This window comes from Phyllostomus hastatus, unplaced genomic scaffold (assembly GCF_019186645.2).
Source record: "Phyllostomus hastatus isolate PE091 unplaced genomic scaffold, TTU_PhHast_1.1 phas_contig_152, whole genome shotgun sequence".
NCBI lineage: Eukaryota > Metazoa > Chordata > Mammalia > Chiroptera > Phyllostomidae > Phyllostomus > Phyllostomus hastatus.
In genome coordinates, this window is record NW_025333622.1 from 2,165,800 (window position 1) to 2,237,888 (window position 72,089).

Genomic DNA, 72,089 nt, shown 5'->3' on the forward strand with positions numbered 1-72,089 from the left:
CGCACAGAAAAAAATGGCTAGTTGTAGGGGAATAGAAACAAAATCTATTAATTGAGGGAATTATAGGATTTGAAAAGGAAACGACTCTCCTCCCTTATAAAGAATTAGCGATGTGTGTGTAAGAGAGAGAGATAAAGAGATATCGTTGGGGCAAATTTGTTTTAAAATTAATGTTATATTCAGTGGGAACTGGAAATCACATTGTTTCATACACTAAAATATGTCTTTATTTTATACTGAATCTCTATAACCCCTTCTCTTTTTCAAAGCACATCATTTGGGAGGGAAAAATTAATGGTGCTGTTGCTGCTTTCTGAAATTATACGTTTTAGACACATGGATTCTTTGGGTCATTGCTTTTCTTACTAATGGAAAAATATAATGAAAAGTGCATAATGGAAAAAAAACAATGAGAACAGGTTAAACTGATACAGAATTTTAAACTTGCAATGTGAACTCTGGTATAAGTTTCTAATTTAAGTCTGTTACCAAATGGAGGTGGGGTCCTGCTGCCTGTTGTCCACAGGCAAGTTCCAGAGGCAGAGGTTTAGTGAAAAAGGAACAGAGTTTTTTTATTCAAAAGCTATGTAATTTTGGAAAAATGGCAGGCAACTGCTTCAGAGTCCATCCCCTCTAGAACACCCAGAGAAAAACTCCTCTGTCCTCTGCCAGACCAGTTCAAAGTGGCTCCTGGAGACCCTTCTCCCATTTAAAAACACCGTCCTTTCAGAAAGACAGGTAACACTACACAATCACCCAAGTGAATCCTCAAGGAAGAGAAAGAGGGCCACTCTCTGCCTTCCCTCTGTTTAAATCCCCCAGCCCATAATTCCATGCAATCTGGAAGCATCCAGCTTCCCAGCCAATCCCACCCTTTCTCAGGCTAGACTGGCAGATCTGCCCCTCCTCCTGCAGTGTCTCTGCCTGAAGGTAGGGCAACCTGGCAACCCCTGCCCCTCCACCATGCTTTTCTACTGTGGCCTCAGGCAACCTCCTCCTATGACCCCTTCCCTCTTCCCCACTCCCACCAGGCACAATGCCAATATTAAGTTGTCATCTCTGTAGAAATAAGAATTTCTTTATAAAGAATACAACCGGATTTTTAAAAACTACCTGAGTTTAGAATCTTTCATTGTATCAAAAGACTTCTTTTAATCTTAAGTAAAGTTGGCATCCACAATGACTGTAAAGCTAGGACAGAAATTAAAAGAACCTATTGTATTGGATAGGCAAGCAGTCCCATAAAACAAAACAGTTAGGATTTATTTTTTAAGGATTATTTGCATGTTGAGAAGGACCAAAGTTTTGACATCCCCAAAATACCCCTTTTGGGATATTGATTTTAAGCTGGTTATTAAGAAACAAAAGATACAGAAAGAACTTTTGACCCCCTCTTTCCTACCTGAGGTAATTCAGATTAAAAGGCCTGCTTCAGAAAAAAATCTTAGCATAATCACCTTAAGAGTTTTAACCTTAGCTTAATTTGAAATAAGTATGGTAGACAGGGAGGATCCCAGCAGGGGTTGGTAATTAGATTCCTCACTGTGTGCCGGTTACTGCTGGATTGTCCAGCAGGAATTTGTTGGCTATTTAATTTGTGTTCCTCTTTTTCTCAGCCACCTGTAAACTGCTTATTTCCCCTTGAAAATCCCAGACCTTGGCCCTCTTTTCTCTTTTGTCCATAATAATATATCAGTCTCACTATCTAATGCCTTATGATTCTCATTACTATGATACCCTCCAATATCTATTCATAATAATAAATCATGGATTTCCTCCTGTTAATTAATCTATCTGTTATTTTGATTATTAGCTTGGATACAAGAACTTAGAAGGTAGGAGAAATACTATTTTTTTTAGCCTCCACAATGCATAAATCCCCAAAGGAAGCTGAGCAACGAATAAGAATATCAATCATTATCGGTTATATTATACAGACATGGAAACAATGTAAGCATTGAAAATCAAATTGTTAAACAGTAGTAATTTAGGACAACTGAACTCCAGGCATGTTTAATAACACAAACAAAGGAAGCGCATGATATTCCTGACACAGGGAAATCACCTGTATTTGAAACAACAAATAGGAATTTCTTCTGTCTCCCCTCTCATCACCCCCTCAAAAAAAACTTAAAAATTTATTAGTCACATTTTCACCTATAAAGGAAAAAGTGAATCAGGCTAAATTTAGAGCAATTAACAGACAATACAAAGCTCAGGTAATATACACAGAGTTAAAGGAGTGTGAATACAAAGAAAAACATTTCCAACACGGTAAGAATGTTAAAAGGGACAATTTTCAGTTTTAACTACAAAGAATGAGAATTTCCTACAAATTCTAAAACATGCTATGTAAGTAAAGAAAGAAATTCCTGTAGGCAGCAGTTAGAAGTGAGCAGTGAGAGGAAGAAGGAAGGGGGCCACTACCTTTGTTGACCCAAGGCAAATAGTTGAAATAGTTTCAGTTAACCACCCTTGTTAGCAAAATTTCTGTTGTGGTTTTAGCTTCATCACCACCACCCCACCCCCATGTAGGTAGTCAGGGAGAATTATGGGAAAGGGCATGTCCAGAAGAGACTAAAGTTATATGACCAAAATATCTGTCAATCAATTTGAAACCCCTCCCTTATGCTAATAAAATAATCACATATGCACTTAAGGGAGAAAATTCAGGAGACTCCAGCCTTTCACACCACGCTCAGGGGGCCAATTTTCTCCCTTGAGGATAAACTAATAAAACATACCTCTTATCCACTTTTGTCTTGCTCATCTATAACTCTTTATTGCAACAGTGAGAAGAACCAGGCCCCACTGACATCTTTTGGTGCTGTGACTCAGATCCCTGGATAGGGTAAGTTTCCTCCACTGCAATTTTTCTTTGACTGTATTACCATGGATCCTTGATTTTTTCACACTCTTTTACATTGCCTGGGCTTTCTTCATGATTTATCCTTGGTGATAGCAGTTTGCAAAACAGTTCGCTATAGTTACTGGTTTTGCTGAGGGTATCTTGTTCTCTCCCTCTCAAGAAATTGCCACACTCCGTGCATGGGTTAAACATTTAAAACCCACTATGGTGCTTGCTGCTAGAAGTTTCCCATGAAAGGTTAAGCTGGTCATGGATTAGGGAAGAGACACTAGATCCCCTGCCAGCTGCAAGCAAACATCCATGCAACAAGGAACACTGTTAAGGCAATCACACTCCCACCCATGTGCACTTTCCCTACTTAGTTCTCCAGAGAAGGAGACAAGATCTGAACCTTCAGCAGAAAACTCCAGTCTTTCTAGGCTCCTTTTTCTAACCATGCCTTCTCATTCAATCAGCCTTTCTCCTAAGTCCTCAACCTTTCCTTTTAGGTCTAGGTTCTCCTGCTGCCTTTTGGCCACTCTATTTACACATCAGACCTTTCTGCCTACCCTGCAAGCAGGGCAGGTGTCTTGTCTGCTCTCTTAATGAACAATGGCCACACTCATCTGGGCCAAGTGTCTTCACTAAATAGTAGCCCACCCTGTTGATGGAGACCCTGCCCCTCCCCTCTCTTGCCACAATGAACACTGCTCATACAGCCATTGGCTGGAGGCTATCAATAGACAACTCCTGTACTCTGTGACCAGTTATGGCCCCGCCTAACAATAGTTTACCACATTGAGTCCAAGGTTCTTAGACTCTTTGCCTGCCTGTTCCAAACCCTGCATTATACTCCTGTTTCAAACTGGGCTTGGCCCTGTTGTGCCCACCTCAAGTGGGAACAAGGAACCTTTTGCATGGATCTCCTCAGGAGTCTCCTGCACACTTTTTTGAATCAAATCAGATTCCTGAATTACCTTGAATGGGCAGACAAGTTGGCATGAATCTGTCCCTTGTGTGCCTTTCAGAGGCAGAGGGGACAAGTTTGGGTTTGCAACCTGCACCTCTGGTTCTTTACTAAAACAGGGATCCCCTTCATCCTCAAACATATCCTTTGTTTAAAGCTCAAAGACCCACAAAATTGGGCCCGTGCAGATTACTGGTTCTGGAGAGTATTTCCCCATTCAGAGAGTCATTGTTACTGGATTAGTCAATTCATTTTAAGCCTACAATCTAGGACATGCGGTTATGACTCACTAGGTCCTAGCATTAGAGCTTTTAGCAGGAATCCAGCTCATAAAATCCCTCCAGCAAGCAGGTGCTAAATTCAATGGCACCAAACGTTTTGCCGCCACTTTGCTCGTACCTAGGCTCTGCATGATTCCACTCTTCCTATTTTTCCTTCAGCCTCATATAATTTCCTCCTCAATTACTCTTTGGCACCCCTGCTTGGTTGAGCCTTTCCTGCTTCGAGGAGAATGAGGAAACTGCCAAGACTCTTCCTATGCATGGTAAGCAACCCTCAGAAAGGGAAGGAACTGATTTGCCTCTGCCTCCACTCTATCCATGACAAAGATCTCTATTTTGGATACAAGGGTCTTGGGATGCTGAGGCCCAGTTCCTTGGGTTTTAGGATGCCGAAACCCTCAGGTTTAAACCCCAAGTTGCTGGCCTCTCTAACCTCGCAGTATCTGTCCCTTCTATATGGGAAGCCAAGAATCCATTTCTGCTGGCACCCCTCTAGATGTATCCTTTCCAATTGGCCTCAGTTTGATCCTTAAACCCTAAAGAAAAGTTGATATATTTTTCTGCAAAATTTCTTGGTCTCAATATTGTCTATTGGATTGGGAGGTTCGGCCACTAAGGGAGGCCTTAAATTACAATATAATTTTACAGCTTGACCATTTTTACAAACTTCTTGGTAAATGGTCCAAAATCCCATATACACAGGTGTTCTTTTATCTAAGGGGCCATGGAGATTTATGTGATAAGTGTAAGCTTTCTCTCATCACTTCAATTGGTGAATTTTCTTCTAATCCTCAAACCCCTTCAAAGCCTACTTTCCCTGTAGAAACTCAGAGCAAAACTCTCTGGCTGTCTTCTTTACTGGTCCCATACCGAGGACCCCCAACCCAACCAATGGCCCCTGCTTTCTCTACCCTTAATACTTCCTCTCCCACAAGGCTGTAATAGAAAGCACAGGAAAGTTTGACCCTTGGTTGATTCACAAACCCTTTTTTCTTGTCTCAATTTAAAATCAACTTAAGAAACTATTCTAACAACTTAGATAAATATACAGATGCTTTTCAGCATTTCGCCTTAGTTTTGGAGTTAACTTAGAAGGATGTCATGGTTGTCTTGGGGCAGACCCTATCAGATATTGAGCAAGAGAAAGTAATAAAAAAGGCCAGAAAATTTAACATCTTACATTTTTCAGATAGCAAATGTTCCGTAGGAGAAACAGCAGTCTCACCAATGGCTCCTGAATGGGACTATAACAGCTCTTCCCAGAAGTGGGAAAGGAATAATTTCCTACTCTGCATCAAAGCAGGACTTAAGGTCGGCCATCAGAAAGCCATAAACTACTTCAAGGTCTGTGCCATTAGTCTGAATGCCGATGAAAATCCCATCACATTTCTAGAGAGACTGAGGGAGGCACTCATCAAGCACATCAATGTAGATCTAGAATCATCTGAGGGCTAGGTAATACTAAAAGACAAATTTTTAACTCACTTGACCTCTGATAGTAGAATCTACAAAAGCTCATTCAGAAGCCCAGAGTTTTCTTGGAAGAAATATTAACGACGGCCAATGCAGTCTTTTACGACTGGGACCAGGAAAGGGAGGCCAGGGCTCAGGAAAATGAGAAAGGGAAGGAGACTAGGCATGCTCAATTCTAGTTGCTTTTGCAAGACAATCACATTCCACAGGTCCTTCCAGGTCCACCCCAAAGGACACTAAGTGTCATATGTGCTGGAAGGAGGGACTGGTCTCAGGAATATCCAAAACATAACAAGCAACCTCAGGCACCATGCTATAAGAGCAGGAAGGCAGGCTACTAAGCAGCCTTCTGTCCCTCGAGTTGAAGAACTCTTGGGCCTGAGTCCACAGCTGGCTTGAAGATGGTGGCACAAGACTGAAGCTGCCTACCCCAATGGGCCCCACGTCAAGAGGTCACCATTCCTGGACTTGAATATACATCCTAGGGTACACATGGATATGACAGGTAGGGACAGTAACTTTATTATTAAATACTGGAGCCACCTATTCTGCCCTTACTTCCTTCTCCAAACCCCCTTCCTCACAGTCCTGCACCATCCTAGGAATAACCAGAAAGCATACAACCCAAAGCTTGACCCTTTCTTTGGGTTGTCTCTCGAATGGGTACAACTTCACTCACTCCTTTCTCATAATCCCAGAGTTTCTGACCCTTCTAACTCAGAAGAGATCATCTTCAATTATTAGGAACTAGAATAATTATAGGGAAAAGCCCTACATTAAGGGTCCCACTTCGAATGTTAGTTATACAGGCTAGGGATCACACAGATACCTTTACTCCATCATGGAAATGCCAAATTGATCAAAAGGTATGAAATAACAGGATTCCTGGCCAAGCCCTTTGCAACAGAGATCCCCAACCACTAGGACCCAGACCAGTGCCAGTCCATGGCCTGTTAGGAACTGGGCCACACAGTAGGAGGTGAGTGGTGGGCAAGCAAGTGAAGCTTCACTTGCATTAGCGCTTGAGCTCCAAGCTCCTGTCTCCAGCCCCTCTCCATCCCGCAGTTCATTGAAAAATTATTTTCCACGAAACTGGTCCCTGGTGCCAAAAGGTTTGGGGACTGCTGCTTTACAAACAGCTGAATGGTGACCTAACTGTTTGAGCATTAAAAATAACTGTCTTTGTTTTAAAAATAAAGTCTTTACAGGGCCAGAGGTGTGGCTCTAGAGCATCAAAGCCCACCAAATCCCTTTACCTTTCCCAAACCTCTTCTCTTCATCTAGGATCTAGCATTATTTTTTAGTTGAAAGTCTACCAACTCACTAGTCATGAAATGTAGATTTTAACATTATACAGTACTGCCCATTTCCCTCAAATGCTATTTAGTGAAATGTGTTCCTTTAATTAGGAAAACAATCACAGCTACATTGGCTAACTTAGAGTAATAGGCATTAATACTTAACATAAGCTAAATAAATGGAATTTAACAATTATGGTCAAATTTTTATTCTGCTAAGAGTAATAAACCTCTGCTAAGAGGTTTAAATTCTCTTTCATAACTGTTTGTCTACATTGACTTTAATACTTTAGTGTTAAATTGATTTAGACTTGACTTTTAATCCAAAATTAAAATTTATAACTATAAAAGCATACAAAGTCAAGAGATCTTACATTTTAAATCTATGAAAAGCTTGATAGCTTCCCAGATGAGTGGCAGAGATGGCACTTTTAAAAAGAACTTACAAAAATAAACTCATTTTTAAATTACCATGTAAAATTCAACTGGATATTCAAAATCTTAAAGTTCTTTAAATTTGAAAGCAATATTTTAAGTCACACTTTTACTTTAGAAATCATAATAAAATCAGACAAGATTTCATTTCAGAAAATATTGTGTTTACCATAGAATACAAGCTTTTATATTGGGAGCATAAAGCAGTCATTTTTTGCATGGCAGGGAAGTTAAATTTAGCTCTGTAACACTCAACCGATATCTAAGTATTATCTTCTATTTCATTTACCTGGTTTCTTATCTGTTCAGTTGTGTCAAGCACTTTTTGAGAACTTCTTACTTGTGTAATTTAATATTGACCCTTAAGTCATCTACCATTGATCACTTTACTCAAGTGTGTACCTGACTTAGTGTGAATGATTAATCTTCACATATGTCTGGCATAAAATGGCCTTTTAAAATTTTTTTGTATTGGAATTATGAGAATTGAGGGCATCTGTAGCAAAGACAGGAAAAAAATGTTAAATATTTTAAGAAAATATATATAATAAACCTGACCAAATTTAGTCAAATTCAGTGTTTCAAAGTAAGAAGAAACAATAAAAGCATCACCACTTTATATTTTTCTGGTAAACTATCCTATTTCTGAATTCTACAGAAGTTTCCAAGGTGTGCTGTACAGACTATTAAAGCAGAAATGTAACTGATAATCGTAAAACAGAAAAACAAGGAGGGATTGTAGAATTCTTATAGCCAAATAATTTGGGAAAAGTTATAAACTTTCAATTGCTTTTTGGGGGGAGGTTTTGTAGTTTCATACATATTATATATATGTGTGTGTGTGTGTGTGTGTGTGTGTAGTAAATTCTGAGGATATTGGTATTGATTTTCTACTGATGTATACGAGTTCTATCTGGAAAAATTGCAGCCATTGTTAATATAGTGAAAATGGTTTGCATGACTGATGCAAACCTAGGAGAATTGACTGGAATGTGCATGCATGGACAATGATGACTCCACTATACTAGTCAGTGGGTTGGTAGATGTTGTTGAGTGAGCATGTGTACTGTGTGCCTGTCTTATTCAAAATGATTGAGCCAGTAGAGCAATGCATCTGCATCAAATTTTGTATTAAGCTTGAACATTCCTCCACAGAAACCATTCTGATGATTCAGAAGGCTACAACTATGGGCAACCTGTGATTGGCAGCATCATCATGACAATATGCTTGCTTGTGCATCATGTCTCATGCAGAGATTTTTAGTGAAACATCAAATCACACAGGTGACTCAGCTTCCCTCCATCCTAGATTTGGTGCCCTACGACTTCTGGCTTTTTCCCAGATTAAAATCACCTTTGAAAGGGAAGCAACCTCAGACCATCGATGAGATTCAAAAAAATATGATGGGGCAGCTGATGGCAATTGGAAGACCTGTGTGAGGTCCCCAGGTGCCCACTTTGAAGGGACCTGAGGCATCATTGTCCTATGTATAATGTTTCTTATGTCTTCTTCAATAAATGTCTCTATTTCTCATATTACATGGCTGGATACCTTCAGGACAAACCTCTTATAATAAACCACCCCCAAAATTTGAATCTATGGGTTTCTGAACAGTTCTACTCATTTGAGTCAGGCTAAATTAATCTCTAGGCTCACTCATGCTTCTCTTGTTACTGGGCAGCTCACCTAAGGACCGGATAGTCCAGTGTCCTGAGCTGGGGTAACTTGACTCTACTTGACATAGTCTTTAATCCTCCAGCAGGCTAGCTTGAGCTTGCTGTCCTAGCAGAGGCAGATTACATAGAGAGAGAGGTAAACAATGCTAAGCCTTCTGGACCTACACTTAAAAATGTGAAAACATCACTTTCACTCTTTTCTATTGGACATAACAAGTCACAAGTGCAGCACAGATTTAAGGGGTAGAGAAAAAGATTCTACTTCTTGATGAAAACATCTCTTAATAAGAATTAAATTTCAACGGATGTATATAGGAAGATGAATGGAGTAGGGAACAGTGCTGTAACCAATCTGCTACAGAATGTAATGTGGAATGCTGTTTTCACATAATGTCTTCCAAGATTGAATTTGCAGCTCACATTTGGAAAATGTTAATGTATAATGAGTTTATTTATTCAACTTAATAAATATTAATTTAGCATTATTTGAGTCCAGTTAATAAGTGATCTTTTGGTACACAAGATAAATTGAGAACATGTTCTCTATCTTTAAGACAAGTGGGTCTTTCCAATGATAACAAAAACTAGAATTTGAAAGCACAGTTCAGTGCAGCTTTTGGTGGCTGCCCAGACAGGTGGAATAAACTGTTACATTGGTGTTTTCCAATAAACCACACTTAGTGTTATTCCACAGTGACTCTGAGCTTTCCCAATGGTTTTCATACCAACGGGACATTAGTAAGTATGCCACAAGCAGAGGCATAGATTGATTTAACCATTGCAATGACAACTATAAAGCAGATACTATTATCAATCTAACTTTAGGAATGCAAAACAAGGCTTCAGGTTAAACAATCTTCTCAAGACGCACCCCTAGTAAATGATGAAGTTGGATTCAAGGTTGATATTGAAGCTCTAGAACTTGTAGTCTTATTATATTATATGGCCTCTAAACCACTGTGGGTTATCAAACTTCCACAGTAAGGGTATTTTTTTTTGTCAAAATTGTATCCTATGGTAATTACTGCATCTGATAGTCTGCTCTTTCAACATTGTTATCTTTGCGTAGAAGAGAGATAAAGAAAGTGACTGAGCAAAAAATCATCAAAGGAAAAGTTTACATTGTTGAGAGAAGAGAAAGGAATGAAGAGGTACACAAACCATTGCAATGAGTTTCCGCACTGGTTTAGGAACTGTGAATACAGGAATGAAAAGGATGGATGCTGATAAGTTCCCTGCCTGTGTGGAGTTCGCACTGATCCCAGAGGAGTCACACAATGAAAGGATGACAAAATTGAAGGATCAAGATCAGTTAAATGGGTAATAAGTAAATAAACAGGATGAAAGAATTCAAAATATGCTACTTTGGCATATTGATTATTTTGAGCTGAAGGCAATTGAGAAATAGTAGGTGAAGAAAAGGCTTTACATCTTCCCCCCTATTTCTCTAAAAGCAGGACATACATCTCTCATGAGATAGGTACCCTCCCTCTACCAAGAGAAGAGAGCACTGTCACCAGAGACAAAGAGTGGATGCTGGATGAGTTTGCATAAACAGACCTTACCAAAATAACCATTATCTTCCATTAGTTTCCTCTGCATATTTTTAGTTACTTCCCCACAGGAGGGTTATTAGCCCACCAGCCTAAACCCCCTTTCCTTTGTTTAGTCACTTCTCTACAATTTAGCGCCCTCTGTTAAAATGGTGTATAAGCCTCGAGTCTAACCACTTCTTCAGGTTTTTACTTCCTTTTTGTGAAGCCCTTGTGAACATAAAATTTAAAATCTTAATAAAACTGTATTTATTCTGTTAACTTATCTTTTGTCAGTTTAATTTGCAGGTGTGGTATAGTTAGAAAAAGCAGCAATGTCCAAGGCCTGAGTGAAAGGAACGGGGTCTGCTGAAGCCACAATGACAGCAAGGAGACTGGTGTGGACAATGCACAGTGAAAAGGCAGAGAGCGATGAAAGAGATGTGGTTCCAGAAGAAGACAGAAACTAGGTCATGGAAGAATTTGTGTACCAGGCTAAGGAATTTGAAGTGTATTCTAACTGAAACAGAAAGTGACTGAACAACCTTAAGCAAGAAATTGATTCCATTTGAGTATGTATTTAAAAAATAAAAAATAGTTTCACCCTGGCTCCAGGGTGACTCAGTTGGTTGGATGGAGCATCATCCATACACCAAAAGGTCTCAGTTTAGATTACTGGTCAGGGCTCATGAATAGGTTACCAGTTCATTCCTGGTCAGGGATGTAACCAATTGACGTTTCCCTCACATCGGTGTCTGTCTATCTGTCTTTCTCTTCCTTCCTCTCTATCTGGAATCAATGGATATATCCTCCAATGAGGATTAAAACTTTTTTAAATAAAAAATAATAATTTTAATCATTCATTCATGAAGGTCCCATGCATTTTCGTCTGTGACAGAAATGCAAACCAACATGTGGAAATTTATTTGTTATCTGTTCTGTGGGGTGGGGAAAAGAAGCCTCCCATTAAAATAGATCTATGTGTTCACCAAGATAATACAGAATACAACTTCTACAGTATACTGGATCTTCAATTTCAATTGAAACTTAATGTCAGTAAAACCTAAACTTATTCTCATATTTTTTTCTTTAAAACTATGCCTGAAGCTTTAGTAAGTCTTATTGATTTTAAAATATAACAAAAAGTGTAATAAATGTGTAAATTATATTATGACATTTTAATTAGCAAATGGTAAGAATTTATACCATTATAAAATAGTAATTGTTTCATCTTTTTAAAGATCTGGTTCTTAAGGTTGAATTCATAACAGATTGAAGCAATTAGAATAAAGATAAAAACATAAGTTCTTAAAGATTTTACTAAATCTCTATAGCTCTCTAAGTATATTTTACTTTTGTTTTGCTTGCTGATTAGCATGCAATAGGAACACAAAATGAAGGACTGTTCTCAGGAGACTATGTCAGCAGCAAAACGCTGCTAAGAATGTTAGCAGCAGAATGTTAGCAGCAACTGGACCTTGGTTTAGCAAGCTTGGTACTTCAGTTCTGGCTAAGGAAGAATTTAGAGCCAAGACTCAAATACAAGCAAAAGTTTATTTAGAAAGTCACAGAGGTGGGAGAAGTGAGCTATGGGAGAAGTAAACATTATGGGTTGTGTGGGCTCAGGAAACATGTTACAGAGGCAAAAGAAAGGCTTTTGGAATTTAGGAGAATAAATGCAAGGAAGAAGAGGAGGAAAGGCTGCATGTGCTTCAGAGACAGTGTTTGCTGGGAAGATAACAAGTTGGGGAAAGACATGAGCATACAAGGAGGGGAGCAGGGGAGAGAGAGAGAGAGAACCTCACTGGGTCCTTTGTCTTGAGGGTTTTTATATAGAGGTCCCAGAGGAGATCTCAATAGAATGTTCATCAGCTTCACAGGGGTGTCTCCTCTAGGTTATGGTCTCCACTGATTGGTTGATGCTGGTGAAAGGAGTCATTCGTCATTGCAGCTGGTCCTGATACCAGCCGTGGCAGCACTCTGCCTGGCCTTACTGCTCTTCTGGGCCTGGAGCTGAAACACAACTGAGGCCTAGATGTTATCTGTAATTTGACCAAAACTCTGTCTCTGTGGTCAACAGACCTGAGGCTTTATCTCTAAGATTACTTGATGAGGGGTCAAAACCTCATTGTTCTGAGGGCTTAATGGTTAAGGGAGTGGTCATGCAGGGCTTGCACAAGAGTCCTGTGAGGCTATTCATGGGTTCCCTTTTCCTCCTCTAAGGGGGTCTAGCACATGATTAGTGACTTTCCAGGAGAGGAAAGGTCAGGGGAAGGTCTGGAACAGCATGACCAGTAATATGAAAGGTCAGAGCATCTAAACCACATGACCACTGATATGCTAGGAAAGGAAAGGTCACCCTGGGGATGAGATCTCAAAATTGCTGTTGCTAGCCACACAGGGCTTTGCAGCTGGGTAACCTCCCCTGCCTGGCTTATCATTCCTACTCTGCTCAGATATGTCCAACTGCCTACTACAGCTCTAGTCCCTCCAATTATTTAATATTTCAGAAGCAAACCAAACTTGCTTTCAGATTATTTTCTTGTAATTGTCTTGCCTGAGGCAATAGTTAAGAGTTGTGCCACAATGTTTTATTTTAATGCAAAAGGTAAGTAAACTGATTTGCCCAAGGTCATTAATTGCCACTACCAGAACTAAAAAAATATTGGAACTCTCACATAGTTTTATAATAACTAAGGAAAGAAATCCAGTATTTTACATCATTTACTGAGAGAACAATTTCTATCACTTGGCTGTGAAGCTGTAAAAAGTGTGACAAAGCTTCCTGATGGGTAACTGAATTGTTTACTTTTCATGTGATGTTTCTCATGCAAATTTTGGTATGCTAACCAATGTAATGTACTGGAAACAACACAAGAGGTTGGGACAAGTAATCAGAAGACAGGTTGTAATCTCAGCTACAACACTTAGTAGCTCTTCCAGTTGCTATCACTAAAAAACAGATTATCCTATCATTTGGGGATTTAAAACAACAAAAATCAGTGTATTATTATCACTCCCAGTTCTGAGGATTGATTGGGTTCTCATTTGGACTATCTCATATAGTTGATGTCAGATGGTAGTTAAGGATGAAGTTATCTCAAATGTTCTTCCCTCACATGTCTGTCAATTGATGTTAGCTGGGTTTTTTTTTTTTGAAAGATTTTATTTATTTATTTCTAGAGAAAGGAGAAGGGAGGGAGAAAGAGAAGGAGAGAAACATCAATGTGTGGTTTCCTCTCGCATACCCTCAACTGTGGACCTGGCCCACAACCCAGGCATATGCCCTGATTGGGAATCGGACCAGTGACCCCTTGGTTTGCAGGGTGTCACTCAACCCACTGAGCCACACCAGCCAAGGTGCTAGCTGTTGACTATACCTATAGAAGGGCTTGTCACAAGACTTGAGGTTCTTCACAGCTTGGTAACTGAGTTCCCAGCTTCAGTAAGAAGGATTAATTTTTATTATCTAACTTCAGAAATTGCATAACTTCAATTTCATTATATCCAAAAACCTTCCTAGAATCAGGGAGAGAAAACATAGATCTCTGAAATTCTTAATGAGAAGAACATCACTATCACTGTGCAAGAAGAGCATGTGTACCTTGTAACAGTCATCTCAGAAAATACAATCCACACACTAACTATACTATTTTGATCACATTTCTGTATCCCTCATTTTATTTACAAATAAACAATTAATTTTTTAATTTTTGTTGAATTTTTTTCATCACTGTCTAGTCCCCTTACAACTCCCTCCCTACAATCACCACACTGTTGTCCATGTTCATGAGTCCTTTTCCCTTTTTGCTCAATCTCTCCACCCCATCACCTCTACTTTAACTAGCTGTCATCCTGCTCTCCATCTATGAGTCTGTCCCCATTGTCTTTATTAGTTTAGTTTGTTCATTAGATTCCACATATGATTGAAATCAAATGGTATTTGTCTTCCTTTGACTGGCTTATATCACTTAGCATAATGTTTTCTAGGTCCATCCATATTGTCACAAAGGGTAAAATTTTCTTTTTTATGGATGAGTAGTATTCCACTGTAAATGTCCCATAGTCATATTATCTTCTTATTTACTGATGGATACTTGGGTTGCTTCCATGTCTTGGTGATTATAAATAATACTGCAGTGACCTTAGTGGTGCTTATGTTTCTTTGAATTAGTGTTTTGGGTTCCTTTGAATATATTCCCTGAAGTTGGAGCACTGGGTCAAACGGCAAATCCAGTTTTAATTTTCTGAAGTATCTCCATACTGCTTTCCACAGTGACTGTACCAATCTGCATTCCCACCACTGATGCAAGAGTCTTTCCCTTTCTTCATATCCTCTCCAGCACTTGTTGTTGGTTGATTTATTTATGACAGCCATTCTGACAGGTGTGAGATGATACTTCATATATGTTTTTAATTTACATTTCTTTCATGATTACTGACAGTGAGCATATTTTCTTATGTTGATTGGCCTTGGCCATCTGTATGTCCTCTTTGGAGAAGTGCCTCTTCAGGTCCTTTGCCCATTTTTTAATTGGGGTGTTTGGTTTTTTTCGGTGTTGAGTTTTGTAAGTTCTTTATAAATGTTGGATAGTAACCCTTTATTGGATGTATTAGAGAATGTTTTCCCATTCTCTGAGTTGTCTTTTTATTTGTTGATGTGTTCCTTTGCTATGCACAATCTTTTTGGTTTGATGTAGTCCTGTTTGTTTATTTTATTTCCTTTGTTTCCCTTGCCTGGAGAGATATATCTGATAAAATATTGCTATGAGCAATGTCTGAGATTTTGCTGCTTGTTTTCCTCTAGGATTTTTATTGTTTTGGGTATCATTTAAGTCTTTAATCCATTTTGAATTTATTCTTATGTGTAGTATAAGAAGGTGGTCTAGTTTCAGTTTTCTGCACATACCTGTCCAGTTTTCCCAACACCGTTTATTGAATAAAGTATCTTTAGCCCATTGTATGTTCTTGCTTTCTTCGTCAAATATTAATTGACTATTAAAGTTTTGGTTTATTTCTGGGATCTATATTCTGTACCATTGATTACGTGCCTGTTTTTATTCCAGTACAAAGCTTGTTTGATTACTATGGCCTTATACTATAGTTTGATATTAGGGGACATGACTCACCAGCTTTATTCTTCTTTCTAAGGACTGCTGTTGCTATGCACAGCCTTTTGTAGTTCCAGATAAATTTGTTCCAGTTTTGTGAAATATGTCATTAGAATCTTGATAGGTATTTTATTAATTTGTAGATTTCTTTGGGCATTATTGGACATTTTAATGATGTTAATTCTTCCTACCCATGAACAAAGTATGTGCTTATTTGTATTTTCTTCAGTTTTTTCTTAGGTGTCTTATAATTTTCTGAGTACAGGTCTTTTATTCCGTACTCAGGTTTATTCTTAGACATTTTATTCTTTTTGAAGCAATTGTGAATGAGACTGTTTCCTTAGTTTCCCTTTCTGTTAGTTCACTATTGCCATATAAAAGTGCAACTGTTTTCTGGATATTAAAATGATACTGTTTTATGACCCAGTGATTCTACTTCTAGGAATTTATCCTAAGGATTTATCCTCCCATCCTTGGGATTAGTATCCCAAACACTAATTTAAAAAATGTAAGTACCCCAATGTTCATTGCAGCATTATTTACAATTCCCAAGATGTGGAAGCAGCCCAAGTGTTCATCAATAGATGAGTAATAGAGCAACTATGGGACATTAACACAATGGATTACTACTTGGCCATAAAAAAAGAAAAATTTACTCTTTGCAATAGCATGGATGGATCCGGAGAACATTATGCAAAGTGAAATAAGCCAGTCAGAGAAGGACAAATACTATATGATTTCACTCATATGTGGAATCAAATGAACAAACTGAACAAGCGAAATAGAGACAGACTCAAAGAGAGAGTGTAAGCTGACAGCTCTATGACAGGGGAGTCAGGGGTGGAGGAATGGAGCAAAAAGAAAAAAGGATTCATGGACATGGACAACAGCATTGTGATTGCAGCAGGTTGGGAGGTATAAGGGGGATAAAAGGTAATGGAAAAATACAATTAAAAATAAAAATAAAAATTGACTTTCAAAAGTTTCAGAATTCCTCTGTGCTTTCATTCTTCCATCTATAAAACAGGAATATGAACTGCTTGACTTATTTCACATTGGGGTTATGAAAGTCAGATATTAGGATATGTAAAAAAGGTGTAATACATTTCAAACACAATAAATGTTGTTATTAGGACACAAGTAATCTCTGTAACTTATGTGACAAGGAAAAAAGTGGATAGATTCAGATCTTAGCGTCCAACAATTTGTTTAGAGTTTCCACTTTTTAGCTTGGCAATAAATTGCCTATATGAGATATGCTACAGAATTAACTCAATATTAAAACAAAAGAAAGCCTTATAAAGTTGACCTCAAAAACTTTTTATTCTTTACAAACTTGAAAATAGTCATAAGAATGAAAATATTTATGATAATGAATCAGTATACTGTATAATTATCAATATATGGGGAGTTTTAAATTTTAATTTTTCTATAAAATTCTTCATAATTTTGCATAAAACCTTTCTTTGTTTCAGTTTCTTGGTCAGCAAAATTAAAATAGTCACATTTTGCCATAAATGTTGTGCTAAACAGTCAATTAGATTACATTTAAAACAATACCAACATGAATAGTAAATATAGTCTGATATAGAAATAAAGTTGGAAATTAATTCTGAGTTAGGCTTGATCAAGCCACATAAAAAACATGAAATAATGACCAAATTTTGCCCAGGGATATCCCCCTTGTTTATCAGGGGTCATATTTATTAGACTCTTTCTGTGCATTTGAATTCTGATGACAGTCCTATTTAATCATGGCTTTCATTAAAAATGTTTTTTAATGATTCAAATGCAGAAAAAAATGTGATAGATGCTATTTAACTAAGAAACTCAGAGGGTAGGGCCATCGATCTGTATGGGTGTACCTGCTTAAGAACAATGAACTGAGGACTACATATTTTAGTAGTGCATTGCTATTATTTTAGTGAACAGTGATATAAACATAATTTAAAATATTCAAAATAAAAATTTAATCAATTATGATTTTAAAAATAGTTCTGAGCTATAAAGCAATTCTTTTTTTTAATTATGCCTAAATTAGTAAACACAATGTATTCTAAGATAAGGAAATTGGTTGACTACGTATTCCATCACATTGCCAACTGAAATTTATGCAAACAATGCTAACTGTAGAGATTTTAAGGAATATAAGTAGTAGCGTAGAGTGTAAAGACAGCAATTTTCATAGTCATCTCTAAATATCATCTCTTACCACCAATGATTAATTTAAGAAATATTTATTAAAAACAACAGTTCTGTGTGCATGGTATTTTCTTAGGTCTAAGAAAATGAGCCAGAAGAATATAGTTGGTTACTGAAATAGTCCAGGAGAAGCCTAAAAACCTAAATCCGTGGCATGATGGTAGAGGACAGAAACCAGATACAAGAAATGCAGTCTACAGTGTTCTGTAATCAACAAAATATGAGAAATTAAACAGAAGAAAGTCCACTGGGCCTCAGGCTCACAGCTTCTGGCCTTGGCAAATGACAGATAATGTAGTCATTCACTGAAAGTGAATTAAAAAGGGAACAATTATTTGGGTGAAGGGAGTTAAAAATAAGATCATTTAGGATAAGGTCAATTTTTAATCTTTCAGGGTATCCAGGTGGAGACACAAATTTTAGACAAATTAAGATGAAGGATGCATTCTGCCAAGAGTTGGGGTGTTTGGAAGTTTGTTGAGTATGAAATAGGAAGGCGAGAACACATTGTGAAATATAAATATGGGAGTCATCAGCTGCATATGAGCTAGTGACAGAACAAAAGCAAAAAAGAGATTCTTAAATTCAGAACACTGGCAGTACTGATAGCCAGAAAGGCTTATCGGGATTCACAAAAATTTTTTAAGACAAAAATAAGTCACAGACTCCACAAACTGGGGTGCAATGACATCTCTTGAAGTTTATTCCTTGGTGTGACTAACAGAGTCAGGAAGTGATACCCTTTTACTGCCAGAAACTAACCTCAATAAAGTTAAACTTTGGTTTAGCATAACTTGAAAAATGAATATTATTTGGAAGTAGATTATGTGTTTGATTTCTGGAATCAACAGCAGATAGTGGACAGATTTTGAATGAATAAAGAAAAACATGGTGGATTCTTTTGTTCTATTTTGTTTTGTTTTCATTAAGACAGGGAATTCTTTATTCAAACCTATCAGAGATAAGAACAGGTCGGGTCAGTAACAAAGCACCCTGTTTTAAAGTATAGGCCCATAATTATATATGAGAATATATACTGTTTCATACAAACTAACTCATCAGACAGCAACTTTTCAATGTTCAAAACAGAATAACCTTCTCTGTGAAAGAAGCATTGTTGTGATACCTTAACTTTAGTATTCCTCTCCTTCTTCATCATCTCCTTCAACAGAATCCACATCAATGTCCTCATAATCTTTCTTAAGGGCAGCTGTGCCCTCATGGGCCTCAGCAAACTCTCCTTCTTCCATGCCCTCACCCACATACCAGTGAACAAAGGCATGATTGATATACATCAGGTCAACCTTGTGGTCCAGGTGAGCCTAGGCCTCAGCAATGGCTACAGTGTTGCTCAGCAAGCACACAGCTTGCTGTACTTTGGCCAGGTCTCTACCAAGTACCACAGTGGCAGGGTGATAATTAATGTCAACTTTGAAGCCAGTGGGCACCAGTCCACAAAATGGATGTACACTTGGCCTTGATCATGCCAACAGTGACATTGACATCTATGGGAACAACATCACCACAGTACAACAGGTAGCAAGCCATGTATTTATCATAGCATGAGTCACATTTCACCATGTAGTTGGCTGGCTCGAAGTACACACTGGTGATCTCTGCTACTGAAAGCTGTTCATGGTAGGGTTTCTCAGCAGAGATGAGGAAGTATATGTGATCAAGAGGGAGGTAGATGCAGAGATAGGGTACCAGGTTGGTCTGGAATTTGGTCAGATCAATATTCAGGGCTCCATCAAATCTAAAGGAAGCAGTGACTGAGGGCACAATTTGACTTATCAACCTACTCAAGTAAATATAGTTTGGGCACTTAAAATTGAGGTTTCCACAACTTGTCAATCATGAAGGCATAAACACAGTGCTCCAGGATGATGAGGGTGGTGAGGGTGGAGTTGTAGGGCTCAACTATAGCTGTAGAAACTTGGGAAACTCGTTAAATGGAAAACTCCAGCTCAGTCTTCCTTCCAAAATAGACAGAGAGGTGTCCCATCAGCAGAGAGGTAAACCCAGAACCAGTTCTCCCACCAAAGTTGTGGAAAACCAAAAAGCTCTAAATACCTGTGCACTGCTCAGCCAGTTTCTGAATTCTGTCCAAGACAAGGTCAATGATCTCCTTGCCAAGGTGTAGTGTCCACAGGCATAGCTATTGGCAACAGTTTCTTGCCTGTGATGAGCACTTTGGGGTGAAAAAGCTGGCAGTGTATACCAGTGGGAATTTCATCAGTGATCCTTGGTTCCAGGTCTACCAACAGTGCCCTAAGCACATGCTTGCCAGCGCCTCTCACTGAAGGAGGTCTTGAAGGAGCCATCTCTCCACCCCCTAAATGCTTTTTCACTTGGCATCTGGCTGTCAGACTGGATGCCATGTTCTAGGCAATAGAGTTCCTAGTTGGCATTGCTGACCTGGTCACCCACCTGGCCAGCGTGGATGGAAATGCACTCATTCATGTTGCTGTGTTGCGGCTGCCAGGTGGATGGCAAAGAGGAAAAGGAGAGGTTGTTGCTTCCCACACCTGGCCAGCCTGGATGGAGATGCACTCATGGATGTTGCTGCTTTGTGGCAGCCAGGTAGATGGCGGAGAGGAAAAAGAGAGATTGTTGCTACTTACAGCACAACTCTCAGGCAGTTGATGTAAGAGAGCTTTCCAAAACATGGTATATTTGATTCACTGGAATTTTAAGGGCAGTTAGCAATAAAGTAACTGAGCCACAAAAAGATCACTGGTGATCAACTTAAAATTTATTTTCTGTGTGTAAAGATACAGCAGGAGTTGGTATATGTGACAATGAGTGAAGCAGTCATTGAACATACAGTCCTTGCTTTACTTTTGTTAAATTTGTTAAGCAATAATAGTTGCTCTCATTTCAGATTTTTTTCAAATGATTCATTTTTTTTTCTAAAATTAAAAGAAAACATTTCCTAAAATTTCCTAAAATATAGAATTATCTCTGGGAGATTATAAAAAATTGAGCTCTATGTAAAATTTTGTCTGCTTTCCTTCACTAGAGCTATTATACTCTACTAATTCAATATTTTTCTATTATTAATAAGCAATCAACACCTTGAGATTGAGAACAGCATGTGAATCCATAAGATTCTCAAGCATTACATCTTAGGATAATACAATATTTATTGGCTCCTACAGAGTTGTGTGTTATGTGTCTGACGTTCCTAACTAGAAAATGGTGAGAATGCTTTGGAGTCTCCATCATTATGGCAGCTCAAGTCAATAGACAAGTGTCTTTTCTTTTATTTCTTTTAAACAACTATCCATCATTTTTCATTCAGGTGGAAATTTTTAAAAGCTAAGCAAAATACAAAGTATATGCACTGGAAAACTATCATTTTTTCGTGACAATACAGTGCAATACTCTGTAAGGTGTTACTAATTTTGGAATGGCTAACATATCATGAGCTTTGGGGAATATTCTGATGTCATCTATTAAGTAAAAATTTACTTGCATAGTAGCTAACTTATTTTTATGAGGGTAAATAACACTATCCTAACACATCAAATAAAACTAAAAAGCAACAAGACTATGTTCAGAGACAAGGTTCTACACACTAGCAGACCAGTTTCAAATTCAATTTCTACCACTTACTAGTGTGTGACTCTGGTCAGGCTATGAAAGTCCTAAAGCCTGAGGTTTTTTTTTCATATTTAAAAATAATAAAAATAATATCTAACACACCCTACTTATGTTGGGGCTTCATTAAATAATGCTTATAAAGGACATATTGCTTTTTAATAAATAATTTCAGCTTTTCTTGGAACATGAATACAATGAGGCAGGGGTAAGGAGTAGGGGCACAATTAAATTGTGGAGAGCACTCTAAATACCATGCAAAATTATTTCCTTCCTCCTAAACAACATGGTCTAATTTACAATGCTACCCTATAAGCTGACTCATAACCAGAGAATTTTGTTATTAATTGTAAAGATCTATTCAAATTTCCCCTGTGAAGAATACTCTTCTCTAGATATTTTACTTTTTTACACATTTTCCCCATAGAAGAGGAAAACTCTCCCTTTCTTCTTTTAGTTTCTTTTGGCTGATCTAGTAATTAAATTTACCTAATAGAGTAACAGGAGAAAAACAAATTTAGTTTTGTACTCATAGGAACTCATAGAAATATGAAACCTAAAGAAGTGACGTGACCAAAGCAGGCAGCCTTTATATCTTTTAGACTAAAAAAAAAATTGGAGAATTAACTAAAATGGAGTTTGAGCTTTAGGTAGCTAATTAGTGAAGCAGTAACAAGGTGTGTTTATACAGCTTTCTCAACCCTGGATTTTCTATCTCCGGTGACAGGGATGTCTTCTCTCCTCCTGGTGTAGAGAAAATACCTTCACGTGGAGATTGATGTCCTGTTTTCATGGGGACAAAGGAGGGTCAGAGTGTCCTTCCTGCACCTGCTTTTTCTTAAGTAACTTTAGTTCATTATAATTAATATGCCAAAATATATTCTGGGGTGGCATAGTCAACTCCTTCACCCCTTATTTACAGAGAATAAGCATTGTACTTTCTTTGTGTGTAACTAATGGAATTAAAAAAATAGGTTTGACACCAGAATATTAAGATATGTCCCATCAAAGAATGAGTTTTACTTTGACAACAATTCCACTATTGGCTGATCATTTATTCCTGGCCACACTAGAAATTCAATGCCCCCAACAGCCACCAGTTAAGTGAAAGTTTAGGGGAGCACATGTTCAACAATAGGTTTACTCTAGAAAGGTACAACTGAGTTCTCATTTAATTTTATACTTTCTCTGTAAATTGTAGCTTTATTCATTCAAAAACCTACATTAATTTTAAAAAATAACTCAACACAATTTCTCCCATTTACATATTAGCAGTCAAAGAAAATTCTGTTTGAACCATAAAAAGATCTTAAGTTTATATAGATGCAAGGTATTGATAAGGCTTTAATATGGATGTGTCTAGGTTAAATGTGAAGCTACAGAGCCAGCCAGGAAGAAGTCAGATCAGTCAGCAAATGTTAGAAGTCAAAGGAAAGTCATATTAAAACAATGATTATTCATTGTCCAGCTTTTTTTATTTCTAAAACTAGCTATAGAGAATATAGTAGGAAAACCCCACAGAGAATGAGGTGTGAAGTGTGCCATAACAAATGAAAAAAAGAACAGAGTGCTGCAGGCTGAACTGTGTTGTCCTCCATGCCCAAACCCACATCTTTAAGTCCTAATCTCCAGCATCTCAGAGCATAACTATATTTTGAGACAAGGTCTTCTAAGAGGTAACTAAGTGAAATGAAGTCTTGAGAGTGGGTCCTAATTCAGAATGACCACTGTCCTTACAAGAAGAAGAAATTGCTTTTTGTCAGGCAGCTGTGAATATGGCCAGACATTCAGACTGAGCGTGCCTACCAAAAGCAGCCTACCATCTTTAAAAATAGGAAGGTCCTGCTTGGAGAAACTGGCAAAGAGAAGGTACCATGACACTACAAGAAAATCAGTCTGGGTTTCAAGAAAATGCCCCTTTACTGGTAATGTCTCCATCGACAGGCACATATTGTCTGGTGTGGTGACCAAGATGAAGAGACAGAGGACCACTGTCATCCGCCAAGACTACCTCCACTACATCTGAAAGTACAATCACTTTGATAAGTGCCATAAGAACCTGTCAGTGCACCTGCCCCCTTCTTCAGAGATGTCCAGATCAGTGACATTGTCACAACAGGTTCTGAGCAAGACCACACTCTTGAACATGCTCAAGGTCACCAAGGCTGCTGGCACCAAGAAGCAATTCCTGAAGATCTGAGAATAGACACCCACTCACTCCCCCAAACAAAATAAAGTTATTTTCTCAGCCAAAAAAAGAAGGAGGAGATAAAATTATGTACAGACATGCATATCCACAGATGAAAGACCATACAAAACAAAACAGAGAAAGATGTCCATCTGCTAGCTAAGGAGAGATAATTCAGAAAAAATCAACCCTTTACATACGAGACACCTTAATCTCAGACTTCTAGCCTGCAGGTCTGTGAGAAAATAAATGTTTAAAGTACACAGTTTGTGAGACATTGTTATGGTAACTATATCAAACTAATGTGGAGACAAAGAAAAAGAAGGGTGGAGAAGATAGATGCCCTACTTCCTTCTGGGTCATTCTGTGCTATCATCACCTCCTTCCCACCAAGATCCTCATCTAGTTTCTAAGAACCTAAATCTTCAAGAGGATACTTGTGAATCTGTTCTGATTTCCTTGGGGTCCTTATTTTTTAAATTTTTCCTCCATTATGGTAGAAATTATTATTAACCGTTCTACTAAATTTGCAAATTTTCTTGGAAATTTTTCTGTAACAATCTCAGTCAAAGGTACAAACATTCACCCAGTTGAGTATTGGCACAAGAAATATCAGGGCTGAATCATAGGTTGAACTCAGATGAACGCACAGGTTGATTTTCTCAAATAGAATAAAATTACTCACAAACACTAAGTACTTAATTCTGGATGCCAGTAAAAACTTTTCAGTTGTAAATTAATTCACTGACATCCAAGAACACTAATGAATCATGCTACTGTATAAAAATATTAATGTCTATTTGTTTTTCTTTCTTCACTTTTCTGCCACCCTTACTGCCTTCCACCAAACTAGGTTAGTGAGGCTTTAAAAGTCCAGGTATTTTTGGTGGAGTGGAAAGCTTTAGTATTTAAATGATATGATAGATTTTGTTTTGTCTTTTGAAAAAAACAATTAGCCCTGGCTACTGTGGCTCAGTGGCTTGAGACCTGACCTGCAAAACAAAGGGTCACTGGCTTGATTCCCAGGCAGGATACACGCCTGTGTTGCAGGCCAGGTCCCCAACAGGCAGTGCACAAGAGGCAACCACACACTGATGTTTCTCTCCCTCTCTTTCTCCTTCCCTTCCCCTTTGTCTAAAAATAAATAAGTAAAATATTTTTAAAAAATTAACTGAGGGCTGAAATAGGCCTCCAGGAGTGCTGACATAGTTAAAAATGTGAAGTTCATGACAAACTTCACCATTTCATAATCTATTCAGTTTGAGTCCAGGGAACAAGTCAGTTTAAAGTCCTTGGATGCTAAGCAAATAAAAAAAATTATGGTAGATAGTACTGACACAGTATAGAAGAAAGAGTATGAGATCTGTCCAGGAGGTATCCAACCTTGTAATATGAAAAACAGAGACATTTACTGAAGAAGATACAAGAAACATTGTACATAGGACAATGATGCCTCAGTCCCCTTCAATGTAGGCACCTTAGGACCTCACACAGTTCTCCCAATCACCTCAACTACCTTGTTGTATTTTCCTGAATCCCACTGATGGTCTGTAATATCTTCCCTTTCAAAGGTATCTTTAGTTTTGGGAAAAGCCAGAAGTCACCAGGTGCCAAATCTTGACTATAGCAAAGCTGAGTTACCTGGGTGATTTGATATCTCCCAAAAAAACTCTACACAAGATGTGATGCATGAGTGGGGGTATTGTCATGATGAAGCTGCCAATCACCAGTTGCCCATAGCTTCAGCCTTCCCAATCAGCAAGATAGTTTCTACAGAAGAATGTTCAAGCTTAACATAAAATTGGAAGCAGATTCATTGCTCTACTTGCTCTGTCATTTTCAATGCAATGGCCACATGGTACACATGCCCACTCAATGGCATCTACCTCCCCCACTGACTAGTACAGTGAAGTCATCATTGTTCACACATGTCATGTGCATTCCAGTCTACACTCCTTGGCTGTTAAGTTACATCGGTGTCACACAAATTGTTCTTGTTATATTAACAATAGTTGGACTTTTTCCAGACGGACCTTATTTCTTTCAGAATCAATGGAGGCAGAGAAAATGGATTATGAATTGGGAGATAGGATTCTTAGTTCCATAGGCAATGGGAATCTAAGTGCTGTTGGACCAGAGGGAGAGAGCTCCACCTTTGTAGATATGGTGGTCTGTCTGATATATCTAGGGCGGTGCTATATCTGTTACAAATAAATGGAAAAACATACTAAAGTTAAACAGAAAGGCAATCTATTGGCTTACATTACTGAAAAGTTAAAGAGTTGTTTGACCAGCATTGAAAAATGTCCCAGGATTCAGTTTCTGATTCTTAGTCTTTTAATTCTACTGAAATAATATCAGTGGTATTCTTCAGCAACCTCTCTTCCCTTTGTTTTAAGATAGCTTAAGCAGCTCCAAAGTATACATGCAATGAGCTTATATTTTAAAGGAAATAGTAATATTCTGCTATTCAGGACAACCCTCCCCCATTTCTTTCATTTCATCAGCCCTAAATATGTTTTGTGTTTATCTACAAACCAATTGCTATAGCCAAAGAAATGTGCTGTGTTGATTGGCCAGACCAAGGCTTTATGTCTACTTCTTGGTCTTAAGAGGAATATCAGCTTTAACTAAACCCCATAGAATGAATGAGATTGAAAGAAGTGACAGTTTTCAACAGAAGCTTGGTTTCCAAAATCAGAATAGGTAGATCCTGGATCCCACATCTAGCATGAAAGCACAGAACTACTGGACATCAAGGGAACACTGCAGACTTAGGGGGAAAACAGCAGTAAAGAGTAGACAGAAATTACAAGTTATTACCTCATTTGGAAGGGGGCTAGTTTCTAGATTCTCAATTTCTGTGTGAAACCAGTAGAGGAAGGAACCCCTATAGTGACTGAGATAGGATTCCCATCCAGCACAGAACTACAACTCTGATCATCTAAGTTGATTTAATGGTCCATAGAAAGTAATATTTCTTTTATGCATGGACTTGTGAAGCAAGATTAATACTCTTTCATAAGTATTTTAGACTTGCTTAGTAAATGCTGACCCAGCAAGGTTTCTGAACTTGTAAGGTTAAATGATGTCCCTGGAATCTTTGAAAGTCATCAGAGAAATGCAAAACTATAATGATTATATATGAGTTGGGATATTTCTCATTATGACATATTCCTGAATTAATAAGTATACAAAACTGTAACCACCTAAAAATATAACCATTTACTGACACCTATTTTTAAAACTATATCTTTGATGCTACAGGGTCAGCTCATGAATTTAAAAAAAAGGGAGTGAATGGAGAGGGACATTTACTTAAGGACAAATCCTCTTTAAAGGCAAAAAAATATAAGAGAAGAAAACAAAATCCTAAATAAGGTATCATATGTACTCTTAATGCCCTCTGACTTAGCTTCTTTTTCTGAAATATTAAATATATATATATATATATCTGTAGTTCAGGGAGAAGATATCTTTTTGTTACCAGCATTGAGGTTGTATTTTTAATGTAAGAACAATGAAAACTAAAAATATGGTTCTTACAGTAAAAATATATGAAATATTTCAAATCCTAAAAATCTACGTTTTTCCTCACACATTTCATCAGAATAAGTATTGAAGCCAGATGACCTCCAGTGGTGACAGACAGGTTCAGCTTTTCACAATATGACTCTTACATTTGCTCTAAGCTAGAACATCTTTAAATTTGATGAGAAATGAAATGAGAATTTTATTACACAATATGAAATAAGACAGTTCTATAAATTGAGTATGAACCTAGGGCATTAATTTGCAAAAACTTCAGCTTCATGTAATTACGCAAACACTTTTTCTAAGCTGGTAAAGCAGGAGCAATTTTACTATAAAGTAGTTCAGTTTCTCAGGATGGTGCAAAGATGATAGTTAATTAGTTTGTTCTTTTAGTTCAGAAAAATATTTAAAAATTAATTCATTTTATTTTCCTTGGTAACTTGATTAATTCAATGATATGTTTCCCTAGGAGATATCTTTCATGCCAAAGTCAGTACTTTCAAAAAAATTTGAAAAACTGCCTTCATTTGATTGCCTTTATGTCTATGGTTTAGAAACCAGATTCTCCCTATAGAAAGTTTATTTTCTTTTTTTTTAATTTTATTTTAATCATTGTTCAAGTACAGTTTTCTCCCTTTTACTCCCAATCCAGCAACCCCTCCCAACCCTCTCCACTTTCCTCCTATTACCACTCTCCCCCTAGTTTTTGTCCATATGTCCTTTAAGTTTGTTCCCATGAACCCTTCCCAATGTCCCCTGAAATTCCCTCTTCTCTCTCCTGTGGTCACTGTCAGCCTGTCCTCTATTGCAGTGTCTTTGGTTATATTTTGCTTGTTTCTTTGTTTTGTTGTTTTGTTTCCTGTTAAAGGTGAGATCATATGGTATTTGTCTTTCACTGCCTGGCTTGTTTTGCTTAGCATAATGCTTTCCAGTTCCATCCAAGCTGTTGCGAAGGGTAGGAGCTCCTTCTTTCTTTCTGCTGCATAGAATTCCATTGTGTAAATGTACCATAGTTTTTTGATCCATTCATTTACTGATGGGAATCTAGGTTGCTTCCAGCACCTAGCCATCATAAATTGTGCTGCTATGAACATTGGGATGCATAGGTTCTATTGGATTGGTGTTTAAGTGTTCCTAGGATAGAGCGCCAGCAGTGGAATTGCTGGTCAAAAGGCAGATCCATTTTCAGTTTTCTGAGGAAGTTCCATGCTGCTTTCCATAGCGGTTGTACCAGTCTGCAGTCCCACCAACAGTGCACTGGGGACCCCTTTTCTCCACAACCTCTCCAACACTTGTTGTTTGTTGCTTTGTTTATGATGGCCATTCTGTCTGGTGTGAAGTGGTATCTCATTGTGGTTTTAATTTGCATTTCTCTGATAACTAGCGATATTGAACATTGTTTCACGTGTCTTTAGATTTTCTGTATGTCCTCCTTGGAGAAGTGTCTGTTCAAGTCCTTTGCCCATTTTTTAATTGGATTGCTTGTCTTCTTAGAGTGCAGTCGTGTAAGTTCTTTATATATTTTGGAGATTAAACCCTTGTCTGAGGTATCATTGGCAAATATGTTTTCCCATACAGTTGGTTCTCTTTTGATTTTGATACTGTTTTCTTTAGCTGTGCAGAAGCTTTTAATTTTGATGAGGTCCCATTTGTTTATTCTTTCCTTTATGTTGTTTGCTCTAGCGGACAAGTCAGTAAAAAAATTTCTGCATGAAATATCTGAGATTTTCCTACCTACGTTCTCTTCTAGGACTTTAATGGTGTCACGTTTTATATTTAAGTCTTTTATCCACCTTGAATTTATTTTTGTATATGGTGTAAGTTGGTGCTCAAGTTTCAATTTTTTTGCACGTGGCTGTCCAGTTCTCCCAACACCATTTGTTGAAGAGGCTATTTTTACTCCATTTTATGTTGCTGCCCTCCCTTTGTCAAATATTAATTGACCATAGAGACTTGGGTTTATTTCTGGGCTCTCTGTTCTGTTCCATTGGTCCATGTGCCTGTTTTTATGCCAGCACCAGGCTGTTTTGATTACAGTGGCCTTGTAGTATAGCTTAGTGTCAGGTATTGTGATCCCTCCTACTTTACTCTTCTTTCTCACAATTGCAGCAGCTATTCAGGGTCATTTATGATTCCATATAAATTTTTGAAGTGTTTGTTCTATGTCTGTGAAATAAGCCATTTGTACTTTAATAGGAATTCCATTGAATGTGTAAATTGCTTTGGGAAGTATGGACATTTTGATGATATTAATTCTTCCAATCCATGAACACGGTATATGTTTCCATTTGTTTGTGTCTTCCTTGATTTCTTTCCTGAGTGTTATGTAGTTTTCTGAATACAGGTCTTTTACCTCTTTGGTTAGGTTTATTCCTAGGTATTTTATTTTTCTTTTTGCTATTTCAAATGGGATTTTTTCCTTGATCTCTGCTTCTGCTGTTTCATTGTTGGTGTACAAAAATGCCTTTGATTTCTGGATATTGACTTTGTATCCCACTGTTTTACCAAATTCATTTATTAGGTCAAGCAGTTTTTTTAGTGGAGTCTAGGATTTTCTGTGTACACTATCTTGTCATCTGAAAAGTGACAGTTTTGTTTCCTCCTTTCTGATTTGGATGCCTCTTATTTCTTTTTCTTGTCTGATCACTGTGGCTAAAACTTCCAGTACTATATTGAATAGAAGTGGTGAAAGAGGACAGGCTTGTCTTGTTCCTGATCATAGTGGAAAAGATTTTAGTTCTTGCCCATTGAGCATGATGTTGGCTCTAGATCTCTCATATGTGGCCTTTATTATGTTGAGGAATGCTCCCTCTATTCCCACTTTGCTGAGTGTTTTTATCATGAATGGGTGCTGTACCTTATCAAATGCTTTTTCTGCATCTATTGATATGATCATGTGATTTTTGTCTTTGCTTTTATTTATGTGATGTATTACATTTGCTGATTTGTGATTATTGTGCCATCCTTGCATTCCTGGAATGAATCCCACTTGGTCATGGTGCATGATCTTTTTAATGTATTGTTGGATTCGGTTTGCCAGTATTTTTTTGAGGATTTTAGCGTCAATGTTCATCAGCAATATTGGCCTGAAGTTTTCTTTCTTTCTTGTGTCATTATCTGGTTTTGGAATTAGGATGATGTTGGCCTCATAAAAAGAGTTTGGGAGTCTCCCATCTTTTTGGATTTTTTGGAATAGTCTGTGAAGGATAAGGGTTAGCTCTTCCTTAAATGCTTTGTAGAATTCCCCTGTGAAACCATCTGGCCCAGGGATTTTGTGTGTTGAGAGTTTCTTGATTACTGCTTAAATTTCTTTTGTTGTTATTGGTCTGTTTAGGCTTTCTGCTTCTTTTTCATTGAGTTTTGGGAGATTATATTTTTCTAGAAATTTGTCCATTTCACCTAGGTTTTCAAATTTCTTGGCATACAGCTCTTTGTAGTAATTTCTTACAGTCTTTTGTATTTTTGTGGTATCTGTTGTAATCTCTCCTCTTTCATTTCTGATTGTGTTTATTTGGGTCTTCTGTCTTTTTTTCTTGATGAGTCTGCTTAAATGCTTGTTGATTTTGTTTATCTTTTCAAAGAACCAGCTCTTGGATTCATTGATCCTTAGAATTGTTCTTTTAGACTCTATGTCAATTAATTCTGCTCTGATCTTGGTTATTTCCTTCCTTCTGCTTGCTCTGGGCTGTCTTTGTTGTTGTTCCTTGAGTTCTTGTAGACGTAGGGTTAGGTTGTTTGTTTGGAATGTTTCTAACTCTTTTAGGTGGGCCTGTATCGCTATAAACTTCCCTCTCAGGACTGCCTTGGCTGTGTCCCATAAGTTTTGGGTTGTTGTGAGTTCATTTTCATTTGTTTCCAGAAACCTTTTGATTTCTTTCCTAATATCATTCTTGACCCATTCATTGTTTAATAGCATGCTATTTAATCTCCATGATTTTGAGTGTTTTGGGTTTTTTTTTTCCTTCGGGTTGGTTTCTAGCTTCAGTCCCTTGTGGTCCAAGAAAATGCTTGGTATGATTTCAATTTTCTTGAAATTCTTGAGGCTTGTTTTGTGTCCTATCATGTGGTCTATCTTTGAGAATGTTCCATGCACATTTGAAAAGAATGTATATTTAGCTTCTTTTGGATGAAGGGCTCTGTATATATTAGTAAAATCCATTTCATCAAGGGTATTGTTCAATGCCACACTATCTTTGTTGACATTTTGTTTGGAAGATCTGTCCATTTTTGATAGTGGGGTGTTCAAATCCCTCACTATAATTGTGTTGCTGTCCATATCTTTCTTGAAGTCCTCTAAGATTTTCTTTACGTATTTGGGTGCTCCTATGTTGGGTGCATATATATTTACAATATTTATATCTTTTTGGTGGATTCTTCCCTTGAGTATTATGAAGTGACCTTCTGGGTCTCTCTTTATGGACCTTTTTTGGAATTCTATTTTTTTCTGATATGAGTATTGCTACCCCAGCTTTTATTTCCTGTCCATTTGCTTGGAAGATTTGATTCCAGCCCTTCACTTTCAGCCTGTGCAGGTCTTTTATCCTGAGGTGGGTCTCTTGTAGGCAGCATATATGTAGGTCATTTTTTCTTAGCCATTCAGCTATTCTATGTCTTTTGATTGGAGCATTTAATCCATTTATGTTTAAAGTTATTATTGATAGGTACTTATTCATTGTCTTTTATGTACGTGTGTTCCTCTCTCTCTCTTTTCCTTCCCTTCCTTAAAGCAGCCTTTAGAATCTCTTGCAGAGCTGGTTTGGTGGAGGTGTATTCTTTTAGACTTCTTTTGTCTGGGAAGCTTCTTATTTGGCCTTCTATCTTGATTGAGAGCCTTGCTGGATATAGTAGCCTTGGTTGCAGACCTCTGGTTCTCATTACTTGGACTATTTCTTGCCATTCTCTTCTGGCTTGAAGAGTTCCCATTGAGAAGTCAGCTGCTAGCCTTATTGGGGCTCCCTTGTATGTTACTTCCTCTTTCTCCCTTGCTGCTTTTAAGATTCTCTCTTTGTCTTGGAATTTTGCCATTTTAATTATGATGTGTCTTGAGGTGGGCCTCTTTGGGTTCCTCTTGATTGGGACTCTCTGTGTTTCCTGGATTTGTGTGACTTTTTCTCTCATCAAATTAGGGAAGTTTTCCTTAATTACTTTTTCAACTAGGTTTTCGATCCGTTGCTCTTTTTCTTCTCCTTCTGTTATCCCTATTATATGGATATTAGTATGTTTCATATTGTCTTGCATTTCTCTTAGTCCCTCTTCCTTCTTTCTGAGCCTCTTTTCCTTTTCTTGCTCTTTCTGGGTGTTGTTTTCTACTTTGTCCTCTAGCTCGCTAATCCAATCTTCTGCTTCATCAATCCTGCTTTTCATGCCTTCTACTGTGTTCTTCAGTTCAGAAATTGTATTCTTCATTACCTCTTGGCTCTTGTTGAGAGTTTCTTTTTCCTTTTTCATGTTTATATAGTTTGCAGTGAGATTGTTGTAGCTTCCCTCTAGTTTCTGATAGCTCATTGTGAGTTCATTGAACTTCCTGATAATCATTGTTTTGAACTCACTATCTGATAGTTGAGTTGCCTCTATTTCATTTAGCATTTTTTCCTGAGGCTTCCTCGTTTCCCTTCAATTGGGGATTGTTTCTTTGTTTTCTCATTGTTCGTGGGTTTCTTCTTGTTAGCCTCTGTTTCTTAAATTGATCTGATCTAGTTCCCTGTAATTATGGTGTGTGAACTTCTGTGGTAGAATACTTGTGAGATTCAATGGTGCAGTCTCCTTCGTGTATCCTGGTGTTCACAACTTCTCCCTACTCTTTTTTGTGATCAGTTGGAGGAGTAAGGTGAAATGGTTTAAGACAGCAAGACAGTATACTATGATATTTATATTAGCGGCCAGTAGAGAAGAGATGGGTTATCCTTTGGTTCCTTATAGTGTTAACCATGGTCCTCAACTCCACTATCCACATTTTAGAAAGGATGGAAAAAAGGTAAGACTTTTATTGGAGACTAGAGGATTGTTAGTTGGATCTAGAAAGCTGTGAGGCTGTGGGAGGTCAGATACTAAGGTAGGGTTGCATTAAAGATTAGCAAATAGGAGTGGTGTGTAAAAGAATAGAGACAATCCCCAGAATAGTATAGTTCAGGAAATTGCAAAGTGGGCTGAGATCAGGTAGGGGTATTGAGTAGTATTTACAATTGTATGGACTAAGTATTATTAACAGTAATAGTAAAGCGACAGTCTTGTGGCAGAATCGATGAGATCTAGATAACAAGAATAAAGAGTATAGAACCTTGAGAGGTGTATTAATGGAACACAGATGAACGATAGTAAGCTATCAACACCTTGTGACTGAGACACCAGGAGGAACCTATCAAATGACAGTATAACCAGCCAAGCAAAGAAGATTATACAGAATGAAAAAGAATACCAAAAAACTATTAAAATAAAAAATGTCAGAAAAGTGAGAAAAAGATAATACAAATTTACAGTAACTTGCAAGATCAAAAAAAAAGCAGAAGATGGAGTGCAGGAGAGATAAATTTGAAGTGGAAGGAATAATACTAGGATGAATGGAAGAGAAACATAAGGGATAGAGAGATATAAAAAATAATGAGAATTGAAAAATAAAATGTCACTTAAAACATAAGATAAAATCAATCAAGCAACAACAGCCACAACCAAACCAAACCAAACCAAACCAAAACAAAAACAAAACAAAAAAAACCTCTTGTTGTTTTCTAACTGGCCAGACCAGTTTTCCTGATCTTGATGGCTTTAGCTGGCTGATGGACCTTTGAAATGCTTATCACTCTTCCCAGCCAAATCTCAGTAAGTCTCTCAGGTACCGTGGGTGCTCCAGAGCACACTGGCTCTCCGGAGCTCACTGCCACGTTCTTCCAGGCTCCGGGGTCCCTGCAGGGTTCCAGCTCTATGATCTCAGGAGGCACCTGCGATGTTTTGGGATTCACTGTGCCCTCTCTGGGAATCCTAAAAGGGTGCAGCCATCCACCAAATTTTTGAGTTTCAGGCTCTAGGAATGCCCTAAACACCTCGTCCCTTCCAGGTTCACAGCGTTGAGAGTCAGGATTCCCGATGGGGCGCTATTCCACAGTTCAGCACCACAGGCTCCTGAAACCTGAGAACTCCTGCACCCTTTCCTGGATTGGGGCTGTGATGTCTGGGTTTTCCACCAATCCACACTCCCACCAGGCTATGGGTGCGGGTGCTCTTCCAAACCACCCCTGATCGTGCTGGCTGGAGGCACTCACTTCTCCCACAGCTCTGGGTGGGTGTTCACAGACCCTAGGTGATTTTTCCCCTCAGTCCAACTGGCCTCTCTGTGCCTTCAAGCAACAAGTTCTCCGCTGGTGTTGCTCAACCCCCATATTTGGGGGAGGGAGCAGCGACTCCCCTCTCCCGGGAGCCCTGAGGCAGACCCTGGAGCACCGGGCCTGGGGACTGCAACCCCCCTGGTCCCCGCGCTGATCCCTGGGTCCCTTTTGTCCTGAAGCAGTCTCCTTACCGTCTGGTTTTTCAATGATCACAATAATTTTTGATGTCCTGCTTTGAAAAATGATTCGGTAACCTAGGCCACTTGCTCTGTTTCTCCACCGATCCGCGAATTTCCCTCCTCTTCACAGAAGCCGAGAAACACGCTGCCTAGAGTAAAGCCTCCATCTTTTTCCCGAAAGTTTATTTTCTTAATCATTAGGTTATAGAATTGCTTTTCCTCCTGGTACCCAAAGCATTTGTTTAAGCAGTAGATTTCCTTTTTATTATTTATAATGTTTTGAGTCAATAAATAAGGAAAAGTCCAAAGAAACTAAAAGTTAGAGATTTTACAAATAGATTTTATTATCCCTCAATATACTGGGAGAGACCAATTGCCAAACATTTATGTATTTATTTAAATGGCAAACCACCCAATTTTTCCAAGTTATTATAGTTAGCTAGAAATATTTTCATTTTAGTTCAAAGTTGAACCAAGAGGGGTGGGGCAAGTGAACATGTATTTTAGAATACATCACAGAATGATTTTCCAATGGAACTTTCCTGTGGGAACACTCTACTACCAGATGCATGCTCTAGTGCTTTTCTTCAGCTCATCTGTGCCCAGTTATGAAATACATAGCAACTTTGAATCTTGTTTCTTTTTTATTAGTTTTATTGTTGAAACCAGTATTTTGGGTGCATGAATAAAAACAAGCATGAATAAATCAAGTAGCTAGAGAAAAGAGAGGATTTTCTTTTTATATTATTTGAGCAAATATACCTGTGCAACAATGTTTTAAGTGTGATTAATTAAACTTTTTAGGACAAATTAACCAATCAGTTTTCTTAATTTTCTTCTAATTCCTGAGCCTTCATTTGTTCAGAGGAAGTCATATTCAATGGTGAATAAGAATACAGGTTATTCAGTAAAATTACGTGAATTCTCATGTTTATTTGCTTCCCATATAACTGAGGTAATTAGAATTCATTTGACACAAATGCCAAAACCCAACTTATACTGTCTTGCAAAGAAAGAGAGAGAATTAATTGACTTCTATAACTGTAAAGGACAAAATATAGATTCAGATATCACTGTATTCAGGGAAACAAACAAAATTACCAGAATTCTGTCTTGCTCCATCCTCCAGCTTTGCTTCTTCCTGCAATGGCTATTTCAGACAGTGTCTTCTTTATGTTATCAAAAACGTTGGCTTTGTTGCTCCAGGCCGACACCATTTCTACAATGAAGCGAAAAATTATTTCTTGGGAGTGACTTTGGCTTGAAACTTTAACATGTTCATTCCTGAAGTGAATTGCTGTAGTTAAATGAAAGGGAATGATGTGTGACATAGACCCAAATACCAGACTGAAAATCCCAATAGGTTCAGGAAGCAATTCCCAGAAGAATTGTGGGCAAATTAAAAGACATAGATAACCTTGCATGATAACCCCTAGCATGTTAACCACTTTAAGAGTTGGCTCCATCTTCTAAATGTAATACATAAAGAAAAAAACCTTTCTACTACAATAATAAAAAAAAACACAGGAATCACCAGTAGCTAAGAAATTTTTGTTTTGGATTCTGAGGACTCAGGAGCAAGAAAAATCTTGTTGATGATGCAATAGAGTGAATGAAGTCACAGAGACAAATCATAGGAGGAGATTTTAGGAAAGATAAAAGTAAAACTGTCACCCTTAAAGAACTCTGAGCTTGAAATCATCTGGAAAATTAGGAGAAATAAAACATTAAGAGGGGAAGTTGAGAGCATTTTAAAAAGCAATAAATTGATTTCATTCCACTTGACAAAATTTGTTTATATTTCTTTTTTATTTTATTTTAATCGTTGTTCAAGTATAGTTTTCTCTCTTTTACCCTCATCCCAGCTCACCCACCCAGCCCTCCGCACCTCCCTCCCATTTCCACTCCCCCTAGTTTTTGTCCATGTGTCCTTTATATTTGTTCCTGTAAACCCTTCTCCTTTTTCCTTGAAATTCCCTCCCCTCTCCCCTCTGGTCACTGTCAGCCTGTTCTCTATTTCAGTGTCTTTGGTTGTATTTTGCCTGTTTGTTTGTTTTGTTGTTTAGGCTCCTGTTAAAGGTGAGATCATATGGCATTTGTCTTTTACTACCTGGCTTATTTCACTTAACATAATGCTTTCCAGCTCCATCCATGCTGTCGCAAAGGGTAGGAGCTCCTTCTTTCTTTCTGCTGCATAGAATTCCACTGTGTAAATGTACCATAGTTTTTGATCCATTCATTTGCTGATGGGCATCTAGGTTGCTTCCAGCACTTGGCTATTGTAAATTGTGCTGCTATGAACATCGGGATGCATAGGTTCTATTGGATTGGTGTTTCAGGGTTCTTAGGATATAATTCCAAGAGTGGAATTGCGGGATCAAAAGGCAGATCCATTTTTAGTTTTCTGAGAAAACTCCATGCTGTTTTTCATAGGGGTTGTACCAGTCTGCAATCCCACCAACAGTGTACTACGGTTCCCTTTTCTCCACACCCTTTCCAACATTTGTTGTTTGTTGCTTTGTTTATGATGGCCATTCTGACTGGTGTGAAGTGGTATCTCATTGTGGTTTTAATTTGCATCTCTCTGATAACTAGTGATGCTGAGCATCTTTGCATGTGTCTCTGGATCCTCTGTATGTCCTCCTTGGAGGAGTGTCTGTTTAAGTCCTTTGCCCATTTTTTTAATTGGATTGCTTGTCTTCTTAGAGTGGAGTTGTGTAAGTTCTTTATATATTTTGGAGATTAAACCCTTCTCTGACGTATCATTGGCAAATATGTTTTCCCATACAGTTGGTTCTCTTTTAATTTTGATACTGTTTTCTTTAGCTGTGCAAAAGCTTTTAATTTTGATGAGGTCCCATTTGTTTATTCTTTCCTTTATGTCCCCTGCTCCAGGGGACATATCAGTAAAGATGTTGCCGCATGAAATATCTGTGATTTTCCTGCTTATGTTCTCCTCTAGGACTATAATGGTGTCACAGCTTATATTTAAGTCTTTTATCCACCTTGAATTTATTTTTGTATATGGTGTAAGTTGGTGCTCAAGTTTCATTTTTTTTTCATGTAGCTGTCCAGTTCTCCCAATACCATTTGTTGAAGAGGCTATTTTTACTTCAGTTTATGTTGCTGCCCCCTTTGCCAAATATTAATTGGCTATAGAGACTTGGTTTTATTTCTGGGCTCTCTGTTCTGTTCCGTTGGACCATGTGCCTGTTTTTATGCCAGTACCAGGCTGTTTTGATTACAGTGGCCTTGTAGTATAGTTTAGTGTCAGGTATTGTGATCCCTCCTACTTTGCTCTTCTTTCTCAGAATTACAACAGCTATTTGGGGTTGTTTATGGTTCCATATAAAATTTTCAAGTGTTTGTTCTATGTCTGTGAAATATGCCATTGGAACTTTAATAGGTATTGCATTAAATGTGTAAGTTTCTTTGGGTAATATGGACATTTTGATGATGTTAATTCTTCTGACCCATGAACCCAGTATATTTTTCCATTTGTTTGTGTCTTCCTTGATTTCTTTCCTGAGTGTTATGTAGTTTTCTGAATATAGGTATTTTACCTCTTTGGTTAGGTTTATTCCTAAGTATTTTATTTTTCTTTTTGTTATATCGAATGGTTTTTTTTCTTGATTTCTGCTTCTGTTGTTTCACTGTTGGTATACAAAAATGCTTTTGATTTCTAGATATTGACTTTGTATCCCACTGTTTTACCAAATTCATTTATTAGGTCAAGCAGTTTTTTTAGTGGAGTCTATAGGACTTTCTGTGTACACTATCTTGTCATCTGAAAAGTGACAGTTTTGTTTCCTCCTTTCTGATTTGGATGCCTCTTATTTCTTTTTCTTGTCTGATCGCTGTGGCTAAAACTTCCAGTACTATATTGAATAGAAGTGGTGAAAGAGGACAGGCTTGTCTTGTTCCTGATCATAGTGGAAAAGATTTTAGTTCTTGCCCATTGAGCATGATGTTGGCTCTAGATCTCTCATATGTGGCCTTTATTATGTTGAGGAATGCTCCCTCTATTCCCACTTTGCTGAGTGTTTTTATCATAAATGGGAGTTCTACCTTATCAAATGCTTTTTCTGCATCTATTGATATGATCATGTGATTTTTATATTTGCTTTTGTTTATGTGATATATTATACTTACTGATTTGCAAAGTCTGTACCATCCTTGCATCCCTGGAATGATTCCCACTTGGTCATGGTGCATGATCTTTTTAATGTATTGTTGGATATGGTTTGCTAATATTTTGTTGAGGATTTTAGCATCTATGTTCATCAGCGATATTGGCCTGAAGTTTTCTTTCTTTGTTGTGTCTTTATCTGGTTTTGGGATTAGGATGATGCTGGCTTCATGAAAAGAGTTTTGGAATCTTCCATCATTTTGGATTTTTTGCAATAGTCTGTGAAGGATAGGGGTTAGCTCTTCCTTAAATGCTTTGTGGAATTCTGTGAAACCATCCAGTCCAGGGCTTTTGTGTTTCGGGAGTTTTTTGATTACTCCTTCAATTTCATCTGCAGTTATTGGTCTGTTCAGGCTTTCTGCTTCTTCTTCATTGAGTTTTGGAAGATTATATTTTTCTGGAAATTTGTCCATTTCACCTAGGTTTTCAAATTTCTTGGCATACAGTTCTTTGTAGTAATTTCTTACAATCCTTTGTGTTTCTGTGGTATCTGTTGTAATCTCTCTTCTTTCATTTCAGAGTGTGTTTATTTGGGTCCTCTCTCTTTTTCTCTTGATGAGCCTGCTTAAAGGCTTGTCGATTTTGTTTATCTTTTCAAAGAACCAGCGCTTGGATTCATTGATCCTTAGAATTGTGCTTTTAGTTTCTATGTCATGTAATTCTGCTCTGATCTTGATTATTTCCTTCCTTTTATTTGCTCTAGATTGTCTTTGTTGTTGTTCTTTGAGTTCTTGCAGACGTAGGGTTAGGTTGTTTGTTTGAAATGTTTCTATCTTTTTTAGGTAGGCCTGTATCACTATGAACTTCCCTCTCAGGATTGCCTTCACTGTCTCATAAATTTTGGGTTGTTGTGAATTCATTCTTGTTTGTTTCCAGAAACTTTTTGATTTCTTACCTAATTTCATTCTTGGCCTATTCATTGTTTAATAACATGGTATTCAATCTCCATGATTTTAAGTGTTTGGGGTTTTTTCCCTTGAGGTTGGTTTCTAGTTTCAGTCCCTTGTGATCCGAGAAAATGCTTGGTATCATTTCAATTTTCTTGAATTTGTTGAGGCTTGTCTTGTGTCCTATCATGTGGTCTATCTTTGAAAGTGTTCCATGTACATTTGAAAAGAATGTGTATTTAGCTTCTTTGGGATGAAGGGTTATATATATCTGTTAAGTCCATTTCATCTAGGGCATTGTTCAGTGCCACAATATCTTTGTTGATATTTTGTTTGCAAGATCTGTCCATTTTTGACAGTGGGGTGTTAAAATCCCATACTATAATTGTGTTGCTGTCAATATCTTTCCTGAAGTCCTCTAAAATTTTCTTTACGTGTTTGGGTGCTCCTATGTTGGGTGCATATATATATTCACAATGTTTGTGTCTTCTTGGTGGATTCTGCCTTTGAGTATTATGAAGTGACTTTCTGGGTCTCTCTTTATGGCTTTTTTTGAAGTCCATTTTGTCTGATATGAGTATTTCTACCTCGGCTTTTTTTTTCTGTCTATTTGCTTGGAAAATTTGTTTCCAGCCCTTCACTTTCAGCCTGTGCAGGTCTTTTATCCTGAGGTGAGTCTCTGGTAGGCAGCATATGTGTGGGTCATGTTTTTTTATCCAATCAGCTATTTTATGTCTTTTGATTGGAGCATTTAATCCATTTACATTTAAAGTTATTATTGATAGGTACTTATTTATTGCCATTTTTAGATCTGTGTTTCTCTCTCTCTCTCTCTCTCTCTCTCTCTCTCTCTCTCTCTCTCGCTCACTCTCGGTCTCACTCTCGCTCTCCCTTTCCTTAAGGCAGGCCCTTTAGCATCTCTTGCTGAGCTGGTTTGGTGGAGGTGTATTCTTTTAGACTTCTTTGGTCTGAAAAACTTGTTATTTGGCCTTCTATCTTGATTGAAAGCCATACTGAGTAAAGTAGCTTTGGTTTCAGACCTCTGGTTCTCATTACTTGGAATATTTCTTGCTAGTCCCTTCTGGCTTAGAGTGTTTCCATTGATAAGTCAGCTGCTAACCTTACCAGGGCTCCCTTGTATGTTACTGTTTCTCCCTTGCTGCTTTTAAGATTCTCTTTGTTTTGAAATTTTGCCATTTTAATTGTGATGTGTCTTGAGGTGGGCCTCTTTGGGTTCCTCTTGATTTTGACTCTGTGTTTCCTGGATTTGTGTGACTTTTTCTCTCATCAAATTAGGGAAGTTTTCCATCATTACTTTTCAAATAGGTTTTCTATCTGTTGCTCTTCTTGTTCTCCTTCTGGTATCCCTATTATGTGGATATTATTATGTTTCATATTGTCTTGCATTTCTCTTAATCCTTCTTCATTATTTCTGAGCCTCTTTTCCTTCTCTTGCTCTTTCTGGGTGTTCTTTTCAACTTTGTCCTTCAGCTCACTGATCCGATCTTCTGCTTCCCCAATCCTGCTTTTGATTCCTTCTACTGTGTTCTTCAGTTCAGAAATTGTATTCTTCATTTCCTTTTGGCCCTTGTTGATAGTTTCTATTTTCTTTTTCATGTTGATATAGTTTGCAGTGAGTTCATTGTAGTTTCCCTGTAGTTTCTCGTAATTCACTGTCATGTCATTGAGCTTCCTGATAACCATTGCTTTGAACTCAGTATCTGATAGTTGAGTTGTCTCTATTTCATTTAACATTCTTTCTGAGGCTTCTTCCTTTCCCTTCATTTGGGGATTGTTTCCTCATCTTCCCATTGTTTGTGAGACTCTTCTTGTTAGCCTCAGCTTCTTAAATTGATCTGTTCTGGCTCCCTGGGTTTATGGTTTGAATTTCTGTGGTAGAATACCTGTGAGATTCAGTGGTGCAGTCTCCTTTGGGTATCCTGGTGTTCACAGCTCCCACCTACTCTTTTTTGTGATCAGTTGGAGGGGTAAGGCAAATTGGTTTAAGACAGTAAGAGAGTACTCTATGATATTTACACTAGCAGCCAGTAGAGAAGAGATAGGAGATCCTTTGGCTATGTATAGTGTTGACCATGATCTTCCGCCCAACTAGCCGCTTTTTAGAAAGGATGGGAAGAAGATAAGCCTCTTGTTGGGGAGGGGAGGATTCTGAGTTGGATCTCGAAAGCAGTGAGGTTGTGGGAGGTCACATTCTGAGTTAAAATGAGAATAAAGGATAGTAAATAGGTGTAGTGTGTGAGAGAACAGAGTTAACCACTACAGCAATAGATTTCAGGAAACCATGAAGTGGGCTAAGATCTAGGAGGGGTGTTGTATAGTATTTACAATTGTATGGAATAGTTATTATTTATAGTAATATTAGAGCAACAATCATATGACAGAATCTATGAGATCTAGATAATAAGAATAGGGTGTATAGGACCTTGAGTAATGTGCCAATGGAACACAAATAAAGTGAAGGACAGTAAATTAGCAATACACTATGAAAGAGATAACAGGGGAAACCTGTCAAATGATAGAATATAACCAGCCAAGCAAAGAATACTATACAGAAAGGAGAGGAATACAAATATAGTATTAAACTAAAAGATATAAGAATAATGAAAAAATAATAATTCAAATATGCAATAACTTGCAGTTTCTCTGTAATAGCAAAGTGAAATTTGTTTCACTGCCTGAGCTGTTGGGATCCCTCTCTTTGGGTCCAACTCTGATCTTTTCACAGTTTCAGGGGTTTTTGTCTTACTTGTGGGTATTTAAAAAGAAAAAAGAATAAAAAGCAGAAAAAGGAAAGAAGAGGAGATAAAATTGGAAAGAAAGGAAGAAGGAATAAAACCAGAAGTAAGGAAAAAGAAGCAAAAGGAATTGAGAGATACAAAAATAATAAGAATTAAAAAATTAAAAAAATACTTGAAAAAATAAAAATCAAACAAACAAATGAAAGAAAAAAAAAAAAAACCTCTTGCTGATTTCAAACTGGCCAAACTGTTTTTTCTGGTCTTGCTGGCTGCAGCAGGCTGAGGGGCTATTGGTTTTGCTTTTCTCCCTTCCTATTCAGCACTCAGTCAGCCTCGGGCATACTCTCCCCAGGGCTAGCGGGCATTCTCCCCAGAGCTTGCCTGGTACCTCTCCACAGGGCCTTAGGTGTGGGATCTGAGTCTTCCTAAGCAAGCGCTCTCCCCATGTTTATAGGTGTGTGTTCTGATCCTCCTGCGAAGCATGTGCTTTCCCTGGGTTTATGGGTGTGGGCTCTGCGTCTTCCACAAAGTACCCTCTCCCCTGGTTGTGGACATGGGAACACAGCCAAGCCACCTTTGGTTGCACTGGTTGAGGCAAGCACTCTTCCTAGGGCTATGTGTGGGTGCTCACAGCCCCTGTGTGTTTGCCACTTAGTCCTCACATCCCTGTCTGCAACTTCAAGCAACCAGGTGTCTCCCGGTGCGGCTCAAACTTTGTTTGGCCAGGGAGAGAGCAGTTGACCCAGCTCTCTCCCAAGAGTCCTGTGGGAGACCCAGCCAGCCCCGGACCTGGGGCTGTAGCTGCCCTGGTGCCCACACTGGTCCCTGGGACCTTATTGTCCTAAAGCACTCTCCTTACCATTTGGTTTTTCAATGTTCGCTACAATTTTTTATCTCCTATTTCTCATGTATGCTAGTTACTGCTGGCTGTTAGTTCTGTTCCTCCGTAGATCTGCTAGATTTTTCTCCAGTGTGTAGGAGAAGTGGAATTTACTCCCTCCTACCTTGTCGCCATCTTCCCTCTCCAATTTCGGCTTCAGGGTAATATTTAATTCTATTTATATTTCTTTGGACATGACCTATTTACTTTCCTATAAATTTTCTACAATTTGGAGACATAAAGAAGCTTCAAAACAATAAAAATCATAGATACAACCCTGTAGGGTGAGTTAAGGTTTTCAGGAACCTTTTTACACTTTTCAAAGTCTTTCACAATTTTTCCTGACACTGGAATGAATAAGTTGGTGATATTAGTTGTCTGATGAAAATAGCATGCTATTTCTTCCAGATTTAAAAAAAAAGGAAGAAAGAAAGAGAGAAAGGATATGAAGCAGAATTAAAGGGATCAAGGGGAGGAGAAAGAAAAGGAGCAGGGAAAAAGGAAGGGAAGGGAAAGGAAGGGAAGGGAAGGAAGGAAAGGGAAGGGAAGGGAAAGAAAAAGGGAAGGGAAGGAAAAAGGGAAGGGAAGGAAAAAGGGAAGGGAAGGGAAGGGAAGGGAGGAAAATAAAAACTTCACAAAGAAAAAAATGTCAAAAAAATAATGGCCCAAATATGAAAGAAAAAAATTGGCATAACCTAAATGTCTGTAGGTTGTAAAAACAATAATCTGTTTTTCTTTGACTTTAAAACATTATCTTTTGAAGAACAGTTCTGAACCTATCAGATGTCATCCACAGTGACAGAAACTCACATAGTCATAAGTTGGAATATGTTTATTAAAAGTAAAAGATTAATTTATGGTTACACAAACATGTCTCCACGCCTTCAGGTGTTACGGATACAGGACAAGGCCTGGCCCAGAATCTTCCCCAGATTTTCCTCTGCCTGAGGCCCATTCACTGGTGGCCAGAACCTCAGAGACCATTTAAAACCTTGGTTTATTAGTCTTGTGTGTGATATTTCTTATGTTTCTTTCCTACTCAGTGGGAAACTGTTGCAGTGCCTCTATGTAATCTGAAGTCTCCTTTCGTCAGAAAATTGGTGAAGAGCCTGCCGGATTAACAGAATCTGACCACGATCTGGCACGGCAGCTGGCCCAGGCTGACCCAGGGAGAACGAGGACCGCGGGCAGGTCTGTGTGTGGACGCCGCACTGCGGGCGCTCTGGCTCCGAGGCAGGCGTAGAGCAGCTCCCCTGGAATAACTAACTAGGGTCTTCAGAAACAAAAGGCCAGATGGCATATTACCAGTAAGAAATTGGTAAACTTCTGATGATAAATTATCTGCTAAGTGCCAGAGCCCAAGAACTCAAGGAAACCACACTTTTATCATAGTCAGGTTGGGTCTAACCCAATGGAACTTCATGGTACGTGGTATGACATTGGCTTTTAATTTTGTAAATTAAAGATTTTATTCTCCTTTAATCTCAGTCATACACATTATTATTTTTTTTTGGTAGGAAAATGCTCTAACTTCAAAATGCTTCTTCTATTTACTTGCCTAGAGCAATTCTGTGTCCTATATTCTTCATCTGCAAAATAAGAGAGTTATACTCAGGGATCTCCAAGCTCCAAAACTCTATAAGGCCCTTGAAATACAAGTATTTCTTTCCAATTTTTACCACTATTATGTACTTTAGTTAAAAATCTAACTTCTCAACCCAAACTTTCACAGTCCTCCAGGACAGTGAGTTTTGACCAATCAGTTTGATGTAGGATGAATCTTGCTTGTGCTAAAAGCCATATGAACAGCATCAACTTTGTTCTTAATAAAGCCATAGAGCCTAGTGGTTACCAGCACAGACTCCAAAGCCAGGCTGCTGCCTTCATTTGAATCCAGTTCAGCCACTTCCTAGCTTTGTGGCTGGGACACGATACTTAACTGTTCTGTGCTTCAGTTTCCCCATCTGGTAAATGGGGGTAGTAACCCCTACTTCATAGGACTGTTGAGAGGATTAAATGAGTTCCCACATATAAATGGCTTAGACCAGGGTTAGGCATGTGGTAAACACGATGCAGGCTGATATCATCCTTGCTTGTTTTCATAAATTAATAAATGTGTGCACGTGCACATGTGCCATTATTATAGGCTGCGTTAAGCCCTGCATCTGCAGTCTTCTAATCCTTACAGTAGCCCTATGAGTTAGGTAACAGTTTCCTCTCCACCATGTAGATGAAAACACTGACTGTCCCCAGTCCACAGAGGGCTTACACACAGGCAGCCCAAGCAGCTCCACAGTCCACACAATTATTTGCATTTTAAATGTTCTCCAGCTGCTCTCATGAAGCTTACTCTCTTGCAGGAGAGAGGAGGCATAGGCAATAAATTAATCATAAACACTCTTTAGACTATTTTGGGTGGAGGTACGAGATAAAGTACGAGACTTAAGTTCAATAATATGCCTCAAAATGTATATAGGTATCCTCTGCTTTTCAAAAGTTCTCTTTATACCACTTTTTTACTAAAGATCTATATTAGTACCTGTTTTTGCTAACTCAAAAAAATCCAAGGAGAGTTTTCATTTTTATCAAAAAAGGTGAGAAGTAAAAATAGAGTTCAGCATTTGTTTTGCAGCAGCTGTTATAGAGGCAGTGGCACCCTGAGCAGTGAGAGCGGCCCCATGAAGCTCCTTCCCTGGGAACCACACTCAGTGTCTCAGCATTGAGTTGCAGGAGCTTTGGGCTGTGTCTGTGAGCATCTGTGCTTTATCTCGGTTTATTCTGTGCATCCATCAGCAGGAGGTGTCCCAAGGTACTGGTCTTTGGCTTTGCACCATTTCAGCATATGAAAGGTTTCATCGGAAGGCTCTAATTTAGAATAGCAGAGGAGTCCTGTGTACCATACAGTCATGAGTATAAAGTGTCAATCATAGGACATTAAAGTATGTCATTCAAGTATACCAGAGGTGTGTGTGGCGGGGGGAGGGGGCGTGTGAGCGGTGATGGATGATGTGTATAAATATAAAGACACCCCTGAAAACTTTTGGAAATAAAGGTACACCTGAAAAAATGTGGGGTGCTGTAAAGAAAAAAGGTAGAAAGAAGCATAAAAATCCGAATTATCTCTTCATAGTAGTGAGACAAGATAATATGAAAATTAAATAGAACAAGAAATAGAGTTTTTAAGCATTTAAAGTTACACACACAACAGAATCAATCATTTGCTGAACTTACTGTAGCCCACTTTACTTATTTTTTGACTGTCTTTTCTGCATTAAGAGGTCCAGGGAATGAATTTTCCAGAATTTCTTTCCCTGTGTGGTTCTGGGTAGAGGTCAGCAACACTTGAGAGATGAGAAGCCTTTATTCTCTGGAGGTGGCTGTGGCTTGATGCGCTGGGAAGTATGAGGCTGACTCAATGGTTTCCTGGTAAAAACAGGATAACTACTTATTTTACTGTTGGATACTAATACAGTAAATAAAAGCTTCTCAGAGAGTCTTGAGAATAATGTCATCTTCCTGGAAAGTTCTTGAAAATTAGACAATTTTCTTGAGGCTGTGCTTTAGAATGCCACTTCTCTCTGATGCTCAGGGGTGAGGTTCTTAATCTTGACCCCAAATCTGGCAGTGTTTGTGCATGCCTCTAATACTACACGATACATTTTATCTTGAAATATATGGAATATCATCTGCTTTCCAGACCAAATACTGATTGATATAAGCTATAAAAAAAATTGGAAGAAATCGAAGTAGAATTAAGTGTGAGTGCTTTATAGCAGGGAATAAGTCAATAACACTTAGGGCTGATAAAACGAGAAAAGTGTATATGAATGGGCTAGGAGTGAAGAAAATGTGACCAGATCCAGAAAAATTATAAGTCAGTACATAATTGTTATGTGTTTTCATTGACTCTTTTCGTAAATTTTCTCCTGTATTACCTGTTTTTTGACATATTAGTTTCTCATAGTCATTGTAATGAATTACCACAAACATTCATTATTTTATAGTTCTGGAGATAAGAAATCTAAAATAGGTCTCACTGAGCTAGAATTAAGGTTTTAGCAAGGCTGTGTTACTTCTGGAAGCTCCAGTGGACCATCAGCTTCCTTGGTGTTTTTGAGATTACAGAGGCCACCTGCATTCCCTGGGTTGTGGCCACGTCCTACAACATCTAAACCAGCAGAGTAGCGTCTTCAAACCTCCCTCTCATTCTGAGGTCCACTTCTGCCCCCTCTTTGTATTTTAAAAGACCTTCATGATTACAGTAGACTCACCTGCAAATCTGAAACAATCTCCTTACTTTTTAAGGTTAGCTAATGACCAAACAATTCCTTTAGTAAGCTTAAACTTCCTCCTTGATGTTTATCATGACATATTCATAGGTTATAAGGTTTAGAACATGGACATTTTGTGGTGGTCATTATGCTGCCTACCATAATAGTTTTCTGTATAGTTTTCTCTATTGGTTGCATGTGATTTGGGGCAAGTCTCTTAACCTCTCTGTGCCGTGTTTTCTTTTCTTATTCATTGGGTAGCATGTTTAATAAATTGACAACAGAGAAAATTAGTTGAAGGAAAGCAGAGGAACTTCATCTTTTAAGCATTAGAACCCAGGGGCTCCATAATCATCTACCTACTCAATGTTGTACCCATGGTTAGAAATGTACATGATGGGAACTCCAGGGATCTTCCTGATTCTTCATTTACCATCCTGGTCAACTGTGGCCATAATGTAACACTTGTGTTGAGTTACTCTCTGTACTAAACAGTCATCTGCATAGGACCCTTTGTGTGTGCATGGTAATCATTCAAATCTTGGATACTTGGTGATTCTCAGAGCCACTCGATACTTCTGCCCCAATTTCTCAATTTCAGCCATTACACAGTCAGTTATATCAGGTATGCACTTGGCATAGAGACCGTCCATCACTGACTGCACTAAGCCCAGTTTAGCCTTAATGGAAAATTTGATAAAGTTAGTATCAACCAGGATGAGGTAAGATACACCTGGCTGTGGGTCATATTGGAAGAATAAGCAGGTAGGGTATTAGGGGACTTCTCTTCCCTTCAGTGCACTAAGATTTTCTTTTTTTTGTTTGTTTGTTTCTTTTTAGGTTTTTACCTATCCTTTTCTTTAACCCTCTGATCCCTGAGATCATTTGTTTCATGGTCACATATTTCTTTGTTTTCTTTTGCTTCCCTATGATCACACCAACCCTTGTTTCTCCTACCCTCTCTGTGCCTTATTTTCTTACCTGTAAAATTAAAATAAAATATTACTGACCTCATATTTCCACTTACGCAGCCAGAGAATTTGATTCATTGAGTCTAGGGTTTTAACATCTGAATCTCTGGATGATGAAAATAAGAATCATGTATTATTCAACATGATTTACACCTTTAATGTTTGATGCATATTAATTGTTCAGTTAATTTTTTCCTATCTAAATGGATGTGAACTGAGCATTGTTCAAAGAATCCTAGAATGATACGCTCTTGAATTTTCGCATATCAGTTTCACATACTAGCAAAAGAAATTACTTTTCTATGAGGCATATTTTATTTTTTAAATATGTTGTTTACTTATTTTTAGAGAGAAGGAAAGGGAGGGAGAAAGAGAGAGAGATGTTTCTCTAAACATCAACGTGTGGTTGCCTCTCATGCATCCCCTACTGGTGACCTGGCCTGCAACCTCGGCCTGTGCTCTGACTGGGAATCAAACCAGTGACCCTTTGGTTCACAGGCCAGCACTCAATCCACTGACACCAGCCTTGGCTCTATGCAGCATATTTTAAGGCCACAAACAAGCCCAACTATACTAGGATATGCACAAGATTATCTCATATTAAGACTCCTCTATTCTTAAATTTTTTATAGTATCACAGGTACATTTAGATGTGGGTAGAAGAAGTATATGTAGATTGGGAAAAAGTATGGTTTTGAAAAGAAATATGCTGCAAGATAGATCAAATTTGGGCCAGTGTTATTGAGAAAGGAAAATTCTAGGCTTCAAGGAAGATTTAAATTTGCTTAGGTATGTGCACGTTAGTGTCAGGGAACTAGGGCACAGAGCTAGTACTAGAGACAGATCACTTATTTCATCATCTCTATGTGCAGTGGTCCCAATCCATGTCTGCTGTAGTAAAAATGTGACTTAAACAAAGAGAAGTATCTTCATTCATGTATTTATTCCACTTGTTTATTCAATGCTTACTGTGAATTACATGATTTGCTAGACATTGGCACTGTAAGAGTGAATATATTAGGCACTCTTATATTAGTCTTAGAAAATGCAATGTTATATGTGATAAAATACAATGTAGAACTATAAATTTAAAGAAGTTGTCTTTTTCTTAGTGTTAATCTTTTCCCCAATTTTATCTTTTTTGTCTAAGAATGGAGACTTACCATTAAAAAGTTGAGCAAAATTTGCATAGGTGGATATAAATAGAAATGTTGTAGTTTTTATCAAAACTTAAAATGTCACAGAAATGGAACATTTCATTGTGCTTTATGAAAGAAAAGTGACATTATGATCTTGTAAAGTATTCCTGGCTAGTACATATGAATTGGTAAAATAAATTTTATAAGACAATTCTTGTTTGATAACATTTCTCTAACAGAGATCTGTTTTACAATTGTTTCCTTCTATAGGAAACATTCATGTGTTCAGTCTATGCCATCAATATTGTTTTTACTTTCAGTAACTATATTGGTAGCCAAGGCATAGGTTTCCCTATATTTTATCTATTTAAACAGTACATTCCAAAAGATTATCTCTAGGAAGATAATCTATGCCACTATGTGTATATTATACATTCCTATAACAGGTTCTCCTTAACTAATACAATAAGTTAGCCACCTTTTAAACTATTTATTTAAATTGGTTAAATAAACCAATAATAAATAAGAATCATGAATTATGATTCTTTTCCTGACCTTGCACAGGCCAAGGTCAGGAAAAGAATTCAGAACATTTTAATTTAACATTTTTTGGATACCCATGTGTGATGTACTCTGGTAGTTTCCAGGGACAAAAAGATCAAAGCTATTGCATTCCTTCTCTCAAAGGGATCAGAGTCTAGTGTACAGAGGTGGTGTGCAGGCGCGCACAAACTGTGTAGTTCACACTTTTTTCATCTTCCTTTACTCAGCCGAGTTTGATGCATTTTCTGTTTCCAATCCAATTCACCTTGCGGGCTGCCACCCCATAATCTTTTCTAAAGTCTGTCAGCTTTCGACTCACATGTGTAAAAAATCTTATGTTAAGTTATACCTTAAATTAACTGAAGCAATATAATGTAAAGAATTTTAATCACGCCCCCCTATGGCTACTTTCTACTTGAAAATAAATCAACTTGGTTATACATGTTTGAATTGTAATATATGCAATGTAGCAATATAGCAACTGCCAGTTGTCTCCATTTTCCCCGCACCACTCTCCCCTACCCCAGCTATCCCCACTTCCCACACTTGATCCTACCCCCCTTTTGGTTTTGTCCATGTGTTCTTTGTACATGTTCCTTGACAAACCTTTCCCCCGATCTGAATGTTTTAATGCATTATATAAAAGTTGTTTTGGATAAGTTTTGGCAGTAATGCTATCAAGCAGTCAGTTTTGCAGGCACTATATGAAGAACAATTATTTTAAAAAACACTAAAGAATTGTACACACAGAGAAACAAACAGAGCACAACCATAAGGAAGAAAAGCAAAAAAAAAATGGCATTAAAAAATACTGGCATTTGGAAAGAATTAGAAAATAAGAAGCTATGAGATTAAAAAGTTTAAAGGCAAAAATAATGAAACACAAATAAATGAAATCCAAATCAGAACCAGCTTGGTCAGAACAAAATGAAATACAGTTTGCAAAGGGGGAAGAACACTACAGAACATGTTTTTAACACACTAAAGGCCTGTCACAGGGGACTTAAATGTGAAGTCCAGTTGACAAAAGTGCTTAGTAAACAGATACCTATCACTGAAACTGGAAAAATAGTCATGATTAAATTGGTTAGAATGAAAGTTTGAAATATTATCCATCAAATGAAATCAGAGGTAAATGGTTTATAACAAGTTGAAATGATGCTTGAAATATATCTCTTCTGAAAATACAAATTAGAATTTGTCTGTACAAAGATATGCTCACACTGAAGAGATGAAAAAATACCATTTGACATGTTTCTTTCCAAAGTTTATCTTTATTATAACATTTATTTTCCTAGACTCATGTATAAAACTTAAATTAAAAAACATACTTTTTAAAACATTTTTTCTGTGAGAACTCGTGCTTCATATGTATTTGGAATGAAGTTATACTATACCATATTTTTTTAAGCCTGTGACATTAAAGAAGTCCTCATTCCCAACCCTAAGAGAATTGAATGGAATTTTCTATCTTGAAATTACAAAAGTGAATAAACCTAGTCAAATAATAAAAACAATAAAACTAAAAGTGTTCCATTTTGAAAGACCTTTAGAGAGATTTGGTCCTCACCAGAAAAAAATTCTTGGCATTTAACATGTGTTCCTAAAATTTCCAAGTAAGTACTGTCTATATTTTATTTATGGACTTACCTTAGAACTCATAACCTAGAGTTGATAAACTATGTAATGTATGATATAGCTTTATTCTTCAGTATAATTTTTAGGTAGAAAAATACAGCATAGAAAAATGATAGGGTAAAAGTTCAAAGACAAAAATAAAATTATTATATTTACTCTCTAAATGATCCTTGCATTTTTAATAACTAAAATAAGGTATTACTATTATTAAAAATTAGAAAAAGCATATGTGTTTAAATTAGTAACTAGCCTAACATATTTTATTGCATGTATAATTACATATTATATACATTTATATATTTATTTTATATATACTCAGTCTGGAAGAAGTTCAGCCATTTTTAATATGACAAGAATAGTAGCATGATGATATTGATGTAATCTGTCAGCCGAGGAGAGTGAACTGGAATGCACAGGCATGAATGGTGACAACTTTACTGTACTATTCAGTGAGGGCAGTAGACACTGTTAAGTGAGCATTTGTACTGTGTGGCCATAGCATACAAAATGACTAAGCAAGTAGAGCAACAAATCTGCATCAAACTTTATGTTAAGTTTGAACATTCCTTCATAGAAACTATTCAGATGGTTCAGAAGGTGTTCAGACATGATGCAATGAGAGCAGCACAAACAAAAGTGTGGCACAAACGCTTCAAAGATAGTCATGCATCTGTTGAAAGTGATCCACATTCTGGAAGGCCTGCAACAGGCAGAACACCTGACAATGTTGACAGTTTATGAGCTGCAGTCAACAAGGACTGGCAACTGACAGTGTGAGAACTAAAAGCTGATCTGGGGATTCCAAAAACTACAAATTCCATGTCTGAGTTTTTGACACAGGATCTTGGCATGAAACGTCTAATGGCAAAATTCATTCCACAGCTTCCGCTACTAGAGCAGAAGGAACATCGTGCTGCACTTGCTAATGACTTGATTCAAACTGCTACCAGTGAACCAAATGTCCTCCAGAAGGTCATAACCAGGGATTAATGGTGTGTCTATGGCTGTGATCTGGAAATGAAGGCCCAGTTGTCCCAATGTCCCAGTTGTCCCAATGGAAGTCACCTCATTCTCCTGAAGAAGGCATGGCAAAGTCAAAGCAAGATCAAGATCATGTTAACTGTGTTTTTTGATTGGGAAGGTGTTGTCTATCAAAAGTACACTCATCCAGGCCAAATAATTAATAAGGAGGACTACTTCAGTGTTCTTTGTTGGTTAAGAGATGCTGTAGAACAAAAAAGGCCATAGTTATCGGCAACAGGTCATTGGCAGCTTTGTCACTATGATGAACTCGCTCATGCATCACCAAGTCTGTACAGAAGGTATCCAAACATAGAGACATTTACTGAAGAAGGTGTAAGATACAAGAAACATTGTTCATAGGACAATGATGCCTCAGTCCCCTTCAAAGTATGCACCTTGGGACCTCACACAGTTCTCCCAATCTCCCTCAGCTGCCCTGTCATATATTCTTGAATCTCATCAATGGTCTGAAATCTCTTCCTTTTCAAAGGTGATTTTAGTTTTGGGACAAGCCAGACATTGCAGGACACCAAACCTGGGCTATAATGGGACTGAGTCATGTTGGTGATTTGATGTTTCACCAGAAAAACTACACATTAGATGTGATGCATGAATTGGTGCATTATCATGATGAAGCTGCCAATCACCAGTTGCCCATAGCTTCAGCCTTCCCAATCAGCCAGATAGTTTCTACAGAAGAATGTTCAAGCTTAACATAAAATTGGAAGCAGATTCATTGCTCTACTTGCTCTGTCATTTTCAATGCAATGGCCACATGGTACACATGCCCACTCAATGGCATCTACCTCCCCCACTGACTAGTACAGTGAAGTCATCATTGTTCACACATGTCATGTGCATTCCAGTCTACACTCCTTGGCTGCTAGGTTACATCGATGTCACGCAAATTGTTCTTGTTATATTAACAATAGTTGGACTTTTTCCAGATAGACCTTGTTTCTTTCAGAATCAATGAGGCAGAGAAAATGGATTATGAATTGGGAGATAGGATTCTTAGTTCCATAGGCAATGGGAATGTAAGCACAGTTGGACCAGAGGGAAAGAGCTCCACCTTTGCAGATATGGTCATCTGTCTAGGGCGGTACTATATCTGTTACAAAAAAATCATCAGTTGCCAGTAGCTGTGGCCTTCTGAATCATCCAAATAGTTTCCACAGAGGAATGTTCAAGCTTAATGCAAACTTTGATGCAGATTCATTGCTCTACTAGCTCAGTCATTTTGAATGTGACAGCCACACTGTGCACATGCTCACTCAACAGTGCTGACTGCCCCACTGACTAGTACAGTGAAGTCATTATTGTTCGCACACGCACATTCCCGTCCACTCTCCTTGGCTGCCAGGTCACATCGATGTCACACAAACCATTCTCATCATATTAATAGCTGGACTTTTCTCAGACAGTATTTATGTGTGTGTGCATGCACGTGCATGTGTGTGTATGTATGTATATGGAGAGTACATATGTGGGTTCTGGAAGTGCACATGTATACTCATATATGTATGCATGTGCCTATATATGTACATGCATGTACATGCATACATATGAGTATATATAATGAGTGTATGTATACAGTCTGCTGCAAAGAGGGTGAGTTCTTATTTAGGACCACACTTTTTGAGTTAAACTCCTGTCCTCAAATGATTTGACAAATTATTTAACTGTCTCATACAACAGCTTTATATCTGTACTATGGGAGTAATAATGTTACCTCAGAGGTGTATTATAAAGTAAGTATGTGTAAAGTGCTTACAACAGTGCTTCCTGAAGTATTACTATTATAGTTATTAGTATATAGCAACCAAGGAAGTAGGACTTGAATATAAAAGCTATAAATATGATGAACTATTGAGTAATTACTTATCACCCTTTTCTGGTTTCACTATTAGTATGTGGTGTTTAAATTCAAGAGCTGAAGAATGAGGTATATGGTGGAATATCAGAATCAACAGAGCATATTTTTTTTTCCAAAGTGCACTGCCTAGAATCCATATTAGAACCTACTGAATTAAACTTCAGGGTGGGGTGAAGAGAGAAGAGGTAAGTTGTATGTGTCATCCTCTCATCTCCAAGCTTTGAAAGCTATTTTCTGAGGATCTTGATTCCAGAAGGATTAGCCCAGAGATTGTCCAATGTTTCATCACTGCAACCAACCTTTACTGTTTCTTAAGAACAAATCGGGAAGAACAAGATGGAATGAATTTTTGGTTCCTCTCTCTTTTAGAGAGACAAGAAGAGGAATTAGAAGTTCATGTCCCTGTTCTCCGTGTCCTTTGTCTCACCAAACTTCACCTAAATCGGCATGTTGTAGAGCCCTGTGACTCTTCAGCTCTGATACCAGTGAGCACATTGCCTTCACCAGATCAGAGGAATGACAAAGCCATGCATTTAGTTGATAGTTTTAGATTAAAAAAAATAAAAGATTAGCCATTTTTAACAATTATTGGTAAGATGCTTTGGTCTTGTTTTAAGAAAGGGAAAACCAAATTTTAGCAATAAAAATATTGAAAAGCTGGAAATACAAAATGAAGATAGTGTTGACAAGGCAATATGCCATCTTCTTTAAAATGTCTCTAATAATATTTAAATACCATTTCTGTGTTAAAAACAATACACACTAAATTTTGGTTACCAAGTTTTGCCTCAGTATATTTGAATGCTTATAAGTAACCATGTAGCTAAATGTAACTATACATTGAATTTTATATCAGGTTACCTGGTCTATGCTTCTAGAAGTCTTGTTAAATGGAATCTTTAATCTTAACTGGGGATCCAAACATGTTATTTAATATTCAATCCATGCACTGAGAGACATCACAAAACAAAAAGTCTCTATATTTAGATGCAATTTATGACTTCCCCATCCATAACAAACACGTTATCTGGAATTTACTATAAGTAAGATACTATTGGGCTTCCCTAGATGAATGCAATGATTTCTGATATGTTAGGACCATTTGGTTCTTCATTAATTTGGTGACTGTTTTGGGTTCTCTCTAATTGTGTGGTTATTATGAGTCGTTCATCTATCTATTCAACAAAATAATTGGGAGTCTATTATTATCTGGCAAAACAAACAAGAACAAAGTACAGTTCTCATTTTCTGAGTTGCTGGGGGAAAAGCCTGAAAGTCACTGGGAGAAATCATAAACTCTTGCAGAAGGATGGAAGGCAACACTCGGGCTAGGTTTGCTTGAATATAGGGTTCAGTTAGGAATTGGGAAATTCAGGTTAAGATCTACGATGAAAAGAGGCTACTAAAATAAGAAGCCTAACATTGTGAGAGAATATTCTCTTCTGTCTTTTTTTTTTTTTTTTTTTGGCGGGGGAGAGCATTAGAGGCAATAGCTGTAAGAATCTCAACAGAGTGAAGAAGAAAAGAAAATGATTCTCTAGAATAAACAAACAAAAGATGTACTCAGAAAGAATCTTAGTGTTGATCAAGGTCATTGAGAAAAGTCAATAGATTTCATTTATCCAGTAATTTAACAGTTTGAGTGCCTATAATATGTAGAGAGCCATGCTAACCTTCATGAAACAAACCCAGTATCTGCCTCCCAGAGTCTATAGTTCAGCAAAGGGAGCCAGAGTATATTTATAAATTGTGATAAGTCCTGTGATAGAAAGGGAAAATAAAGGAAACTAATATTTCTTCAGTATCTACCATAGGTGCTCAGATGCAATGGTGAATATAGCAGGCTGGCCCCCCGCCATCACAGCTGAGAAAGACATACCAATCACATAAAGACATGAATACACAAATGGGCAAAAGCCACAAAGAGAAAGTATGTTGTGTCCTACAAATGTACCTAAGGGGTTACCTGACTGAAGCTGAGTACTTTGGGAAAACATTCCTGAATAAATGATTGACTGAGAAATAAAGGATCATCGATAGTTAACTAGCACAGAGAGATGAACCACAGGGGTGGAAGAAGCAGGTCCAAACCAAGAGAACACCTTTAGCAATGAAGATAAGCTATAACCGTCTGATCTGACACCTGTCGGAGCCTGCCATCTCATCCAAAACTTTAAACCCAGAGTGTATGATCATTCTCCTCCACTGTGAAAAAAATGAGATACAGAAAGAGACTATAGAAAACAGTAATTTATCTGGGGGGAACCTATCTCTAGCAGAATTCCACATGGCACTTTTGTTTCCCAGTCAAAACTATCAGAGTGAAGTATAAAGTATTTCATTAGGTAGGTATATCCAAAAGGGAGGTAGGACAGATTATGAAGTCTGGGAAGCTAAAATGGATGTGTGGGTTTGTGTACAGGCAGTACTGCCCAAGCAAAAGTGTTAATGTGAGACCACTGAATCTTACAGTCTTGGCAAAAATCGAAAGGAAACGCATGAAGCCTGACACATGTTTGGAGACCAGGTGACCAAAAAGTAACGCAATTCTTATACTAAATAGCAAATGTACAGGGCAGTGTGAGGCAATTCAAGTTAAGCAAAAACAACACAATGTCAAATGAAGAGGCCAAGAGACAATATAGCAGCAGCACTAGCAAAAGAAGCCATGGTGGGGGTGAGGGAGGGTTTTGCGATTTAGTGTAGCAAATCCTTACACTGTGGCAATCTGATGCTAAACAATTAGAGTTGAAATCTGAAAATCTCTGCAGGCAATCTAAAAACTTAAGCATTAGCCAAATTTGATTAGTGCATTTTATTTATTTGTAATATTGCTTGAGCTCCCACTGTGTTTCTAGGTACTGTTCTAGACATTAGGGATACAGCAGTGAACAAAAAAAAAGTCCTTTCCCTCATCCTATTGGAGAAGACTGGTAAAAACAAATAAATCTTTAGTATGACAGATAAAATGATAAATGCTGTGGAGGTAAATGTGAGGTAAGGGAGTTAGAAAACACTGAGAGAGGGCAGTCAAGCATGCAATGTGGCATTTTAACAGGGACCCAAAATAAGAGAGAGAGAGGGCAAGAGGATTCTTAGAGACATGCCACACAGATGAGAAGAAATCCAGGACCCTAACCCCAGAGACTTCCTTTGGAGTCCACAGACTGCATGGATGGACAACAATAGAGAATAACCCTTATAATTCTGCAGTCTTGGTAGCACTTACTGAGTGGTAGGTACAGTTATTAGAGATTTGCAAAAACACACTTGAAATAACTCACTGAATCCTAACAACAACCTTGTAAGGTATATACTATTATCACTATACTATTTTATAGATGAGAAATGAAGGAAAAAAGGAACTGTGACAATTTGCTCAAAGTTCTACAGTTACCATGGGGCATTTCTGGGATTTGAACCCAACATTCTGGCTCTGTATTAGTCTTCAGTACTTCACACATTATACTTCATCTGACCTCTTCCAAAACCACATTTTCTTCTGACTCTGGCTTTTCTACCTTCCTCTTCCAATTCTAAGGACCCTGATGATTATATTGGACCCATTTGGATAATCTAGAATAATTTTCCTATTTTAAAGGTGATGCGTGGCTCACCGGCCAGCAGTGGCCACGGAACGCTGTGGACAGCTTGACAAAAAACACGCAAGAAAAAACATGCACAGAGACAAACTAGTTTCTGTGGAGAAGTAGGGACGAAATGGCCACCCCTTCTAGTGAGGAGCACGCCGATTTATCGTCCATACCTGCTTTTATTGGGCTCATTTTGCATAATAATTCAGGTAAAGTACAGTACTCATCAGGGGAAATAAGGAACCACAGAAAACAAAGAACTCTGCTGGTCTATTTTGAGTCGGGGTCAAAGAGCTGTAAGATTTTGAGGAACAAACTAACTTCCTCCTAGGACCCTTCTCATTCAACTGAGAGCATTCTAAACAAAGAAGGTTTCACAGTAATTTACATATTATTTCTTAGGCCTGATCACCCGGGGAATCTGCCCTTTTCAGCACAGAGCTGCACCACCCTGTCATTGTTTCAGGCTTAGGTGGAGCAAGGGAACTAAGGCAACCAAGAGATAAGGAGATTTTCTCCCAGACGATAAGAACTGAGTCTATGTCAAAGCTGAGGATTGAGGGTCCATCACCCCCTTTTGCAGAAGTCCTTCTTTTGGGGGGCCTCCCAAAGTGATTGTGCCTGTCTTAGGTCGTTCCCCCCTTGGGGAATCTTACCCGTCTTTGGCTAACCGACCAATCTTTTGGGGGTTCAGTTATGAATGAAGCAGCAGAAGCAGCGTTCCTGCCAGGGAGAAAAGCTTTTGTCTCCTTGCTGGCTTACGGTTCCAAGGGCATTCCCTCAGCCTTAGCCCAGGCAGGGGTTTCAGCTTCTGATACCAGTCAGGGTGGTTCCCAACATAAAGGCAGCTGATTAGCAACCTTAATTCTATCTGTAATCTTATTTCTAACATAACAACTTCACTAGTTCTGGGGTTTAGGACATCAGCATCTTTCTGGGGAGAAAGAGATTATTCTGCCTACCAGTGGCTCCAAGTCCACTCTCAACCACTAAGTGATCCTGCCCTTATAAACATGACCATGACACAGCTGGTTTCCCACAGTCTCTGCATAGTCCAGGGCATTGCGACGATTGAAGCCAGACAAATTTGGGTTTCTGAAACATGTTTTTAGTCTAGTCATAAAGCCAATACATACTGAGTCGAAATGTAGAAAGCTAGGGTGCTACTTATTCAATTGGCCTGGGATTTGAATCATACACAACTATTTGAAACACAACTTCACGTTGAAAAATATGTACATGTTTTTAATGAAAAAGAATCAAACTAGTATCTATCTGCTCACTTTTCACTTAGTTTAGTCCTATTGAAAATGATTTTACTTGTTTCCAGTAGTTTTTCTCAGTCTTTTTCGCTGCACTTATTCATTTTTTTTTTTACATGAGAAGCTGCATATGTTATTCTGATCTGTGATCTGGTTCATGTTGGGAATAAGGAAATTAAGAACTAAATTTCACCTTAGTAAACAAGAACCACATTGTAGCTAAAAGGAAATGATAAGGGAGACATAGTGCAGCTAAGCAAACATCCTGTGTCAAGCAGATGCTCTCCCCTGGGTAGGCTAGATAAGCAATGCTTTGTAGTTTTTAATGAGAAAATAGGAACCTAGCTAGCTAGAGCCAGGAGATTACTAGGTTAATGAACAAACATCCTGCCTTCCCACCTTATGCAAGAATGCTTGGTTTGAAATTCCCGCGCGCAGTCTTTGTAAGCGAATTGCTAACTGCCACGTCTGCTTCTGTATAACACTTGCTTGCCCGCCCCTATATAAGGACATAGTTGTAAGCGCTCCGCATGGCTCTCGTTTGCAGCTCCTTGTGGGCACTGTGTCGCTGGACACTTTGAGAGTTCGCCCCTGCGCAGCTTAAACTTGGCCAATAAAGTAACATCTTTGATACCCTGAAAGTCTCTGATATTTGTTCTCCAGTTTGCTGGATGCTACAGTTCATACAAAAATTTAAAAGCAAAAACTGAGTCTTCATCTACCAAAATCATTTACCCCCCCAACTTAAATCCATTTAGCTTTTCCTAAATACTTCCTATACTTGGTCTTATATGTGGCCTTTCCTCACTGTCCCCCTGTCCTGTCTCCAGCCCCGCAGGTGAATTCTGTTCATCCTTCAAGGCCAGGTTCTTTTTTCTTTGTGCACCTACCAGCCCTTTTTTCTCTCTTTATGAAGTCATGTATTGAATCTTGTCATAATTTATTGTAACCTGTATCCATTAGTATTTATTCTCTATCAGATTTTATAGTAGCAGGAGTGAAACTTCCAATGATATTAATAGGAAGAGGGAAATTTTAAAAATGTTTTTGTTGAATCACTACTGTGATTTTTAAATTATCTAAATATATAAAAATTCTTTTTTTCTAATACCCTGCTAATTTTCTGAAATAAAATACATAGATAAAAGAAATTTACCTGTGCAAGATTAAAAGTAATCTAATGCCTGAATTTTGGCATTTGTGAAATAAATATTTTTAAAATTATAATAAAGCACTGCTTTTTTGTTATTGTTGTTGCCCATGTCAGTGCTTAGGCAGGTCTATACTAAATAACACAAAGTGGTCAGAGGGTCACACATATCTGCAGAATAATAACAATGGAATCATAACCACAAATGCTGACCCATACTTTGTATATTATATTGTCTTAAACATTATCACTAGAGTTACTTTTATTTATGTTGTTCCCCACAATATGAAATACTCTTGGTAAATTTCCAAACAGAACAGTGCATAATTTCCCCTTGATTTATACAATAGTTATATTTCTACAAAACTCAGTTTAAATTAAAATTATTGAAAACAAAACCCTTGTGTTTATATATATAAAGTAGAGGGAGATTCTAGTCTCAAAAATTATGAGTTTTTCATCTGCAAGATTGATGATATAAATGTTTAAAAGTCATTAGGACACAATTATTTTTTGTATTGGATTCTCTCACACATTCTATCACTTCTAGCACCCTGATATAAGGCCCCTGAATGCTAGCAGTACAAAAGGACAGAAAAAAACAAAAACTTACTTCAAAAAATTTCAATCCCACCTAACTCTCTGGAGTTCATATGATTTTTTTAAGGACCCTATAGTAAGATTAATTTTATACTGGGAGAAGCATTCCACCATCAGTATCAGCATCCAGAAGGTACTGAAAATATTACTTAGCTATGGGAAAGTATTTGAAGACCGACCCCTTCCTATTCTCTATGAACTAATTATTTAGACAATGTTTAATGGACCATCAAAGTCTATTTTGAAAGGAAAAGAGAATATTCCTATGAAAGGATAAAAAGATTATAGATAGCACCCCAACACAATTTCCCAAACTATTTTCCAGAAACAAAAAGGAAGAGGGGAGAAAGGTAGAATACTGCTATTGGGGAAGTATAAGGTGAATGGGGCTTGCTTTTGTTTGCTTGTTTGTTTAAATGGAGGCTCCAAGTTTACTCTGACTTGATATCCAAAAAGTCAAGCTTATAAGACATTCGATCTGCCTCCTCCAGGCTGGCCACAGGAGCTAACTACTTTCCTTCAAAACCGCCATCCTCCTGATGATAGCATTACTGGGATGCCAGTCAGGCCAGGAGATTTTGCTCCGATCCTGTCTGGCTGCTCTTGAGTACAAAACCCCACAGTGTATCAGAATGGATGTCAACCTAAAAAGAGTTTCTGAACACCTAGAAACCCAATTCAAATGAGATGCAATTCCATATCTGCTTTTGGGGTAAAAGTGCTAAAGTAAGTCCATTGAGAGGCAAGGTGTATTTACTAAATTCTATATTCATAAAGATTATAAACTCTTTTTTTTTGTAATCCCTCTTCTACCACAACCACCACAAAATCCTAACACACTCTGGCAAAAGTAGATTCTAAATACATTTTTATTTGATTATTTTTTATCTCTTTTTTCACTACACTCTTTGCAAAAAAAATTAAAATGTTCTATAGAGTGCAGTTTTATAGTATTATCTCTTGAATATTCTGGGATTTTTCTAAATTTACACTGTTTATATCATTCAAGTTCATGTGCACAGAGTATGCAGAAAATAACTGGTCAAACCAACTAATGATCTGCGTGCATGTGCAGGCATCACATTTTGAGCACAAAATAGGTGTCTTAATAAATCCTGGTTAAGCTGGATTTAAATACATTACAATCACCACATTCATGGTCCTGTTTTTTTTCCCCAAGATTTTGCATAATTAGAATTATTGATGTTTTGTCCCTAAGTACCTTGTACACCACTGTGTAGATTATAGAATTTGGCAAACATTCCTGAGTAAATGAATAACTGAATAAAGTGACTACAAATTTTTAGGCAAAAAATTTTGCAAAAGATCCAAAATGATCTGCATTTAGCTCCTGCCTAGTCAACTCTAAAATGATGACTTTGATTTTAAACATTATTGTAATTTCAGAATCTAATGCCATTGGATGTTCAATTTGAAATTGGAGGTTGTTTTCCTTTCTTCCACCAACTTGTGTTTGCAGCTAAATCGAGAGGAACAACAAATGCACAACTACCTTTGAATCTTTTGAGTATGGTCTCCTTTGCATGAACTATGTAAGTAAATCAACACAACTGATGGCCTAAGTCAAGAAAGAACACACAGTTACCAGCTTGAACTGTTTAGCAAATCTGGGCGTCTGCCCCATGCGTGCCATCCCAGTGTGGGTAACATCTGCAGCTCCAGGGTTGCTGAAGTGCTGTCTAATGGAAAACATAGACACACCCCCCCACTGGATCAAAAAGTAAACAACTATGAAACAGTGAGCTCTTGATAGACCACAAGTATATTTAAGAAGAAAAATAGCATCTCTCCATGTGATTACTTTAGCCAGCTGTGTGAATTTCCCTTGAGCTGAACCAGGCTTTTTGCAGTGCCAATTCTTCATTAGAATTCTGAATAAGCACTTTTTGGAGCCAAGAACATGGGATGGTGAGGGAGGAAGAATCTAAATACCTGGGTGCTTTTGGCAAGCAAGCCAACTTGACAAAATTACACTCTAAATTTTGCTTGGTGAAAAGATCATAGCATAAATGTTGGGAATAAATGTCTAACTGATTTGTTTGCCCTTCTCACTTGAATAAAAGAGCAGTAAATCAGTAATCAGACAATGTTTTTATATCCACAGAAATGTAAAACAAATTATTCACTATATTATAGCAAAACAGGAACCTAAAACATCTTCACCCCCCTTCTGCTGTTTTTTTAAATAGTTAACAAATATTTATTACTCCCTCATCTGTGCTAGGAGCTGTTATATTTACTTAGTAATGTCTCTCAAAAACTCTCACCATTCTTAAGGAATTTATGTTCTAATAGTAAACTCAAAAACAAATAAAAATTATATCTCTGTAGGGAGAGAGAGAGCTTAAAATACATAAGAATGTAATAGAACAGGCTACTATAATAAAGAGTGATGAAGATAGGAAATTTGAAGGTAAGTGCTTCTTTCACTGGGACAGTCACAGAACATCTCTCTGATGTAACACCTGAGTTCATATGTAGCAATTCATTAATGAAACATGCACTATGGGATAGGAAATTTTCCAGCAGTTTGTTAATGTCTGTGAACAAGGATTGCTATCATCACCACCTCTAATAATGTTAGAGGAGACAACTGAGAACCAAAAAATAACAAGTAAATATAGCAAATAAGTGATATGATAGAATGTGATATATGCTAAACTGATGCATATAAAAGCTGGTGGAAAAGTTGTCATCTGAATAGGGTGTCAGAGAGGCTTATTGAGATAACATTTGATCAAATACTTGAAAGAAGTAAGACATCTACCATGGGGTACTGGAGTAAGCATTCCAACCTGAGGAAATATCTGCTGCAAAATTTGGAGTGTGGCTTTTTAGGGATTTTCTGAAATAGCAGGGAAGCCAGTATGGCCAGAGTAAAGTTTTAGAGGAAAGACATTACATGATTTCTGAGGTCTTTGAATTTAGTTCTGAATAATGAGGCTGTGATGATGGGTCAAATTAGTTTTGCCTTACAATTCAGTGCTCCTATATTTGGGAGGAAAGAAGCTTTGAGATCAGGAGGTGTACCAGCTCAGAATGAAACTTTCCTTCTCTCCATTGAACTCTAAAAATCTTTCACCCTGACTTCTGGGCAAGATGGAGGTGTAGGTAGATATACTTCACCTCCTCAAACAACCAAAAGAAGGACAACAACAAATTTAAAAACAAAAAATTACCAGAACTGACAGGAAGTCAAACTGTATGAAAGTGTGACAATCAAGGAGTTAAGGAAAAAGCATTCATCCAAACCACTAGGAGGGGCGGATATAGGTGTCCAGTGTGGAGAGGATGTGTGGCAAGGTGGTGGCTGGCAGACTGGGAGGGCAAGGTGGTGGCTGGCAGACAGGGCTCCACATTTGTGTGCAGATAAACCGGGAGGAACAACTGGGGAGTGAAGGAGACCACACAACCCAAGGTTCCAGTGCAGGGAAATGCAGCCTCTAAACCTCTGGCTGTAAAAACCTATGGGGTTGTGGCAGTGGGGGAAACTCCCAGCCTCATAGGAGATTTTGTTGGAGAGACCCACAGGGTTCTACAATGTACACAAACCCACCCATCTGGAAATCAGCACTAGAAGGGCCCAATTTGCTTGCAGGTAGCATAGGAAGTGACTGAAAGTTGGCCAAGAGATGAGTAAGCAGCATTATTCCCTCTCGGACCCCTCCCCCAAGTACGGCACCACAATGCAGTGACATGGGTTGCCCCACCCTGGTGGACACCTAAGACTTCACCCTTTACTATGTAAAGGGTATGCTGAGACAAAAAAAATATGGCCCAAATAAAGGAACAGATCAAAGCTCCAGAAACAAATACAACTAAGTGACAAAGAAATAGCCAATCTATCAGATGCAGAGTTCAAAACACTGGTAATCAGGATGCTCACAGAAATGGTGACAAAATAGAGGAAAAAGTGAAGGCTATGAAAAATGAAAGAAAAATATACAGGGAACCAACAGGGAAGGGAAGAAAACTGGGATTCAAATCAACAATTTGGAGCAGAAGGAAGAAATAAACAATGAATCAGAATTGAATGAAGAAACAAGAATTCAATAAAATGAGGAGAGGCTTAGGAACCTGAAGGACAACTTTAAACATTCCAATACCAGAATCATAGGGGTGCCAGAAGGAGAAAAAGAAGACCAAGAAATTGAAAACTTATTTGAAAACATAATGAAATAGTACTTCCCCAATATGGCAAAGGAAATAGACTTCCAGGAAATCCAGGAACCTCAGAGAGTCCCAAAGAAATTGGACCCAAAGAGGAGCACACAAAGATACTTCATAATTATATTACCCAAAATTAAAGACAAGGAGAGAATCCTAAAAGCAGCAAAAGGAGACACTTACCTACAAAGGAGTTCCCACAAGACTATCAGCTGATTTCTCAAAATAACCTTGCAGGCAAGAAGGGGCTGGAAAGAAGTATTTGAGGTCATGAAAGGCAAGGACCTACATCCAAGATGACTCTACCCAGCAAAGCTTTCATTTAGAATGGAAGGGCAGATAAAGTGCTCCCAGATAAAGTCAAGTTAAAGGAGTTCATCATTACCAAGCACTTACTATATGAAATGATAAAGGGACTTATCTAAGATAAAGATGAAGATCAAAAATACGATCAGTAAAATGACAACAAACACAAGTATCAACAACTGAACCTAAAAACAAAAACAAAAACAAACTAAGCAAACAACTAGAACAAGAATGGTATCACAAAAGTAGAAATCACAGGGAGGGTTATCAGCATGGAGTGGGAGGAAGGAGAAGGGGGGGAAGGCACAGGGAATAAGAAGCATAAATGGTAGGTACAAAGAAGACAGCAGGAGATTAAGAGTAGTGTAGGAAATGTAGAAGCCAAAGAACTTACGTGTAACAACCCATGGACATGAACTAAATGGGGGAATACTGCTGGGAAGAGGATGCAGGGCAGAGGAGAAGAAAGGGGAGAAAAATAATGGGACAACTGTAATAGCATAATCAATAAAACATATTTAAAAATAATAAATAAAAATAAAAATCTTTCACCCCAAACCCAGTCCACATTCCTCCCAACACACCCTATGCTTATATACACTCTCATCAGAGAAATCTATTGGTCAGAATCAGTAGTTCACCATCCTGGCTAAGACTCAGTCACTAGTGGAGTTTATTAACTAATCTCATGGCAGAGGCCCACTTAGGTGACCCAGAATCAGATCTCAGCTGTGGGCCCAGGCCTTTTGTTGTTGTTAAATCTTCCCAAGGTGAGTTTGATAGGCAGTCAAGATATAATGTCCATTGTTCTAAATCCTAGCTATCTGGAGTGTGATCTACGAGCATTATCTGGAAGGTTGTTTGAAATGCAGACACTCAGAACTCATCAGAAAAGTATAGAATCAGAATTTGTATTTTAACAAACTCATCAGGTGACTTGTATGCACATTCAAGTTTGAGATTCACTACTCTAGATCACTGCCTCGACTCTCAATTCTTTTACATTTAGTCTGGTAGATACACCCCAGTACTTCAAGCCTGTTTCTTAGCTGGAAGTAAATGTAGACCACCAGAATAAAATAACCTCTCCAACAGAAACTCTTCATGGGATTTCTTGTATAAATCTGTTCTGATTTCTGATTTCTCACAGTATTTTTGTAACCTGGAAACAATTTGTAAAATAGTGTATAGTGGCCAGAAATCCATCATGCTAATTCTATGTAATTTGATACCATAATAATATCATTATTTTTTAAGACATTGGTGAGACATTTTAAAAATATTTCTCTGAAACATTCTTGAAATTGAAAATTTCTCTTATCCTAGTTTGAAATATGAGCAGGAACTTCTGCATGTATGAAACTTGAATATGATCAATTCATACAGAAAAAATTTTAGGAAGTATATCTCTCAGGGTCTGGCAATCAATGTAACTTTTTTTTTCATTTTGTTCTTTTTCCCTGTTTCCAATGAGTAGACACTAGCGTTATACTTATGGGCTCTGAATTTCTTTTTATATATATTTTAAAAAATAAATAATAGCCTATAATCAAATAAAATATTTTAATTTAAAAACTGAAAGTACTTGTGACATTTTCAGAATATATATAGGACATATGTGTAAATATATTGAATATTTAAAATATATATGAATATATGTGAATATTTATAATATGTATGAATATATGTGAATGCATATAATTACTCCCACATAATTTTCACAGCTCCCAGAGTAATAACTCACAAATCCCTACCAGGGCCATCCAACCTGCAGCCCATGGGCCACTTTCCACTCAGGATGGCTATGAATGCAGCCCAACACAAAATCGTAAATTTACTTAAAACATTATGAGGTGTTTTTTTTGTTGCTTTCATTAATATTTAATATTCGTTGTATTTAAAGTGTGGCCCAAAACAACGCTTCTTCTTCCAGAGAAACCAAAAGTTTGGAAACCACTGTGCTTAAACCATCACTGAGGGACAAAAATAAATATATCAGAGAATATTTTTCTCTTTAGGTTTATGGCAAAGACGACATAATTCTAACTCAAACATCACATCTGAAAGTGGATATGTTGCAGAAATAGCAATGTGCAGTACTGGCTGTGGTTGACGATGAACTGAAGCCATTCCCAATGACTCACATCTTTCTCTGCACTGGCAGATGGTTGAAAAACCAGTCAGTCTATTTCATATCTAACTTTGAAGCTAAAGGTGTTTCTCCACCAAAAGACCATGTGCCATGAGAGAAATTTCATTTGAAAAGAACAAGGCTGATTTGTTTAAAGATATTTAAGTCCAATTCTGTATAGTACAATGAAGACTATGACTTGCTAAGAGTCGCCTTTAATAACGAAAGAACATTAAGTGAGCCACAAATCGACAAAAACAAATAATTTGTTCAGGAGAGCAAAGTAATCAAAGTACTTGACAAAGAATATCAAAACACTGTCACAGATATTAAAACTGACCTGTACCTTTGCAACTCAAATTTGACTTAAACTTTATTAGATAAAATTTACTGCATGTAAAAAGTGTTATTCAAAAACAATTCATTTGTCTACATTTTTAGAGAGTTTTTATGTTCAAGATTTTATTTCAGTCCCACTATAATTTTGTTAATTCAGAATGACAAAACTTTATGATTGCCTCTCAGAAAACACATACTCTAATCATTTATTAACCCATCTTCCATCTCTATGTACATCCTTTTGAAATAACTCTTTTCTCTAGCCCCTTCCACATTAAAAAAAAATCAGTAGTATAAGAAGCATAGAAGGATAAAGAGAATGTGTAATGTTTGGAATTTTATTCATTGGTTTACATAGAATTCAGAAGAAAATTTGTACAACTACAGAAAATTTTCATTATAGCTAAATTCAATTGCCCTTATTTTAACTAAAACCATCAGAAAGTCTAATAGACAGTGATAACAGCAGAAATGGAAATAAAATGAACAGTTTTCAATATGGTATTAAATAGTTTAATGCAGGCCAAAAAAATCTTTTAGTGAATTATCTTGGTAAAAGAAAAATATGAGTTGTATCTGTTTTCTTGAGTTGCATGAAAATTGGGGGAAATTGGAGAGATAAGAAACTAATTAATGGTGACTTATTGGTCACAATTCTAAACAATGTTATGAAATGTTTCTTCAAAATGTAGTCATTGAAAAACCAGAAATACCCAAATTTGGGACACTTTCAAGGAGGTTAAAATATTTCAAAAACTATTTTTATAGAGAAACAACCTCTTATTGACATCAGATCTTCTTGTCCTATTTCAGTAGTGCCCACACTTGGCCACGCAAGCTACTCATGTTATTTAATAAAGCAGAATTCAAAATGCCAGAAGTGGAAAAATTTTGAAAGACATCAACGGACTTGAATGAGGCTAATTCTATGCCAAAAGTACAGGATCATGCTAAAGAGACAATAAACAAACAAATAAAAAAAGGTAATATGGAATAATTTCCTAAATATCTACTGATATTATATTTAAGTGCTGGTACTTTTTGAAGATTTAGATAAATTGCACTTTAAAAAATATAAACTATTAAATCTAACTTGCTTAAGCTATTTATTATCTCAGAGATCAGCCATATTGACCACCAAGTGCAGCTAGGCATTTTTGCCAGTGTCCTGTGGTAAACCAAATGATTTCAGGCAAGAAGAAAACCACAAGTAAATATATCTGCAATTATTATTTTCCACACTCCATTATGTCATGTTTATTCTTACTAGTCTTTCTTATTGATTATTCAATCTGTGATTATTTCAGGATTCTGCTTGGGAAACAACAAAAATTGGTGTAGAGATTTTAGGGCTGTTTAAAAAAGGCTTATAAAAATTATTCTTTCAGATTATTTTCTGGTTGCTGGGATTATGAATGATTTTATTTATACAATTTCTCAGTATTTCCCTAATTTCTATAATGTATATGAATTACTGTCATAACTAGAAAAAATTTAAAATTATGCCAAATGGGAATTTTGAGTGGTATGAACATTGTTATAATGATCAAGGATATTAATATCAGTAGATTTACTCAGGTGGCAAGATAATTTATCGAGTTGATGACTTGTGTACTTTCACTTCTGTTAATTCCCTTTAATCCAGTCATGATTCTGGGTTCCTCCGCCTCAGGAGCAGCCAGCTTTCCTACTTTTGTCTCAAGCAGAAATTTTAGTTCATTGAGTATAAAGACTGAGAGTTTGAGAAAAAATGGAAGGAAGGAAAATGTCTGTGCAGGGTGAGAGAATAAGCCAAAGGCAGTGCAGCAGATCTAAGGAAGCAAGATTCTTAAGACCCAGATGTTTCACAGAATGCTGGAGCTAAGAACATTCAGTAAAGTAAAATCATTTGTGCATCTGTGTTAGTGGAACATAATATGTATGCACACCCTACATTATTTTCTCTTCTGAATTATGAGTTAAAGTTTATAGCATATGTTTATAGTCTGTGGAAGAATATTTCATACAGTAAATGATATAGATTTTTGCATTAAGATCCTCAAAAATATTACTTAAAAATAATGCTGATGCTGGGTCCATCTAATACTTAGTAAGTCACCATTTCTTAGACCCAGAAAACTATCATTTAAATAAGCATCTGAAGTAATTTTAATCACAGTAAAGTCTGAAAACTATTGTTATAAATGCATAAATTAATATTTGTTAAAGACTTATCATCTCATCACACATCTAGTTTTAATACTAGGGGCAAATCTTTCATACATTACTCAATCTAAAAGGATGTCTTCTCTGGTCCACAATAAAATGGGAAATAAAGCTAATTCAGTGAGTATGCACATAATGGAGAGAACACCCTCTCTCTTCTCATTCTTGACCCATTGGGGAACGGACTGCTATGAGCACAAGAATAATAAACCCATATGTTACCCCCTTGCCTTACATTCATTTGCTTCAGTATAATCTAAGGAAAGTAAATGTGATATTTTGTCTTCCAAAAGTGCGTTTTGTAGAAGAAGTTACTCCCAAAGGACAGGTGCTTGAGAAATTCACAGCAATTAGCGCTATTTTTTATTGACCCATAACTCTCTGGGTATGGTTTTGGACTTGGGGAGAAGAGCAGAGGTGTGAGTGAGAACACTTTGATATCTACATGATAAGCAAAGTATCCTATAGATATTACACACATTTAATATGAATCTGGACCATAATGATCCAAAATTATCATTTTTACAGCTGTGGGTATATGTGCATGTAAACATTTTGCATAAATTATGCACTATCAATAAGACACCACCAATATAGCCTAGTAGAGAGGCCCCAGAAGGTGCTGAAAATTGGAGGATCAAAATCTGACCCAGACCTGTGAGATGCCCTAAATTCCACATCTCATTTACAGCAGTCTCATGCTCTCCTTTTGCACAAGTTGTTTTAACCAGAGAAACTTAGACCTATGATATTTACTCCCATACTTTTATTGAATCCCTCAGATTGTACCAATGGAGAGGAAGAACAGATTTGCTAATGAGACTAGAGTCTCACATTGTGAGTGGAGTTTTCTAAGTAGGGAGGATAGTACTGTGTTAGCATAACTGGAAGAGTCTCTCAGGAAATAAAGAAAAAGGCTCTGACATAGGGAAGCATGACTCGGGTCTGGGATCTGTTCATGGGGGAATGGGTTCCTCTGAAAATGTCTTGGTTAATTAATTTACAATAGCATGAATGTTTTCTTACAGTCATCATAACAAGAAAGACATGTATTTTCCTATTATCACAGAGTATAGATGCTATTAGGAACTTTTAATTGCTGACAATTGACCTTGGTATCTGGTGTGAACTTTCACAAAAGATGCTAAATTAACCATAATTGAAGCAACACATGTTGATTCCTTGCTATTTTAATTTTGTTCAAAGAGGAGCCACCTGTTGATTGACCCCTATCACAAATGAGGTGATCAAGTTATGATTGCCTTTTTTCACGACCCATTGTTTCAACCCAACAGAAAGTAATAAAAGTGGCAAAAATCCCTCTGTACCTTGCAACCAACAGCCACCTTACAGTAAGCTGAACCCACTATGGAAGCCCAGACCTGCTCATAGCTTTAGAAAAGAAAGAGGAAGAGGAGTCATTTTAATTTGGGCAAAGGGCTAAAACATGTCAGGATAGAACCTGAATGTGTTTAATGTGTTTGGGTATAAA

At 37.6% G+C, this 72,089-nt stretch overlaps 3 pseudogenes; 1 reads left to right on the top strand and 2 right to left on the bottom strand.

Annotated features, from left to right (window-relative positions):
• Positions 1–18,957: 18,957 nt before the first annotated feature.
• On the bottom strand, positions 18,958–20,287 carry LOC123813530 (annotated as a pseudogene).
• A 92-nt stretch (positions 20,288–20,379) lies between these two features.
• Positions 20,380–23,627, top strand: LOC123813430 (annotated as a pseudogene).
• Positions 23,628–48,058: 24,431 nt separating this feature from the next.
• Positions 48,059–48,682, bottom strand: LOC123813431 (annotated as a pseudogene).
• Positions 48,683–72,089: the final 23,407 nt, after the last annotated feature.